The 72,089-nt window shown below is 41.8% G+C and overlaps 1 protein-coding gene and 1 long non-coding RNA gene across 3 annotated transcripts; one reads left to right on the top strand and one right to left on the bottom strand.

Moving 5' to 3' along the window:
• The first annotated feature begins 27,488 nt into the window (after positions 1–27,488).
• LOC128870082 (uncharacterized) lies at positions 27,489–32,651 on the top strand. The gene is made up of 3 exons (XM_054112680.1): positions 27,489–28,010; positions 28,143–29,800; positions 31,907–32,651. Exons 1-3 carry the CDS (start codon positions 27,489–27,491, stop codon positions 32,649–32,651), a joined length of 2,925 nt encoding a protein of 974 aa, XP_053968655.1.
• A 6,914-nt stretch (positions 32,652–39,565) lies between these two features.
• Positions 39,566–50,980, bottom strand: LOC128869528 (uncharacterized). 2 transcript variants are annotated; one of them, XR_008455328.1, is made up of 3 exons: positions 50,583–50,978; positions 50,172–50,253; positions 39,566–39,908 (listed from the first exon to the last, which is right to left on the bottom strand). It is a non-coding gene; the product is annotated as an uncharacterized LOC128869528 (long non-coding RNA). The 2 variants fall into 2 exon arrangements; XR_008455329.1 differs by lacking the exon at positions 39,566–39,908 and adding an exon at positions 47,880–48,674 and having other exon boundaries at positions 50,583–50,980.
• Positions 50,981–72,089: the final 21,109 nt, after the last annotated feature.

The raw sequence follows: 72,089 nt of genomic DNA, 5'->3' as shown, positions 1-72,089 counted from the left end.
TCGCATACGACACCCATTTACCTATTTTACTTCACGGCCATTAGCCCATCCTCATTTCTATTAAAGGCGTTAGAGCGATTAATATACACCTTTATAAGGGAAGGCTGTTGTTGTGTTTATAGCAGCATAAACATTCCCCGTACATGGGGAATACTGCTGAAGTGATAGTCCTTCGCCGGATATAAATCCGGGTTGTTCCGGTATCGTAGAACCGACTGCCGTGGGAACGGTTGGCTTGACACCGTCGCTATTCGCGGGATCCCAATATGCATACTCTACAGGTAAGTCCACAGAAACCGCACTAAATTCACTAGTTACCGAGATAGAAAAATCAATAGAGAAGAAACAGTATTCATTAGTAGCCTTCTTAAGCATAGAGAGCGCTTTTAACAACATTTTATCGGGGGCCAGAGCGAGCCCGATGACTGATTTAGGTGTCGCCGAGGGACTTGTAAAATTTATAGATCAGCTGCTACTAGTAATTTCCACGGTGGGTCTCTAGACGATACGCAGATCCGTCAGGAGTGGTACCCCTCAGGGCAGTGTACTCTCTCCACTGCTGTGGATCCTGACAAAGAATCGATTTTAATGGATCAAGAGGAGAGGAGCATACATGCGGTGCCCTAAGCAGATGATGTTTCAATACTAATAAGTGGAAAATTCCCAGATACCCTCTGCAATATAAGGCAAAACATTTTGAACGATGTACGCCGCTGGGCTGAGTGGTCTCGAATTAAGTCCCAACAAAACAGAACTAATCATATTCACCAGAAAACGCAGGACACCTGTTCTAAAAAACAGACCCCAAGTTTTGCCAACGGCTCTACGGCATTGTTGAAAGATCCTCAATGCGCGATCCACCTTCAGCGAAACATGTGTTTCCCACGTCAGCTTCTTATCAAAGATTACTCCTAGATATTTAACTTTCTCAGAGAGACTGAGTGCCCACCTCTCAGTGCTAAAATACTAAGTCCAACTACCGTGAGACCGCGAGGATGTATTTTGATGCCGAGGTTGATCGGTTTAGACTAAATTAAATAATGAAAATAAATAAAAACTCCGAGACTAGAGACCCAAAAAAATGCTAAATCAAGTTACGCAAATAGTAATCTGGTTGTTGTTGTTGTAGCAGCAATACAAGCCCTGTCAGTGTAGCGTATATCACCGGTCGTCTTCGTCTAACTCATCTACAGGTAAGCCCAGGAAACATGCGGTTTCGACAGGTTGGGTCCAGAGGAAGAGGGGTGTTAGATGAATGAGTTTAGAGGGGCATGTGAAAAGGTGGTTAGTGTCTTGCGGGGTGCCTTAATATGGGCGACAAATGTTTGGTATATCGGGGTCAATTCTGGATAAGTTGGAGTTTAACCTGCTACAGTATCCAGAACGTAATTGTGCCAGGATTACGCGGGACTCTCGGGGAAGCTGGAGCTCTTCGTCTGCGATAGGTGGTGGTTGGACTCCGATAACGGCATTCGGGGGTCGGGAGCTTAAGAAGGTGGTAAGGGTCTCCCGATGAATGTCGTTAATAGCCTGTCTGTACACTGTCTGATCCTGGAGTGGTCTGTCCGTTTTGTCCTGGATGTCGTCCACGTAGTTGAGGAAGTGTCTCCTGATGTGCCTGGGAGGTGGCTCAGGCTGGAGCAGGTGTCTGCATGGGTGAGGCCTACGGTGACACCCAAGCAGAAACTGCTTGCCGAGCATTTTGTTGTGCTCCTTAACGGGGAGCATGTACGCCTCGTCATGCAGGTGTAGGATAGGGGACATCAGGAGACATCCTGTCGCGGTCCTGATGGCAGTATTCTGGCAGGTCTGGAGCTTCGTCCACTGCGTATCACTGGTTCCAGGCGACCAGACAGGCGCGGCATAGTTCAGAACCGGTCGGCCTATTGCTTTGAAAGTCGACAGCAACATTTCTTTGTCTTTGCCCCAAGTGCTGCCGGCGAGCGACTTGAGGACCTTGTTGCGATTCTGTACTCTCGTTGCAATAGCGGTTGTGTGCGCTGAGAAGGAGAGCAAGCTGTCAAAGGTGACTCCCAAAATTCTGGGGTTATTTACCGTCGGTATTGGAGCATCATCGACGTGCACCTGAAGTGGCAGCTTGACCTCCTTTGTCCAGGTTGTAAAAAGGTCGCCGTAGATTTAGTGGGAGAAAGTTTCAAGTTTCTCGCAGTGAAGAAGCCAGAAAGGCGGGCGAGGTAGTCGTTTACCTTAGAGCATAGGCCATCAATGTCATTGCTTGACGCCATTATCGTGCAGTCGTCGGCGTATGAGACCAGTGAGACTCCCTCTGGTGGCTGGGGGAGTTTCGAAATATAGAAATTAAAAAGCAAGGGTGAAAGGACACCACCCTGCGGTACTCCTTGCTTTATTTTTCTCTGTTTGGAGGTGTGGTCGCGAAATATCACTGACGAGTGACGACCACTCAGGTAGTTCGCGGTCCACCTCTTCCGCCCCGGCGGGAGTGTCGACTGTAAAATGTCATCTAGTAGCGTGGCGTGGCTGACTGTATCGAAAGCCTTTTGTAAGTCCAACGCTACTAGGACAGTCCTCTCGCAGGGGCGGTTTTGGTTTAGTCCGCGGTTTACCTGGGTGTTTATGACGGTGAGTGCCGTGGTGGTACTGTGCACTCTACGGAAACCATGCTGGTGTGGGGCTGGAGTCAGGTGTTCTGTGAGGAGTGGGAGTAGAAGGGCTTCAAGTGTCTTCACTACTGGAGAAAGGAGAGTTATCGGACGATAAGACTCCCCTTGGTTGGCGGGTTTCCCGGGCTTCAGTAGTGGACCACTCTCCCTAATTTCCACTTATCAGGAATGATGAGAGTGGCCATGGACAGATTGAAGACCTTAGTGAGATATTCTACTCCCAATGGACCCAGTTTTTTCAGCATCAGCATGTTTAGTTCGTCGGAGCCGATGGCTTTTGATGGTTTCATTCGTTTGATAGCCCCCTGAACCTCGTCGCTGGTGAAAGTAAGCGGTGCACTGTTGTATGGCAGTTTGTGCAACCGTCTGGTGGCACAACGTTTGGATCTGTCGACCGGAGGATGCAGTATAAATTGCCGGCTAAAATAGCTCGCGCATCTCTTCGGGTCCGACGAAGTACGACCGTTGAAGGTGATATCCACCTTGTCGTTGTGCTTCGTCGGGTTCGACAGGGATCTTACGGTGGACCAGAGCTTGCTCACACCAGAGGTGAAGTTACAGGACTTCAGATGCTCTACCCATTTGGTCCGCTTATGTTGGGTGACCAGTTGCCGGATCTCCGAATTGAGATCCTTTATTCGAGGATCCCCGGGATCGGCCTGGCGTAGACGGTCACGCTCGTTTGCCATAACGGCTGCTTCGGCTGGGAAATTGGGACGTAACGCCCGGATCCGTCCAGCGGGTATGAAGCGAGCCGCGGCGGCTGTGATCGCCTTGCGGAGTGCGCGTTCGCCTGCGCGCACATCGGTGGGAGTGGGTAGGGCTGCGAAGATGTCCTCGGTAAATTCCGCGAATCTGGTCCAATCAGCTTTGTTAAAGTTGATGTATGACCGGTGATCCGCGGAAACAAAGTCGGCAGGTCTCTCGATCGAGATGATAATGGGCAAGTGGTCTGATGCAAGCGATAGCATAGGTCGCCAGGTTATGCTATTTATCAGACCTGCGCTAGCAATTGTTATGTCAGGCGAGCTGCTGCAATTGCCCACTACCCTAGTGGGGGCGTCGTCGTTTACAGTGCTGAACGTCGAATCGTCTATCTGCTCTGCCAATAGTTGTCCCCTACGATCATTTGGCAGGCTTGAATGCCAAAGATCGTGATGCGCGTTAAAGTCACCTACTACCAATCGGTTTTCTCCCCTGATGAGCGCACCAATATCGGGGAGATATCCTGCCGGGCAGCAGGTGACAGGGGGTATGTAAATGTTATATATTTCGAGCTCGGAATCGCCTGACCGGACAGCTATACCCTGACGTTCTAAGGTGCTGTCCCTGCGGTCGATGCCTTCATCAATAAGACGATACTGCACTGAATGGTGTACTATGAACGCTAAGCCACCACCGTTGTCTCGCTCGCGGTCCTTTCGGTGCACATTGTAGCCGTCCCTGGTAATCAGGGGGGAGCTAGCGTGCAGTTTTGTCTCCTGGACCGCAGCTATCTTAATTCCGAAGCGACTCATGAAGTCGACTATCTCGTCAATCTTGCTCGTGAGTCCGTTGCAGTTTAGTTGCAAAAGCTTGAAGCTTCGCGGGAGTGTCGTCGTAATTCGGGGGGTGAGGGATGCGTGATGTTGTCTGCGTTGGTCCTGCTGTGGGTTCCGCAAAATGGGTATTGGCCTGATGTTGTCTGATGGCCGCGCCACTGGGGGCGGTTGCGGGTGCAGAGCTCTGCAGCAGGGGGCAACGTAGTCGCGTGTCCACTCACGGGTGGTGTGCAGGCCGGAGCACCTCCGAAAATGGCACCAGCCACTGCAGGAATTGCATTGAACTGTTGTCAAGTTCCGAGGAACTACGGTCTGACACACGGAGCAGACTGTGCGGGGGACCAAGAGCTGCTGGTTTGTCCCCGCACTGGGGTAGGAGCAGGAGGGTTGTGGGTTTGAGAGGGAGTTGTGTTGCTCTTGGGGGCTCCTTACCGTAGAGGTGTTATTAGTGGCGGCAGTGTGAAGTGCCGGCACTGAGGGCAGTGTAGCCGTAGAGGCGGGGGCCGCCTGTGAGCGGGAGCAACACGTGGCCACATACCTTGTGGACCACTCCCTATGTGACTTAAGACCTGAGCAGGTCTTGAGATGGCACCACCCGTTGCACTGGTTACACCTAACCGAGGTGGAGTTCGGGTGGAGCCGTTTGTGGCAGATGCAGCAGTAGAATACTTCAGGTCCGGGGTTGGGTTCGACGCCAGCCCGGAAGAGAAGTATTTGGAGCAAACTGGCTGCAATGAGTTGCTCCTGTGACGAAAGGTGTGGGGTAAAATACGCTACACTAGACAGGGCTAGTATACTGGGGCGGCAGCCCTTGGTCGGGAAAGAAAACCCGAGTCATTCCGGTAACGTAGAACCGGCTGCCATGGGAATGATTTTTTTTGGGTCTCTAGTCTCGGAGTTTTTATTTATTTTCTTCATTTAACTTAGTCAAAAAACATAAATATTCTTTCTGACTATTGACTTATTGCTTATATAAGCAATATATAAATAGAATAGCAAATAAAATGAGCTAAACCTAAAATACAAGTTGAAAATTGATTTAGAGTCGGAGCAATAAGTGCATTGGACTCGAAACTCGTTTTGAATATCTTGAGATAAAAAGGATAAGAATAAGCGTCGTAAAGCTTTCGCAGAAATTAGAAAGTTAATGCGCTGCAAAAGAAGATTTTGTATCCGTTTTATTCTCGTGATAGCGAATTGGTGATAAGGTCTCGATATAAATTAATCATATTTTAGTTTTTTCTTCCTGACATAATTTTTTTTAAATTAGTTCAATAATTCACTTTCTATTTAGTTTAACTTTTTATCATCTGGATACACTATCGCCAATTGCTATTATTGTTGGTGTTGGTGACTATTTTTGCGTGTGTTAAGCAGGCCACAGACGGGAAACGAGGTATGGTATTTATTTGTGTGTGAAAAGAAGTCAGGAGAGAAAGAGGAAAAAAGTGGTTTAAAAGGCGAGATGGATGTTTTTTTTTACATTTTTTCATATTTTTTTCATACTTTCTATATTAGCGTTTTTGCCTACTTCTTTATATTTTCTAATAAAATTTGCCCCGATTTTAATTTCACATTTCTGTCCTTACAACGGATGATTTTTTAGATATTATCTTTTTAAACAGTTGGTTTTAACAGCTGACGCACGTTTCGTGTTTTGTTTCACTGTCAAACATCTTCAGTTTAATCTATCTTGCCGAAAATTGCTGAATGTACTCAAATGGAGCCACATTATTTAAATCTCTTCCTATTAGTCCCTACTCCTTCTACTACTATTTTTACCTTACTTTCCTTTTAATACTTTCTCCAACTTATACTTCTTTACTACTATCTGTAATTTTAATTTTAATTTTGATTTTACTGTTAATCCTTTTATGTAAACTATTCTTAAGGTCAATCATTGTAAAAATAACCTATGGTTGTATGTTTTGACTTTAGTAATAATCATTGAATTTTATTATAAAAATGCGTGTTCTGTTAAGAAAATTTAAGATCCACTTTTTTATCGAAAAATTGTGTTCAGCGACGAAGCTCATTTTTGGATCAATGGGTACGTAAATAAACAGAATTGCCGATTTTGGAGTGAAGATCAGCTAGAAGAATAAAAAGAATTGCAAGAGCTACGAATGTATCCAGGAAAGGTCACAGTTTGATGCGGTTTATGGGCTGGAGGTATCATTGGACCGTACTTCTTCAAAGATGCTGCGAATCGTAACGTAACTGTGAATGGTGAGCGCTACCGTGATATGATATCCAACTTTTTTTTGCCCAAAATGCAAGAGCTTGACTTGCATGACAGGTGGTTTCATCAAGACGGTGCCCCATGCCACACAGCACGCGTAACAATGGACTTGTTGAGAGGCGAATTCGGTGAACATTTTATTTCCCGTTCGGGACCTGTCAATTGGCCACCCAGATCGTGCGATATAACGCCTTTAGATTATTTTTTGTGGGGCTATGTTAAAGCTCATGTCTATTCAGACAAGCCTGCTCCAATTAACGCATTGGAAGACAACATCAAAGCATTTAAATGTGAGATACCGGCCGAAACATTGGAAAGAGTATGTCCAATTTTGGCGAATGGACCATTTGAAGCGCAGTCGCGGTCAACATTTGCATGAAATAATCTTGAAACATTAAATTATATGGACTGTATTATCGATTTAAATAAAAATTTCATGCATTTTTCTGAATTTTACGTGTGGTTTTTTGAAAAACTTCCGTTTAGCTCTTAAAAAAGCACCCTTTAGTATACAATGAAATGGACGACTGCATGAAAAATCCAGTGGAAGCTAGGTGGACTAATCTGCTAGCAATGATAAATGCAGGAAGTGACGAGAGATATATAGGAAACTTCAGAGCATCTTCTGTGTCTTTGTCCGGCAATATCAAAAACGCGCTCAAAATGCCTGGGAGCCCCACAGTTTGAGCATCTGGAGGATATCTCTAAAATAGGTTTGCTAAAAGCGTTGACATCCTACGTGATGTTTACTTTAAATCTTAATAAAGGTCAGTCTAAATTTGGTATCGATAAAGACCAAAAGGTCTATGTGTGGCTTAATGCCAGCTGGGTTATCCTAATCTCACTTAATTCCTCTGAGTTCGATCACTTAATTGTCGAATGAGAGTGACAATTTAATGGCAACACTACTTTACTTTATTTTTAACACTCAACTGCTTTACTTTACATGTACACGTTCGCCTTACGACTGAATTACTCTATCACTTTTCGTTTATTCGCTCACAAGTTTAATTTACAACTGAATACCGTTTGCGCATGCACCTCTGCTTACATGCAAGTGATTATCAATTATCGTAATTTCTAGATTCTGTTGTTCCGAACGGTGAAACTTCGCATAGGGTATTCAGTCGTAAGTTAAGCGTGTAAACGAAAGGTTATACAGTAATTCAGTCATAAGCTGAAGTTGAGTGTTAAAAATAAAGTAAAAAAAGAACATTTAGCGAGGTTGAAGTATTGGCCGTCATCGGCAAGGGAGACGAGGGAGGGACTATTCCTAAGGAAAAATGGAGGTGTATTGAGGAGGCTATTGCCGAAGTTTACCTGCAGATCCCATAGGAACAACTTGGACCTCCTCTCCTAAGTTCATTGGCTGCGAAGATATTTGGTCAGCCACGCTCTACATACAGTTTGGCCGTAGGTACGGTAGTAAAGGTTTGGCCGGGAGCCAAACTCGAAGCGGTCAGTAAGGAAGATATTCCCAACAGACCTCGAGCTCGAGTTTGGCTTTCGGTCAAGCCGACAGAGCCGAACAAAATTGAGCAGATTTTTAAGTCCTGCAATAGCAGCCTGCCAACCCATAACTGGAAGGTAGTAAGAGTAGAAGAGCCAGTAGAGCTTTTGGCTAGCCTCAGCTTATATGGCCTACGAAAAGGACGGCTCGCGGGAAGAGGTTCGTGCATTTCTCAGAGAGGCAGCTCTGAGGAATAACCATATGGTCATTCCCATGGCCACCGGTTCTACGTGACCGGGATGACTCGGGTTTTCCCCGACAAAAGGCTGTCGCCCCAGCAAATTAGCCCTGTCTAGTGAACAGTACCTCACCGCAAATCCATCGTCACAGGAGCAATCCCACGCATGTTTGCTCCAGGTTCTCCTGTTCAGGGCTGGTATCGATCCAACCCTGGACCAGAGGTATTCTACTGCTGCATCCGCCACAAACGGCTCCACCCGAACTCCCCTCCGTTAGGTGCAATAAGTGCAACGGATGGTACCATCCTAACACTTTATGTACGGGAAAATTCGATAGCAGATTGCACCTAAACCGGGCCGGTACTGTAATGTTCGTCCACTTTCTTGCCTTTGATGATATTTTCAATATGATATTGAGAATGATACTATGCATGTTTGATTGGGGGATTGGAAGATACTCAAGTAAATCTTCTCCAATAAACAACTCTATCACATGTGCTACGCATATTTGCGATTTTGGCATAACTTTTATCCCGGAGTTTCCCCCAAAAGATTCCAAAGTAATTGGCTTAGCAGTCACAGGTCTCTGTAACATCATGTTGTTGTTGTTGTTATAGCAGCATAATTATTCCGCGTGCATATACGAGGAATGCTGCTGAAGTGACAGTCCTTGACCGGATATAAATTCGGGTCGTTCCGGTTACGTAGAACCGACTGTCGTGGGAACTGTAACATCATCTTTTGAGAAGCTGTATTGTTAACGCCCGTATAACACAATCAATACTACATATTATAAAATAAGACACCGATAACGAGCCTTTTCAATAATTACTTTTCTTTTCACAATTTTCACTAGGACACTATTGCACTAACGACAAGCAATTCACAAATGGCGCCCAGGGATTTTGCTCCACTGTTTACATCCTACCGTTTGCTATATATTACTCAACAGGTAATTAGTATGCATCTCGTTATCTACATTTCATAATCTAACGAAAATATTCCGTTCGGCCACTCATCATCGCGGCACCTTTATCCTCTCATATCAATGGTACGGTTTAATTATTTTATTGCGGTAGTCAGGTGGTAGGATCTAAAAGGCGGCTGATAGTTTAGCTTCCTGTTTATAATAGGCTTACCGTACATAAAGTGTTCAGACCTGCCCAGGCTTTAGGACACATAGGGAGTGGTCCACACGGTATGTGGCCTCGCGTTGCTCCCATCACCAGACCTGTCCCTGCCTCAACGGTTTCATCGTCAAATGTGCCGGCACTTCACATTGCCGCCACAAATCAAACCTTAGCGGTTATGAGCCAACTGGTGCATCACAACTCCCTCTCAGACCCATAACGCTCCTGCTCCACTCCCTATGCGGAGACCAACCAGCAGCACTTGTGAGTGGACACGCGACCACGTTGCCCACCATGGTGTGGGCGGCCGACACCATCAGGCCGCAACATCCGCGGAACGCACAGCAGGATCAACGCAGACAACCTCACGCATCCCTCACACCACAAGTTAATACTATACTCATTCCCAAGGCAGCCGGTTCTACGTACCGGAATGACTCGGGTTTTTCCCGACCAAGGGCTACCGCCCCAGTATACTAGCCCTGTCTAGTGAAACCCATATCATCCCTCCCCTTACGTCACAGGAGCAAACTCTCGCAGCAATCCTGCTCCAAATACTTCTTCTCAGAGCTGGTATCGAATCCAACCCTGGTCCAGAAGTATTCTACTGCTGCGTCTGCCACAAACGGCTTCACCCGAACTCCACCTCGGTTAGGTGCAACAAGTGCAACGGGTGGAGCCACCTTAAGACCTGCTCGGGTCTTAAGTCACATAGGGAGTGGTCCACACGGTATGTGGCCACGTGTTGCTCCCGCCAACAGGCGTCTGATGCCTCCACGGCTAACACACCCCCTGATAGGCCGGCACTACCAACCGCCACCACTACCAACACCTCCACGGTGAGGAGCCTATCGGAGCAACACAACTCCCCTTCAACCCCTCCCCTTCCTTCCAGCTCCAACCCCAGTGCGGGGACAAACCAGCAGCTCCTGGTCCCCCGCACAGTCTGTTCCGTGTGTCAGGCCGTAATACCTCGGAATCTGGTATCAGTCCAGTGCAATTCTTGCAATGGCTGGTGCCATTTTCGGAGATGTTCCGGCCTGCGCACCACCCGTGAGTGGACAACTGCCTACGTTGCCCCCTGCTGCAGAGCTCTGCACCCACTACCGCCCCCGGAGGCGCGGCCGCCCACCATCATCAGGCCGCAACAGCCACAGTGGATTGCGCAGCAGGTCCAACGCAGACAACACCACGCGTCCCTCACCCCCCGAATTACACTGACCTCACCGAGAAGCTTCAAGCTTCTCCAATTCAACTGCAACGGACTTACGAGTAAGGTCGACGAGATAGTCGACTTTGTGAGCCGGCACAGTATTAAGATAGCTGCGGTCCAAGAAACAAAGCTGCACGCTAGGTCATCTCTGATCACCAGGGATGGCTATAACGTGCACAGACACGATCGCGAGCGAGACAACGGTGGTGGCCTAGCGTTTATAGTCCACCACACTGTGCAGTATCGTCTTATCGATGAAGGAATCGACCGCAGGGACACCACCTTAGAATGTCAAGGCATAGCTGTCCGGTCAGGCGATTCCGAGCTCGAAATATTTAACATATATATACCCCCTGTCACCTGCTGCCCGGCAGGATATCACCCTGATATAGGTGTGCTCATCAGATGTGAAAACCGATTGGTTGTAGGTGACTTTAATGCGCATCACGATCTTTGGAATTCAAACCTGCCAAATGATCGTAGGGGACAGCAACTGGCGGAGCAGATAGACGATTCGACATTCAGCACAGTGAACGACGACGCCCCCACCAGGGTAGTGGGCAATTGCAGCAGCTCGCCTGACCTAACAATTGCTAGCGCTGGTCTGATAAATAGCATAACGTGGCGACCTAAGCTATCGCTTGCATCAGACCACTTGCCCATTATCGTCTCGATCGAGAGACCTGCCGACTTCGTTTCCGCGAATCACCGGTCCTACTTTAACTTTAAAAAAGCTAATTGGGCCGGCTTCACGGAATTCACCGAAGACACCTTCGCCGCTCTTCCCATCCCCACTGATGTGGGCGTAGGCGAACGCGCATTCCGCAAGGTGCTCACAGCTGCTGCGGCTCGCTTCATTCCTGCTGGAAGTTATAACGACATTCGTCCTCATTTCCCAGCCGAAGCAGCCAGTTTAGCAAACGAGCGTGACCACCTACGCCAGGCCGATCCCGGGGATCCCCGCATAAGGGATCTCAATTTGGAGATCCGGCAACTGGTAAATCAGCATAAGCGGACTAAATGGGTTGAGCACCTGAAGACCTGCAACCTCACCTCTGGGGTGAGTAAGCTCTGGTCTACCGTTAGGTCCCTGTCAAACCCGACGAAGCACAACGACAAGGTGGCTATCACCTTCAACGGTTGCACTTCGTCGGACCCGAAGAGATGCGCGAGCTATTTTAGCCGGCTTTCCATATTGCATCCTCCGGGCGACATAACCAAGCGTCGTGCTACCAGAAGGCTGCACAAACTGACGAACGACAGTGCGCCACTTACTTTCTCCGGTGATGAGGTTCAGGGGGCCATCAACAAGTCGAAATCATCGAAAGCCATTGGCCCTGACGGCTTAAACGCGCTGATGCTGAAGCATCTGGGACCCCTGGGAGTAGGATTTCTCACAAGGGTTTTCAATCTGTCCATGGCCACTCTCATCATCCCTGACAAGTGGAAAGCAGGGAGAGTGGTCCCACTACTGAAACTTGGCAAACCCGCCAACCAAGGGGAGTCTTATCGTCCGATAACTCTCCTTTCCCCAGTAGTGAAGACACTTGAAGCCCTCCTACTCCCACTCTACACGAAACACCTGGCCCCAGCCACACATCAGCACGGTTTCCGACGAGTGCACAGATAAATCGCGGGCTTAACCAAAACCGCCCCTGCGAGAGGACTGTCCTAGTAGCGTTGGACTTGAAAAAGCCTTTCGATACAGTCAGCCATTCCACGCTACTAGATGACATTTATCAGTCGACACTCCCGCCAGGGCTGAAGAGGTAGTCCGCGAACTATCTGAGCGGTCGGCACTCGTCAGTGATATTTCGAGATTAAACTTCAAAGCAGAGAAAGATTAAGCAAGGCGTGCCGCAGGGTGGTGTCCTTTCTCCCTTGCTGTTCAATTTCTACATCTCGAAGCTCCCCCAACCACCAGCGGGAGTTTCCCTGATCTCATACGCTGACGACTGCACGATCATGGCGTCGGGCAATGACATCGATGGCCTGTGTTCCAAAGTGAACAACTACCTCACCGACCTTTATCGCTTTTTCACTGCGAGGAATCTCCAACTTTCCCCCACCAAGTCCACGGCGACCCTCTTTACCACCTGGACAAAGGAGGTCAAGCTGTCCCTTAAGGTAAAAGTCGATGATACACCAATTCCGACGGTAAATAACTCCAAAATTTTGGGTGTAACCTTTGACAGCCTGCTCTCCTTCTCTGCGCATACAACCGCAATTGCCACAAAAGTCCAAAATCGCAACAAGGTCCTCAAATCGCTGGCCGGCAGCACTTGGGGCAAAGACAAAGAACTGTTGCTTTCGACATTTAAGACAATTGGCCGGCCGGTTCTTAACTATGCTGCGCCTGTCTGGTCGCCTGGAACTAGTGATTCGCAGTGGACAAAGCTACAGACCTGTCAAAATACCGCCATTCGGACAGCGACCGGGCGCCTCCTGATGTCACCCATCCAACACCTTCATAACGAGGCACTAATGCTCCCAGTTGCGGAGCACAACAAACTGCTCAGCAAGCAGTTCCTGCTCGGATGTTACCGTAGGTCTCATCCCTGCAGACACCTGCTTGAGCCCGAGCCGCCTCCCAGGCACGTCAGGAGACACCTCCTTGACTACGCTGGCGAAATCCAGGACAAGACTGACCGTAACCTACTGGACCGGACAGTATTTAGACAGTCTATAAACGACATTCACCGGGAGACCGTCACCACCTGTGAACTCCCGTCCTGTGAATGCCGTAATCGGAGTCCAACCACCACCTATCGCAGATGAAGAGCTCCAGCTTCCCCGTGAGACCCGTGTAACACTGGCACAACTACGTTCTGGATACTGTAGCAGGTTAAACTCCTACATATCCAGAATCGACCCCGACATACCAAACACATGTCCGGCATGCGAAGGTACCCCGCACGACACTAACCACCTCTTCACATGCCCCCTCAAACCGACTCATCTAACCCCCCTCTCCCTTTGGACCCAACCTGTCGAAACAGCATGTTTCCTGGGCCTACCCTTAGATGAGCTAGACGAAGACGAACGATGATATGCCTACACTGACAGGGCTACCTATGCTGTTAACAACAACAACAACAACAACTATACTCCCGAGGTGCTTCAAACTCCTTTAACTTAACTGCAACGACATTGAATCAAGATAGTTGCGAGAGGAGACAAAACTGCAGGGATGGATATAACGTGCACAGAAAGGATCGCGAGCGAGACAATGGTGTAGGCCTAGCGTTTATGCTCCACCACACAGTCCAGTATCATCTTATCGATGAAGGCTACGACCGCAGGTACAGCAGCTTAGAATATATTTATGATATAATATAATATTTACATACCCCCTGTCAACTGTTTCCCGGTAGGCTATCACCCTGAAATTGGTGCGCTCATCAAAGGTGAAAACCGATTGGTAATAGGTGGTCATCACGATTTTTGACTATCAAGACTACCAGATACATATACGACTCGACATTCAGTACAGTAAACGACGCCGCCCCCACCAGGGTAGTGGGCAATTGGGGCAGCTCGCTTGACATAGCAATTGCTAACGCTGACCTGATAAATAGCATAAGCTGGCGACCTATGCTATCGCTTGCATCAGACCACTTGCCCAATATCATCTCAATTTCCCAGCTGAAGCAGCCGTTCTAGCAAATGAACGTGACCACGTACGCCAGGCCGACCCTGGGGATGATCGCATAAAGGACCTCAATTCGGAGAACTCGCAACTCGTCACCCAACATAAGCGGAGAAAATGGGAAGAGCATTTGAAGACCTGCCACTTTATCACTGGTGTGAGGAAGTTCTGGTCCACTGAAAGGTCCCTGTCGAAACCGACGAAGCATAACGAGAAGATGGATATCACCTTCAACGATTGCACTTCGTCGGACCCGAAGTAGTGCCACCAGACGGCTGCACATATTCACGAACAACAGTGCACCAATTGCTTTCTCTAGCGATGAGGTTCAGGGGGCCATCAACAAAATGAACTTATCAAAACCCATTGGCCCCGACGGACTAAACATGCTGATGCTGAAAAACCTGACCATTGGAAACAGGATTTCTCACAAGGGTCTTCAATCTGTTCCTGGCCACGCCCATTATCCCTGACAAGTGGAAAGCAGGCAGAATGGTCCCACTACTTAAACCTGGGAAACTTGCCCACCAAGAGGAATCTTATCGTCCGATAACTCTCCTTCCGCCAATAGTGAAGACTCTTGAAGCCCTCCTACTCTCACTCTACACGAAACATCTGACCCCAAGCAGGGTAGTGTCCGTTCACTCTTACTTTTCAAATTTTATATCCCGAAGCCCCCAGCCACTAAAGGGAGTCTCCCTGGTCTATTACGCCAAGCTTCAGACTTGCCAAAACATTGCCATTCGGACAGCGACAGGATGTCTCCTGATGTCCCACTACAATACCTACACGACCAAGCTCAGAATGGATGGTAGATGAAAATGTGTACACTCACAGCGATCATTTGGGTGTAGTAATTGAGATAAACAACGCTATACAACTGGCAGAAGACCGAAGGACGCGACAAAAATGGAAGAAACTTTCCTTCAACGCCGAGAGCTTCCAATTGATTTGGAGAAATGTCATTGTCTCCCGCATTGCGGCGGAACAGATTTCCGAACACATGAAAGAGGCGTGTGATGCAGCCGTGCCAAGATGCAGATTCAACAACAAATGAGACCCCGTCTATTGGTGGACAAAGGAGATAGCCAGTATACGTAAGGCCTGTAATAAAGCGCAAAGAAAAGCGCAAAGAGCAAGACATCGTCCAACATGGGCAGTGCTGCACGCCGAATACCGTGATTTCAAGTTTGAGCTGAAAACAGCTATTAAACAGAGCAAAACTCGATGCTTTGAGGAACATGCGAAATTGCGCTGACAATGATCCCTGGGGCCTTGCCTACAGAACGGTAATGCAGGAAGTGAAATGACCGCGAGCACCGCCACTTGCCACATCCAGCTCAGCGAAAGGGTAATGGAGCTTTTTCCCCAACAGGAGGAACCTAGTGACCGTCACCAAATGGTGACTGACATCGACTACATTCCGCCAGCACAACAGAAGAAGTCTTAAGTATGTTCAGGCGTATAAAAGAAAACAAAGCACCAGGCCCAGACGGCGTTCTTAACATCGCCTTTGAGGCAGCAGTGCGGGCGACGCCAGAAATCTTCGCGACTATGTATGAAGCATGCTTTAAGGGGCTCAACCAGTGTGAAACTTTGAAAAATTCAAAAAAAAAATTTTCATATTTTTCAGCAAGCAAGCAGCAACTTTTTGAAGAAGAAGAAGGTGAATTATATGGGCCTGGAATAGCAGATTAGGATTAGGTATGATATTTATCGTTTTATAAATGTGAGATCAGTATTTTTTTCTTTAAAAACGTTTTTCTCAAAATAGCGTTTTCTTAATTTGCTGCCACTGTAACTTAAAAACTAATTTTACGATCGACTTGAATCTTGTTTCCTCATTTTAAGTATTCATTTTTACATTGAATGACCCTCCGATATTTCAATCTAATAAAAATTGTAAATTTGCGATGTGAAATACTATCACATTTTCAAGCTAAATTTTTATACTTTTTTCAAAACTGCGGGATTTTTTTGGATTTCGTTTTTTCACCACAATCCTGCGTTAATCAACGCGTGATACCATCATCTTTAATGACTTTTTTGTTTTTTTTTATTTCAGGCACTCTGAAGACCGTAACAAAGGCAGCAGTGGGGAAACTTTTTTTTTTGGACCTTCGAGAGATGCCCTATTATTAGAAGAAAAGTCCAGATTTTCCTTTGAAAAAATTTTTACTTGAAGTTTAATTATATATTAATATACTTACAAAGTTTTAAAACAATCAATGTAAAACTTTTTTAAAAATAAATTTTCAAAAACCACCTGTTTTTTTGTCAGTCACACTGGTTGAGCCCCTTAATGAAGGGACCTTCCTACGCAGATGGAAATTGCAAGGACTAGTGCTGTTACTCAAAGCAGGCAAGCAACCAAATCAGTCCTCGGCATAAGGACTCCTGTGTATGCTCGACACGGTGGGTAAAGTGCTTGAGCGCATCATTTGTGACCGGCTTCAAAGCTATCTGGAATGCCCAACCGGCCTATCTGACAAACAATTTGGCCTCCGGCCGGCCAGATCGGCTGTGGACGCTACTAGAACGGTGAGAAATATAGCGCGCGACGCCATTAGCAGAGGACACACACGGATAAAGTTCTGTGCAATTATCACGCTAGACGTCAAAAATGGGTTCAATTCGGCGAGCTGGTTGTTGTTGTTTTGCTGTCTCTAAAAAATTTCCAAGACCCTGGATATCTAATACGCATAATAGGAAGCTACTTTAGGTATAGAATCTTGCAGTATGATTCGGAAGCCGGTCTAAAGACATATAAAGTCACTGGTGGCGTCCCTCAGGGATCAGTCCTTAAACCCTCCATCGTTTTCACATGGAGGACACTTCGTTCAGTCCAAGCTGCAGCAATGCAATAGAAAGCGCGGAGCACGTGTTCTTCTACTGCGATCGTTTCAACGAAGAATGCTAAACGCTTGAATTAGTCTTGGGCGAACAGCTGAGCCCAGACAGCTTAATCAATAACATGTATGCATCACATGACTGTTCGAACGCAGTTAAAAGTTTTGCAAAGAGGATAAAGCTGCACCTGCAACGCGCGGAATGGCAGCGCAAAACGCAGGGAAAAACAAATCAGCCATCGATAGGAGGTGGACTGTCTACGAACTGACGACAAATAACAGACGGTCGAGTCATGTGCTCACGACGGCATAGGACGGTATATTACCGCAACATCTTCTTTGCTGCGGATGCAAAAGAAGCCTCGATTGCGTATAACATAACATGACAGCATGCCACACATACCACTGGTATGACGGCACTGAGACATTAGAAGACGAGCCTATAGCATGAAGCTGGATACAAATACGGTGGCCAGACGTGGGTGAATAGTATTGGTCCATTTAATGGACACCGTTCTGGGCCTTCCCGAAGTAATGCAAGGTAGTTCCGGGAAGGGAGTTTCCCCAGAAGAGGAGGAGAGATTGTTTTAGTGGCTACACCATTCGACGCAGTTGCGACGGTAGCTGTAAGTGCGAAGGCATTTTAAACCCTCCTCGCCCACCACAAAAAAGAAACCGTTTCACATGTTCCATCAAACCAACTCATCTAATACACCTCTTCCCTTGGACCCATCCTGTCGTAACAGCAAGCTCCGTGGGCCTACCGTTAAATGAGCTAGATGAAGACGACCCATGATCTACATAACACTGACAGGGTTAAGTACACCGCTACAACAACAACAACAATAACCATATGCTTTTCTCCTGCGACGCAAATCCTCACAACACCTTGTGGGGGAGTAACGACACAAACGGTAGACGTGAGTCTTTACTTGACTTTATTCTAGAAAAAGCCAAATTAGTGTTTTGAATTTAGGCTCCGAGCCGACATGTGGTATGCCGATAGCAGGTATGGTTATACGTCAAGACGAATTGAGTACTGAAAGTAGCATCTTCCCAAAACAGTTATAGCCTAGACAGACGACGGCGTTAATCGGGACTACCAGTCGCAGTTAATTCTGATTAAAATATTAATAATAAATTACGTGGATCAGTGAACAGCTAAGTTTCTTATGGGATACCTTTGTAAGTAAAAGATTGATCGCAGACAAGAAAAACGGGTATTAGCTGACCTAATACGAAGAAATTATTTATTTAGAAAATATCTTGAATTGCTATTTTTCAAACTGCTCCGAAATATCAAAACAATTAATGTAATTTCGAAGGTGTTAGTTCAAACTACCTTTGCTTTTCGTGTTCTTCTCTGGAAATTTTTCATTATTTTTCATCCACAATTGATATTAACTGTAATTTTTCGGCAATGGAAAATTCACCTAACCAACTAACGTATTATGAGAAATAAGTCCAATTGTCAATCCACGTTTATTGCACTAAAGTTGAAATAACTCGGACTTGAGTCGTTAATCCCGATTAACGCTACCATACCTCTAGGCTACTTTATTTTTCGTGATTTAGAAAATCTTTTCGAATACAAAACAAACATAAGAAGAATATATTACAAGTTTGTGAATATTCAGTGAATGGCTTGGTAATATTGTGATTTGTGAGATTTAAACTAAAATAACTAACGAAATCGAAGTGCCGCGTGTTAAATTGTGTGAGAACACATTTTATACGGATGACGCCGTGGCAAGAATGTGTGTGTATGTGTGTATTATTTCTCGTGTTTGGTTGTTGTTGTAGCAGCTTACTAAACCCTGTCAGTGGAATGTTGTTACCGATCGTCTTCGTCTAGCTCATCTAACGGTAGGCCCAGGAAACGAGCTGTTTCGACGGGTTGGGTTCAGAGGGAGAGGGCTGTTAGATGATTGGGTTTGATGGGGCATGTGAAAAGGTGGTTACTGTCGTGACGAGTGCCTTCACATGCTGGACATATGTTGGGTATGTTGGGGTCAATTCTGGATAGGATAGCTAGTGTCTACAGGGGTGAAAACCATGGTAGCACCCGAGTAGAAACTGTCTTTTGAGCATTTTGTTGTGCTCCTTCACTGGGAGCATTTGTGCCTCATTAGGTAGGTGTTGTAGGGGGAACATCAGGAGGCTCGTGGCTGTCGCGATTGCAGTGCTCTGGCATGCCTGCAGTTTTGTCTCCTGCCTATCACTAGTTCCAGGGGACCAGACAGGCGCAGCGTAATTCGGAATCGGCCGGCTAATTGTTTAAATGTCGTCAACAACATTTCTTTTTTTTGCCTTCAGAAACTGCCGGCAATCGTTTTGCGGACCTTCGCTGGGGGAGCTTCGTTATGTTGAAGTTGTTAAACGAGGGTGATGGGACACTACCTTGCGGATCACCTTGCTTTATCCTCCTCTGTTTTGAGTTTTGGTCTCGAAAGATCACTAACAAGTGCCGACCACTCAATTAGTATCTGAACCACCTCTTTAGCCCCGGTGGGTGGGTCGAATGTATAATGGCATCTAGTAGTGTGAACAGGATGACTGTATCGAAGGCCCGCTTCAGGACCAGCACTACTAGGACAGTCCTCTAGCAGGGACTGTTAATTTGGGTGTTTATGGCGGTGAGGTGATAGTGATGTACACTATTTGTAATTCATGCTGATGTCTGGCTGGGGTCAGATGCTTCGTATACAGTGGGAGTAGAAGGGCTTCAAGAGTTTTCACAACTGGGCAAAGGAGAGTTGTCGGATTAAGATTGGATTTGAATTGGAGGGTTCCCAGGTTTCAGTAGTGGGACCACTCTCCTGATTTCCACTTGTCAGGAATTATGAGAGTGGCTATGTGGGAGTCCTACTCCCAACGAACCCAGATTTTTCAGTATCAGTATAATAAGTCCGTCAGGTCTAATGGCTTTTGACGCTTTACCATTGTTGATGGCCACCTGAACCTCTTCACTGGAAAAAGTTAGTGACGCACTGTTGTTCTATAGTTTGTGCAGCCGTCTGGTGGCACGACGCTTGGATCTGTCGATCGGTGGATGCAATATAAATTTGGGTCCGACGAACTGCGATCGCTGAAGGTGATATCCACCTTATCGTTGTACTTTATCGGGTTTGATAGGGTCCTTACGGTGGACCAGAGCTTACTCACACCAGTGATGATGTTGCAGGTCTTAAAATGCTCTTCCCATTTAGTCCGCTTATGTTGGGTGATCAGGTACCGAATCTCCAAATTAATACCCCTTATGGAGGATCCCCGCATAGGACGTATGTCCCTGATCCTTCAAGCGGGGATGAAGCGAGCCGCAGCAGCTGTGACCACCTTGCGCGATGCGCGTTGGCGTTGGAGGAGAGCGGCGAAGGTGTCCTCGGCAATTTCCGCGAATGTGGCCCAATTAGCTTTGTTAAAGTTAATATATGACCGGTGATCCGCGGAAACAAAGTTGGCAGGTCTCTCAATCGAGACGGTATTGAGCAAGTGGTCTACGGTAGGCCTCCCCCACTGCCTCGCTCGCGATCCTTTCGGTGCACGTTGTAGCCACCTGGGTGATCAGGGAGGAGCCAACGTGCAGTTTTGTCTTTTGGACCGCAGCTATCTTGATTCTGTGACGTCTCATGAAGTCGACTATCTCGTCTATCTTACTCATGAGTCCGTTGCAGTTTAATTGTACTAGCTTTAAACTCCTCGGAGTATTGTCGTAACACGGGGGGTGAGGGACGCGTGATTTTGTCTGCGTTGGTCCTGCTATGCGTTCCGCAATAGTTGTTGTGGCCTGATGTTGACGGGCGGCCGCGCCACAGGGGGCGGTTGCGGGTGCAGAGCTCTGCAGCAAGGAGCAACGTAGTCACGTGTCCACTCACGTGTGGTGCGCAAGCCAGAGCACCTTCGAAAGTGGCACCAGCCAATGCAAGAATTACACTTGACCGATGTCAGGTTCCGAGAAACACTATTTTGACACACTGAGCAGATTGTAGGGGGACAAAGAGCTGCTGGATCGTCGCTGCCTTAGGGTTGGAGCAAGAGGGTTATGCTCCTACTACGGCAGGCACCTTGACGCTGTGCAGGGGCTTATTCGAATCTAAAACGGATCTAAACACCAGAAGGAATTATTGTGCAAGCGATAACTAACCCTGATGTCTGGTACCGCGTGAGAACGATGACCAAGAGCTACCACTTCCCAATCCACGGTGTTATGCGTCATCGTGCCCATTGGATGATTTGCAGCCAGGCGGAAAATTCGACTTCTCAACACCGGGCTGAATTGAGGAGTATCTGTGGCCTCACCGCTACAAGCTGGCGCGCGGGCTTTTGAGATTGCCAAATAATTTAAAGACTGCTGAGCTTGCCTTGTCAAGCAGGTGGTCGTACAGCCCAGATAAACATAAGTAAAAACAAAAATCAAAACCAAAACAGATAAAAACAACAACAACAACAACAACAAAAAGGGCAGCCTCAACGGCTACACCTTCCAATGTGCCGGCACGTCAAACTGCCGCCACAAACCAAACCTTACCGGTAAGGAGCCCACAGGTGCAACACAACTCCCTCATTGGCCTTCAACCCTTCAGCTCCTATCCAAGTGCGGAGACAAACCAGCAGCTCTTGGTCCCCCGCACAGTCTGTTCCGTGTGTCAGACCAGAGTTCCTCGGAACCTGACAACAGTCAAATGCAATTCTCGCAATGGCTGGCGCCACTTTCGAAGGTGCTCTGGCCTGCGCACCACACGTGAGTGGACACGTGACTACGTTGCTCCTTGCTGCAGAGCTCTGCACCCGCAACCGCCCCCTATGGCGCGGCCGCCCGTCAACATTAGGACACAACAACTATTGCGGAACGCATAGCAGGACCAACGCAGACAACATCACGCGTCCGTCACCCCCTGTGTTACGACGATACCCCGAGGAGTTTCAAGCTAGTACAATTTAACTGCAACGGACTCATGAGCAAGATAGACGAGATAGTCGACTTCATGAGACGTCACGGAATCAAGATAGCTGCGGTCCAAAAGACAAAACTGCACGCTGGCTCCTCCCTGATCACCCAGGTGGCTCCAAAGTGCACCGAAAGGATCGCGAGCATGATAACGGTGGGGGCCCAGCGTTTATAGTCCACCAAGCAGTGCAGTATCGCCTTATTGATGAAAGCATCGACCGCAGGGACAGCCAGGTCGATCCCGGGGATCCCCGCATAAGGGATCTCAATTTGGAGATCCGGCAACTGGTAGATCAACACAAGTAGACCAAAGGTGTAGAGCATCTGAATACCTGCAACTTCACCCCTGGTGTGAGTAAGCTCTGGTCCACCGTAAGGTCCTTGTCGAACCCGGCGAAGCACAGTGACAAGGTGGATACCACTTTCAACGGTTGCACTTCGTCCGATCAAAAGAGATGCGCGAGCTATTTTAGCCGGCAATTCATTCTGCTTCCTACGGTCGACAGATGTAAACGTAGTGCCATCAGACGGTTGCACAAACTGACATACAACCGTGCGCCTTTTAGGATTTTTCACAAGGGCTTTAAATCTGTCCCTGGCCACTCTCATTATCACTGAGAAGTGGAAAGCAGGGATAATGGTCCCACTACTGAAACCTGGGAAACCCTCCAACAAAGGGGAATCTTATCGTCCGATAACTATCCTTTGCCCAGTAGTGAAGACACTTGAAGCCCTCCAACTCCCACTCTTCACGAAACACCTGGCCCAAGCCACACATCAGCACGGTTTCCGACGAGTGTATAGCACCTCTGCACTCACTGTCATAAACACTCGGATCCACCGTTGGTTCAACCAAAACCACACCTGCGAGAGGACTGTCCTAGTAGCGTTGAACCTGAAGAAGGCTTTCGATACAGTCAGCCATTCCTCGCTTCTAGATGATATTTATCAGTCGACCCTCCCGCCAGGGCTTAAGAGGTGGTCCGCAAACTACCTGAGCGGTCGTCACTCGTCAGTGATTTTTCGAGATCAAACATCAAAGCAGAGGAAGACTAAGCAAGGTGTACCGCAGGGTGGTGTCATTTCTCCCTTGCTGTTCAACTTCTACATCTCCAAACTCCCCCAATCACCAGAGGTAGTCTCCCTGGTCTCATACGCTGACGGCTGTACAATAATGGCGTCGGGCAATGACATCGATGGCCTGTGTTCCAAAGTGAACAACTACCTCACCGACCTTTATCGCTTTTTCACTGCGAGGAGTCTACCACTTTCCCCCACTAAGTCCACGGCGACCCTCTTTACCACCTGGACAAAGGAGGTCAGGCTGCCCCTTAAGGTAAAAGTCGACGACACACCAATTCCGACGGTAAACAATCCCAAAACTTTGGGTGTAACCTTCGACAGTTTGCTCTCCTTCTCAGCGCACACAGCCGCAGTTGCCACTTAAGTCCAAAATCGCAACAAGGTCCTCAAATCGCTTGACGGCAGCACTTGGGACTAATACAAAGAACTGTTGCCATCGACATTTAAGGCTATTGGTTGGCCGGTTCTGAACTATGCTGCGCCTGTCTGATCGCCTGGAACTAGTAACACGCAGTGGATAAAGCTACAGACATGCCAAAATACTGCCATTCGGACAGCGACCGGTTGCCTCCTGATGTCACCCGATCAACACCTTTACAACGTGGCACAAATGCTCCCAGTAATGGAGCATAACAAACTGCTCAGCAAGCAAGTCCTGCTAGGATGTTACCGCAGGTTTCACCCCTGCAGAGAACTGCTTGAACCTGAGCCGCCTCCCATTCACGTCAGGAGACACCTCTTAAACTACGCCGACGAAATCCAGGACAAAACTGACCGAAATTTACACTGTAACACTGGCACAATTATGTTCTGGAAACTTTAGCAAGTTAAACTCCTACTTATCCAGAATCGACCCCGACATACCAAACATATGTCCGGCATGTGAGGATACCCCGCACGACACTAACCACCGTTTCATATGACCTCTAAAACCGACTCATCTAATACCCCTCTTCCTCTGGACCCATCCCGTCGAAACAGCATGTTTCTTGGGCCTACCTTTAGATGAGCTAGACGAAGACGACCGGTGATATGCCCTACACTAGCGGGGCTTTTATTACTGTTAACAAACAAACAAAAAAACACCTGGACAAAGGAGGTCAAGCCTCAACTTAAGGTGAAAGCCGATGATACAGCAATTCCGACTGTAAACAACCCCAGAATTTTGGGAGTTACCTTTGACAACTCGCTCTCCTTCTCATGGTCCTCAAGTCGTTTGCCAGCAGCACTTAGGGCAAAGACAAAGAAATGTTGCTGTCGACTTTCAAGGCAATAGGCTGACCAGTGCTAAATTATGCTGAGCCTGTCTGGTCGCCTGGCGCCAGTGATTCGCAGTGGGCGAAGCTACAGACCTCCCAAAACACTGCCATAAGGAACGAGACAGGATGTATAATGATGTATCCCATACAACATCTTCACGACGAGGCCCATATCCTTCCTGTAGAGGAGCATAAAAAACTGCTCAGCAAGCTTTTCCTGCTAGAGTGTTACCGTAGGCCTCACCCATGCCCCATGAACATTGATGGCCAAGCGAGACCAATACCGTACCCGCTGCAAAGCGGCAGATCATCTCACAGGCACCCAGTGCTAAGAGGCAGCGAGCACATCCACTCCCTCCTTCAGTACGGCCCAGGAAGCGGCGGAGTAATCCTCGCCCGACAACCCCGCTGGATAACAATGAACACCATACAAGCTACTGATAAGGCATCCGGTTGACAGTGCTGCCCAGAAATTACCCTGCGGAGACGCTAGGGCAGATATACTTAACTGTGCTTCACGAGGCTATAATGGATGAGGTCATCAAAGGATGGACTCACCCGCTGGCCTTCTGTGGGAGTACTTCAGGCCGGACGTACTACTTGAAGACTGCAAGGATAAGAAGACCGCGGAGTGGTCAGCAGGCGTGGCCCCTAAGCTCACGGTGTGGAAAGACCTGCAGCTTGACACGAAAAGAGGAGACAAAAAGTCACAGTGTACCGGCCGAGAGGCGCAGACAAGTCTTCGGAATATGCAGGAGGGTTGCTGAAAGCTCAGAACAGCGACTTGAAAACTGAAGCGTGGCGTATTCTGAGCAGCGACGTCGAGGATGGAGCGCTCAGGCTTAACCTGAGCATTGACGAGGACTAGTACGTAACCGTAAAAAGGACGGGCTACCGACGGAATTACCGGTTCAGCTCTTTCACTATGAAACCATGGAGGCAGAAGGCTGCCGGGGTAGGGAAGCCCAGCTGGAACAAATGGTTACGGACGAGGGTAGTGATGCTTCTGCAAAAATGGTCGCAACGTCTACCTACCTCCTCCTGATGGGGAACCCAAGCAAGCCACTGGGCCAACACAGTCCATGCAAGTTACTGGACCAGCCCAACCCAGGCAAGTTACTGGGACGGCCGATATCCCCACGACACCAAAGCTGAACGGGCTGGACTTAGATAAGCTCGAGCTAGACAAAAGGGGCGAGAGCGAGTTGAGGCCCTCAGATGCGGACGCACCAGGGGAAACCCGAAAAGAATGACCCCGGGGCTAAAAGGGCCAGGTTAGGGGCCTCCACAACAGCAAAAATTAGGTAATTCGGGATCTCTCGGAGGAGAGACCTAGAGCATGCGTAGTGTTAAGTAGAAAAATTAACTATTTTTGCATTACAGAGTTCTTCAACCGGGACTTGTTTGCGATCCAGCAACAGCCGCAGAGAAATCATAATGGCGTCAGCGTACTTTGCGGGGGATAATAGCACCGTTCCCCCAGATGAGATACGGAGTTGGTATGCTATTGCAACAAAAGAAACTTACCACTTGTTACGCCAAATGGCTTAGAATTTTAATTTTTAATTTAATTTTATATATTTAATTTAATTTTAATCATTATTATAATAATTTGTTAAATTCCATAATTTCTCATAACGTTTCAATATTAAGCTTACTGTTTTCTAAAATACTGTTCAATTTTCGTATATGAATTTAAAAATATCACTATATATGTATAAACACCTATATTACATAAACGTAACAGAGCAATACATATTTACTGTAATTACATAAATTTGAACTCAATCCGTTAGGCTAAGACACTATAAAAACTCGAATTTAGAAATAAATAAATCACTTGTGAAGTTACCACCGAACGCGCTCGCATTTTATTTAACAGGCAATTGTTGTGTTCGCGCATCCTTCCCACGTAAAATAATTCATCTCAAAAACGCTTGAGATTTTTCATGGCGCCCGAGCAGGGACCTGATGCGTGAGGCAGAATATACTTTGAACATAAGCAAACTATTAAGGGAAGTAATTCCAAATACAAAAAAAAATAATAATAAATTGGTGAACATAATCGGAAATTATTTCGAAATACACAAAACAATAAACATATAAAAACGATAAGTGCTTTAATTAGTAACAACAATTGCCTGCGCGGTCCGTTCACAAGCAAAACAAAAAGTCGTCTCGCAAACAAAAAATTAAAAAAAAATTTAAAAAAAAATAACAAAAAAGACAGCAAAACTAATATATGTACATACATATGTATATGCATATACAAAAAGTGCACAGTGACAACCAAAAAAGTTAAAAAAAAAAAATATATAATAAATAAAAAAGAATAAACTACAATACACAGTGCAAAGCTGAAACAGTGCGGTGCTTATATAAACGGTCACAGTGATATTTCGTCGCCCTCGTGTATATATCACTGTCCGCTGTCACAGTTCTCGCAGTTATTGCCATACTCGCCGCTGCTCTCATCACTGTAACCGTCGCTGCTACTCTGGTCACTGCTGCTGCCGTCATCGCCCGCTGTCGCTGCAATCCCTACCGCTGGTTCTGTCGCCGCCAGGAATGACCTGCACCTGCATCCTTTGCAAAAGGAAAGTCAAGGCTTGCAATAAGCCTATACAGGTAACAAGTGCAATAAATTGAAAGTTGTGGTTGTTGTTGATAAACACTCTCAATTTTTTGCATCCCCTTTTCACTTTCTTGCATATATATACATACATATATGTACACACTCCCATATGTGTACATGTACCATATATACAATTATCTATACAAATATACGTATATAAAACTCCGCGAAAGTGAAACAAGGGTACGTTGGGATTTGATAATAAAGGGTGTGACCTTAAATGCGAAATCGTCAATAAATTTAAAAAACAAAATTAAAGAAATTGAAGACCTTTTTTTCGAACAATAAGTTCAATTAAATTATTATAAAGTTAAATAAATTTTTCGTAAATACGGATTATTTACAAGGAAATAATTTAAACAAAAATCGATTTTTCGCAAATCTGTTGAACAATTTTCGTAGTGTTGTGCTACTGTGCTTGCTCATCCTTTCGTGGCCTGACCACAGCCTTGTCCAACAGCTATTTTTCGTTTTTCTGATTGAGATTTGTGCAGGCTATTCAGCCATCTTTTCGTTTTCGTTTTTTCAGCCACAAACTCTCACAGAAATTTTTTCGTTTCTGTGGACATTGAGCAAATTTTTCGGGAGTTTAAATAATTTAACTCAAAATGAGCAAGCCAAAGACAGCAGTTCCAAGTCTCTCTCCAAGTAAGGAGATTATGGAATTGAAATCACTAAAGCGCCAGCGAACTGTTGCGAAAAATAGTATAGTGCGCATAAAAACGGGTCTCCTCGATAAAACAATGTCGTTAGATCCAATTGAATTGGAGTGTCGACTGGACATTTTGAACTCTCATAGCGATAAGCTTATGAAGTGTCAGTCGAAAATTGAAGAAATCGACGAGGAAGACATAGCCCGTGGGGAGTTAGAGGACCTAATAGTGGAAACTAAGTCCGTTATAAAATCTATTCTGGCGAGAAATAAATCGTCAATAGCCGAATCATCCTTTGTTGCACCTCACAGCTCGCGACTACCGAAAATGTCGCTACCGAAATTTAAAGGGGAATATTCAGAATTTAAAAATTTTATGAGTCTGTTCGAGAGTTTGGTGCACAACGATCCTACAATCCCAGACATTGAGAAATTTAATCACTTGGTTAACTGTCTGTCTGGTGAAGCTTTGGGAACGGTAAAGGCCTTCCAAATGTCGGACGAAAATTATTCGAAGGCGTTGGCTAGTCTCAAAAAAGTTTATGACAATAAATGCTTAATATTTTTCGACACAATTTCCAAACTTTTTGAACTGCCAACTATCCCAAAGCCATCTGCGCTTTCATTGCGCACAATGATTGATACAGTGTCGGCTGTTTACGACTCGTTGCTGTCGTTAGGTGACGAGAAAAACATCACAAACGCTATCATAATTCATCTGGTAATGTCAAAAGTTGACACCGTTACTCGGTCAAAGTGGGAGGAACAGTTGGATTATGATAAGCTGCCATTATGGCGTGAGTGTGAGGCAGCATTAAATAAACGCTACCAACATTTATCTGCCGATGAAGCCTCAACGTCGAGGCTCAAGCCGTCAAGCAGTCACAGCATTCAGAAACCCCACCTTCATGCGGGAAGGACGAAAGCTGCCTTAGTGACTTCAAATATAAAACAGCCGGTGTGTCCGCACTGTAAATCAAATGATCATAGTATACCCGCGTGTCCTACTTTTAAAACTCTCTCTGCTCAGCAGCGATTTGAGTTTGCTAAATCAGTCCCCTTATGCATAAATTGTTTGCGAAAGGGGCACTCAGTTTCAAAGTGCAAAGCGGATCGGTGTCGTGTTTGCAACCGTTCGCATCACACGTTGCTGCACCAGTACCCTGTATCCTTTGCAACTGCACCACAACTTTCGACCTCGCATGCCATGCACACGACGAGTACGCCAGATCGGGTTATGTTGGCTACAGCCGTAGTCAACGTAAAAGGTAGCTCCGGAGAGTACCTTGCTGCACGAGCCTTGCTGGATTCTGGATCTCAGGTGAATTTCATGACAGAGGATTTGGCGCAGAAATTACGAATTCGTCGCGAAAGTACGACCTTAAATATTATCGGCATCGGAAATGCAACCAAAAAAGTAAGGACGAAATTAAATACATTTGTAAAATCGCGGGTCAATAATGATGAGTTTTCGGCACAGTTTTGGATAATGCGATCCATTTCAGCCAGCCATCCAGATCGTAACGTAAATATTAATGGCTGGAAAATTCCTAAAAACATTAGCTTAGCGGACCCAGAATTTTATAAGGCTCAAAAGGTAGATCTTTTGTTAGGTGCTGAAACATTTTTCGAGCTTTTAGCTGTAGGCCAGATCAAGGCCAGCTCCAATCACCCAACATTGCAAAAGACACTTTTAGGCTGGGTTGTGTCTGGCAAATACGCCTCCAACCAACGTCCTCCTCCCACAGTCAGTAGCACATTATGCCATACTGAACAAGATCTAGCAAATATAGATTCCATTGTCCAAAGGTTCTGGGCGATGGAAGAAATACCTTCAGGGGCTAGTTCGACAAAATTCACACCTGAACAAATAGAGTGTGAAAAATTTTTCGTAAAAACCACTAAAGTTTTGCCTTCAGGAAGGCTTCAAGTAAGACTGCCTTTCAAAGATGACCGTAAGTTACTCGGTAATTCCTATGAAACCGCGTCTCGGCGGTTTCAGGCCCTGGAGAGAAAGACCTTGAAAGATCCAGAACTTCGTCAAATGTATCTGGACTTCATGAATGAATACATCGAATTGGGTCACATGAGCCCAACAAATAATAAGATCCCGAGTGAGCCACACTACTTCATTCCGCATCAATGCGTTCTTCGGCCTGAAAGTACGACGACTAAATTACGTGTTGTTTTCGACGCATCAAGTCGTACCTCTTCTCAAATTGCGTTGAATGAAATCTTGATGGTTGGGCCGACCATTCAAGAAGAGCTGTATTCAACACTTCTTCGTTTTCGTTTGCATAAATATGCATTTACGGCGGACATTACTAAAATGTACCGCCAAATTCTCATGCACGAAGAAGACAAAAACTTTCAGCTTGTAGTGTGGAGACGGCATCCATCTGAGCCACTTCAAATCTTTCGACTTAACACCGTAACATACGGCACTGCGCCTGCTCCATTTCTCGCTACACGGTGTTTACAAATGCTCAGCGATGCCAATACACATATGTATCCACTCGGCTCAAAGGCAATAAAAAGAGATTTTTATGTAGACGACCTGCTTACAGGATCCGATAATTTCGAATCTCTAGATCTTATTAGAAGTGAGGTAGTTAAAATATTAAACTCGGCAGGATTCAATTTATCTAAGTGGTTTTCAAATCACCCATCATTTTTCGATTGTGAGAGTTCTGAGAAGGCCTTAAACTTCAATCACACAGACTCCACAAAAACACTTGGAATCCATTGGTTGCCGAAGGAAGATTTGTTTCGGTTTGTCTTAAATGACAACTTTACCAGTTTACGAGCCACTAAGCGAAACATATTATCAGTTTCGGCTCGTCTTTTCGATCCTCTTGGTTTACTTGCCCCACTAGTTACCAAAGCAAAAATCTTATTGCAAGAGCTTTGGCTGCAAAAACTAGATTGGGATGAGTCGATTCCATTGCACCTCGACACCAGCTGGGAAAATTTCAAAGCCAATCTACTGCAGCTACCATCAATAAGCATTCCTCGGTTTGTACACACCGAGTCGAGTGCAAGCTGCCAAATTCATGGCTTTGCCGACGCCTCAATACGAGCGTATGGCTGCTGTATATACATACGTAGCCATTCGGCTGGTGGAACGAAATGTACGCTGCTTACTGCAAAGTCTAGAGTGGCTCCGCTGAAGACTAAATCTCTTCCGCGTCTAGAGCTCTCGGCAGCCCACTTGCTGGCCAAATTATGGTCACGAATAGCGCCAATGTTGAGTCGGCCAATTGAAAATATAAACTTCTGGACAGACTCCGAAATTGTTTTGCATTGGATCAAAACGCATCCATCTGTACTACAGACCTTTGTTGCAAACAGAGTGTCCGAAATCCAAGAGTTGACGGATAAAGCTACTTGGCGACATGTGCCAACTAAGCAAAATCCCGCGGATCAAGTGTCTCGGGGTTGTAACGTGGACGAATTGAATAATTCTATCTGGTTTAGCGGTCCACAGTTCCTCCTAGAAGACCCTGCGTTATGGCCAACAAACACCCACTTCCAGCTCTCTCCAGGAGACGAAGCATTAGAGAAGAAACGGAATGCAACAGTTTTAGTTGTTCAAGCAAATGAATCGCATCCAATTATGGAACTCACCAAAAGAGTATCTTCTCATCAAAAACTGCTTCGTATTGTCGCTTACATATTAAGATGGATAAAACGCATTAGAAACCCATCTGCGACATTCACACAAATGCTGACGGCTGAGGATATTAAATTAAGTTTCCTCAAAGTCATTCAGGTGGTTCAACATGTTGAATATGGTGAAGAAATTATGAAACTCACCAAAGGTACCACCCTACCCTCAAGTTTGCAAAAACTTAATCCATTTTTGCACAACTACTCGGAATTGTCGCTGTCGTTTAATTTACTCCGAGTAGGAGGCCGCCTATTAAATGCGCCTCTCCCATATGATGCCAAGTTCCCACTGCTCTTAAGCAAGAACTCGCACTTCGTTACCACATACTTACGGTACCTACATTTTCGAAATCACCATGCTGGAGCAAAGGCATTGGTAGCGCTTCTCCGAGACCGCATTTGGCTGGTCAATGCTCGAGAAGCTTGTAGTCGTACCGTTCGAAACTGCACACACTGCTTTCATTATAAGCCGAAGCTGCAATCCCAAATAATGGGAAATTTGCCTGCCGATAGGCTTCGTGCACTACGACCCTTTCTAATATGTGGAGTAGATTTTTGTGGTCCCATATATACTACATTGAAAATACGTGGTAGACCCCCAGTAAAAACATATATCGCAGTGTTCGTTTGTTTCACTTCAAAGGCAGTACATTTAGAACTAGTAACAGACTTGTCTTCTAATTGTTTTATTTTCGCCCTAAAAAGGTTCATTGGACGCCGAGGAATGCCGCGGAAAATATATAGCGACAACGCCACCAACTTCGTCGGCGCCGATCGCAAGCTTCGCGAGCTGAGGGATGCTTTCGAGGCCCAACAACCGGAAGTACAGAAATACGCAACGGACGAAGGATTCACCTTCGCCTTTATACCACCCAGGGCACCGCACTTCGGCGGGTTATGGGAGGCGGCAGTGAAGTCCGCCAAACACCTTCTCGTGCGCGCAATCGGCAACGCGCTGCTCACCGCCGAAGAACTACAGACGCTGCTCGTCGAGGTCGAGGCCGTACTCAACTCGCGACCCCTGGTACCACTGAGTCAGGACCCGAACGATGGAGAGGCCCTAACACCAGCGCACCTATTAGTTGGGTGCCCCCTTCGAGCGCTGCCACCAGCCCAAGTATCGATGGACCCAATGCGTTGCTGCGACAGATGGCAACTTGTCTGTTGTCTCAAGCAACAGTTTTGGCGACTGTGGTCCAGGAACTACCTGTTGGGTCTTCAACAGAGGAACAAGTGGTTGCATCCGAAACGCAACCTCGAGCTGAACGACCTCGTCCTGGTTCAGGAAGACAACACACCACCGCAGCAATGGGTGCTCGGCCGCGTCGCCGCAATCGTAACAGGGCAAGACGGCAAAGTCCGCGTAGCAGACGTGGCAACCAAAGCGGGCGTAATTAAACGCCCCGTTCACAAGCTCGCCGTACTGCCATCAGACGTTGAAGGACCATGAGCCTTTCAAGGTGGCCGGTGTTACGCCAAATGGCTTAGAATTTTAATTTTTAATTTAATTTTATATATTTAATTTAATTTTAATCATTATTATAATAATTTGTTAAATTCCATAATTTCTCATAACGTTTCAATATTAAGCTTACTGTTTTCTAAAATACTGTTCAATTTTCGTATATGAATTTAAAAATATCACTATATATGTATAAACACCTATATTACATAAACGTAACAGAGCAATACATATTTACTGTAATTACATAAATTTGAACTCAATCCGTTAGGCTAAGACACTATAAAAACTCGAATTTAGAAATAAATAAATCACTTGTGAAGTTACCACCGAACGCGCTCGCATTTTATTTAACAGGCAATTGTTGTGTTCGCGCATCCTTCCCACGTAAAATAATTCATCTCAAAAACGCTTGAGATTTTTCACCACTCCTGTCGGGATGTGACGACAATGCACACAACCAGGCGTGGGGGAGTACCGACTGCCACAGAAGTCGTAAGGCCCTACTCTAATTCATAATAAGCAATGATTTGGAGGATGGTTCCACATGTAGAAGTCCACACAAGTGGGGAAAATTACTGATCGCCATTCACTTGGGAGTGGCCAAGACGATTCTTCTACATATGGTTCAAGCAGCTCACAACTTCCGGAATTAGCCCAAGTATCCTCTGGGTAGCTTCCGAACACCCGTAAAAGAGCTCAAATTCGGTGTCGGATTTGTTGTGGGAGAGAGACTTCGTCGGCAAGTACTGTCGTTCACTCCGGTGGACGAACGCCTCACAATAATCCGCATCAAAACGAAATTTTTTAACATCTCGCTTATTTGTGCCCACGCTACGACGGAAGAGAAAGACGATGCCAAAGATTCCTACTATGAGCGCTGCCCCCGCCACGACATAAAAATCGTGCTTGGCGACTTCAACGCCAGGGTGGGCAAGGAGGGAATTTTTGACTCCACAGTCAGAAAATTCAGTCTGTACAACGGAAAGAGGCTGATCGATTTCGTCTTGGCTCGAAACATGATAGCACCAGATTCCAGCATAAAAAGATATACCAACCTACCTGGCTGTGTCCTGATCGAAAATCGCGAAACCAGAGCGATCACGTTGTGATAGAGGGAAGACGCGCTTCTAGTGTATTGGATGTACGAACGATCTGAGGTCCCAACATCAACTCTGATCATTACCTCGTTGCAGCCAAACTGCCCACACGCCTCTGTGCAGCAAAAAAACGTACATCTACCTACGCAAAGAATGTTCAACATTGAAAAGCTGCAATCACAACAGCCAGCCAGAAGGTTTGCCACTCGACTCTCCCTCCCGCTCTCAGAGAGTAATGCCCAACAAACCGGCGTGCTCGAGCAATGGAGCAACATTTCTCGTTCTCTACGTACCGCCGCCGAAGAAGAAATCGGTTTCCGGCGAGCCCGAAATAACAGTTGGTACGACGAGGAATGTCATGCTGCCGCAGAAAGAAAAGATGCTGACTACAGGGCGCAACGCGAGTCGAGGCGGATCTCAACCGAGAGATAAGAAAGGAAGAGAGATGTATCATCAGACAAAAAAAAAAACGAGAGGCCGAAATAGATGAGTGCGAGGATCTTGAGAGGTTGGCCAATAGGAACAATGCTCGAAAATTCTACCAGAAATTGACGTCATCGATCTTAACAACCGCGCTGTTAGTTCTGCCTTCTCCAAACTGGACGTATAAACGTATGGCGTCCTAACGTATGGCGCAGAAGCTTATACGATGGCAATATCCGATGAAGCGACGCTTGGAGTTTTTGAGAGAGAGATTCCGCGCACGATTTTTGGACCTTTGCATATTGGCAACGGCGAATATCGCAGGCGATGGAACGATGAGCTGTATGAGCTTTACGAAGGCATAGACATAGCGCAGCGAATAATGATCGAGCGGCTACGCTGGCTGGGTCATGTCGTCCGAATGGATACAAACGCTCCGGCTCTGAGAGTATTTGATGCGGTACCAGCTGGTGCTAGCAGACGAAGAGGGAGGCCTCCTCTGCGTTGGAGAAGGACTTGGCTTCACTTAGGTGTCCAACTGTCGCCGGTTAGCCCGAGAAACGGCTAGCGCGTTTTGTTAAACTCGGCAAAAATCGCTTAAGCGATTATCGCGCCAATTATGAAGAAGAATGATTTGTATTTACAAAATGTTCGGTGTACACCAACTTTTGTAACAAGAAACAAGCAAGAGGTCATTGATGTGACCCTATGTAACAAATTGGCTGAAAACCTGGTATAGGGTTGGAAAGTTTCCTCCGAGCCTTCCTTACTTGACCCCAAGATCATTCAGTTTGAACTACGAATAGAGTCACTCAAAGAAGTCCGAGAAGAGTCCCCAAGAACACAGACTGCGACAAGTTTAGAAATGTGATAGGTATAAACTTAACTAACATGAATAAGCGGTTATGTACTAACTATATGGTGCTAGAAGCAAAGATAGAGATTCTGAACGACTCCATTACCACTGCCTTTGATTGTAGCTGTCCGGAGACCAAACCAACACATCATGGTGGTCGAAGGAACTCTCAGCCCTTCCGAAGGCATTGCGAAGACAATTTAATAAAGCCAAACAAACCGGGTGCTGAAACGATTACATCACCCTTCTAACCGCTTATATAGGGTTATTCAATAGGTGCGCTTCAACTTTTTTCCGATAGGGAGGGCGAACGACGCAATATTTTTTTATTTTTCGCTTGTCATTTGTAAACTTCATTAGTATACATTTCATCATGGAACGCTACACACTTGAGCAATGATTGCAAATCGTGCAAATTTTTTATGAAAATAATCGTTCTGTTGCTGCTACTTTAAGAGCATTACGGCCATTTTACGGTCCATTTAACAAGCCGTCCCGTTTTGGGGTTGTGTGAAGTCATTGGTCTACAGTAACAAGCCGGCGACGATTTGTGAGCTTAGAGCCAATATTGAACGCGAAATTGCTGGAATTTCGCCCGATTTATGCAAAAGAGTGGTCGAAAATTGGGTTCAACGATTGGACTTCGAAAAACGTGCACGCGGTGGTCATGCAAAAGAAATCGAATTTCATACTTAAATGTATATGTTCAAACTCGATAATAAAAAAGCTAGAGGGTGTATCCCCATCTTAGCACTGAAAACCGCTCCCTCCGGAGGCTTATAGTTTTTAAGTAATTTAATGTTAAAGTTCTGTAATTTAGCGAAACGTTGGTGTTGCCATACACCTGAAATAAAAACGAAGTTCGTATACAGGGATGTTCAGGGGAAGGTTCATTGTAAACCTGCAGTATTTTTTGCTGTAATTTAAAATTGACAAATATTTTTGAAAAGAAAAACATACAACTCATCGAAACTGAAGAACAATGACATTAAGCGTTTCACAAAATATAATGAAGTAATTAACAGCCAAAAACTACGGTTTATAGGTGTATTGTATTGCTTCGTTCAGTTTTACAAACGGGTCCTCATGCATAGAACATTTTAACGCATGGGCGGCCTTCGGCCGCGCTTCACAAAAATAACCCTCTCCAGTCCCACTCCGGCTACGCAATCCACAGTATTTTTGCGTAGAACTCCTTTCCGTGTTAAAACCATTGAACCCAAAACTAATACGTCATATGCGTGCATGTATATAGTAAGGAGGCACAATAACCCCCATCCCCATCATTAACACTGAACTCAAATACCTAATTTTTGTTTTCATTTGCAGGAAACCGGCAACACCATACTGTTGTCATTCCAATCTTCTTCTTATTCGCGTTTAAAATTGGAAAATGATTGTATGGACAAATGCATTTGCATTTAATTTTAATAAAAATAATTCGAATATAAAGATAAAAAGAAGTAAAAACGTGCCTGTGAGTGTATATTTGGTGAATTTTAGTGAAGTGTTAAAAAATATATAGTGTAATGTGGCATATTATAGAGAAGTTTCCGAGGGCATTTTGAAGACAAATAATTACGAAATTATTATTTTCCGAATAATTTGGAGTTAAAAAGAGTGTTCCTTAACACCTCACTAACATCTCCACCAGGTTTCATTAATAAAGACATTATAGTTTGCCAAAAATTGCCGAATAGACATTATTGTAAATTCCAGCCTTTCGATGAGTTGCGTGTTTTTGTTTCCAAAAATATTTGTCAATTTTAAATTACAGGAAAAAATATTGCAGTTTTACAATCAACCCTCCACTGAACATCTTGGCATACGAACTTCGTTTTTATTTCAGGTGTATGGCAACACCAACTTTCCACTAAATTATAGAACTTTAACATTAAATTAATTAAAAACTAAAAGCCTCCGGAGGGCGCGGTTTTCAGTTTTAAGATGAGGATGCACCCCCCTATCCCGCCTTTTAACCTTTTTTTCAAAGCAATATACATTACCCTGAATATTTGCCTCCTTACTACACACACACGCATATGACGTTTTAATTTTGGTTCAATGGTTTTAAAACGGAAACGAGTTCTACGCAAAAATACTGTGGATTGTGTAGCCGGATTTGGACTGATGAGGGTTATTTTTTGAAGCGCGGTCGAAGGCCGCCTACGCGAGAAAAAGTTCGACGCAAATATACTGTGGATTGCGTAGCCGGAAATGGACTGATGAGGGTTATTTTTTTGAAGCGCGGCCGAAGGCCGTCCACGCGGAAAGAAGTTCTACGCAAAAATACTGTGGATTGCGTAGCCGGAAATGGGCTGAGGAGGGTTATTTTTTTGAGGAGCGGTCGAAGGCCGTCCACGCTTAAAGAAGTTCTACGCAAAAATATTGTGGATTGCGTAGCCCGGAGTTTGACTGATGAGGGTAATTTCTGTGAAACGCGGCCAAAGGCCGCCCACGCGGAAACGGGTTCTATGCAAAAATACTCTGGATTATGTAGCCGGAGTTGGGCTGATGATGGTTATTTTGTTGAAAGAAAACGAGTTTGTTAATAAAGACAACTACAACCACCCTATTTGTTTTGCAGACATGATAATTGAACTTTTGTGGAGAAAATCTTTTATAAAAAGCATAAGGACCCGTTGATCGAAACAATACAATGTACTTTTAAACCGTAGTTTTTGGATTTTAATTACTTCATTATTCGGCCGCCGTAGCAGAATGGGTTGGGGCGTGATTACCATTCGGAATTCACAGAGAGAACGTTGGTTCGAATGTCGGTGAAACACCAAAATTAAGAAAAACATTTTTCTAATAGCGGTCGCCCCTCGGCAGGCAGTGGCAAACCTCCGAGTGTATTTCTGCCATGAAAGAGTGCCTCCTGTAGGTTCCTCCATTTGTGGAACAACATCAAGACGCACACCACAAATAGGAGGAGGAGCTCGGCCAAACACCCATAAAGAGTATACGCGCCAATTATATATATATCTATAAAATATTTTCTGCGATACCTTTAATATTATTGTTTTGAAGCTTCGATGAGTTAAAGACGTGCATAACATAATCCAGACAATCGCACGGTTGTTATTTGAAATTTCCTCCTGCAACGCGTTTTTTGTATGTTTATATTTTCAAAATTGTTGGGAAATATTTAGTATAATGTATAATATATCGCTTTAAAAAAAAAGGTTAAAAGGAGGGCTAGAGGGGTGTATCCCCCATCTTAAAACTAAAAACCGAACCTGCCAGAGGCTTATAGTTTTTAATAATTTAATGTTAAAGTTCTCTAATTTAGCGAAAATTTAGTGTTGCCATACACCTGAAATAAAACCGAAGTTCGTATGCATAGATGTTCAGTGGATGGTTCATTGTAAAACTGCAGTATTTTTTGCTGTAATTTAAAATTGAGAAATATTTTTGAAAATAAAAACATACAACTCATCGAAACTTATGAACAATGATATTAAGCGTATCACAAAACATAATAAAGTAATTAACAGCCAAAAATTACGGGTCCTCATGCATAGAACTTTTTTACGAATGGGCGGGCCTCGGCCGCACTTCAAAAAAAATAACCCTCATCAGTCCCACCCCGGCAACGCAACCACAGTATTTTGGCGTAGAACTTCTTTTCGCGTGGGCGGCCTTCGGCCGCTCTTCAAAACAATAACCCTCATCAGGCCAACTCCGGCTACGCAATCCACAGTATTTTTGCGTAGAATTTCTTTTTGCGTGGGCGGCCTTCAGCAGCGCTTCACAAAAATAACCCTCACCAGTCCCACTCCGACTACGCAGTTCGCAGTATTTTTGCGTAGAACTCCTTTTCGCATGGGCGGCCTTTGGCCGCGCTTCGAAAAAATAACCTTCATCAGTATTTTCCACAGTATTCCACAGTATTTTTGCGTAGAACTCCTTTCCGTGTTAAAACCGTTGAACCCAAAACTAAAACGTCATAAATAAAAATAATTTGAATATAAAAATAAAAATAGGTAAAAACACGCGTGAGAGTGTATATTTGGGGAATTTTAGTGAAGTGTTAAAAGATAAGAGAAGAGAAATATTACGAATTTTCCAATGAAATTCACAGGAGATGTTGATTTCGTGCTTATTTTGCTAAAACTAGCACGAACACTATTCAGTTAATAATAGTTTTTAAGTTATTTGTTAATGAAATTTGTCTTTTACCTTGACTAAATTTTGATACAATAAGTGCACTTCTCACATTTATTTTAATAATTATTCAAACTACATTAACATACACACACGTTTCTAACACTTTTTATTTATATATTCCATAAATTAACAATTTAAATTGCATTTATAATTTGCAAACTCTTGACGCGCCAGCTAAATTAACAATAATTGAAAAGCATGGCTGAATGGAGCCAGAAGAAAAAAAAACTAGAATGCGATTTAAAACGAACCAACATAGGAACTTAATTTCCACACACTCTGTTTTGTTAAAATAATGGGTAATGGGGTTTACAACCTCTAAGGTGTATATATTGAGTTAATATAGGGTTTTTCAGTAAGAGCGCTTCAACTTTTGAACTTTTTTGAATAAAACACAAACGGTTTGACTTTTTTAACTAATTTTTTTCTTATTATCGAGTTTGAACATATACATTTAAGTATGAAATTCGATTTCTTTTGCATGACCACGGCTCTGAGCTCACAAATCGTCGCCGGCTTGTTACTGTAGACCAATGGCTTCACATAACCCCAAAACGGGATGGCTTGTTAAATGGACCGTAAAATGGCCGTAATCCTCTTAAAGTAGCAGCAACAGAACGATTATTTTCATTAAAAATTTGCATGATTTGCAATCGTTGCTCAAGTGTGTAGCGTTTCATGATGAAATGTATACTAATGAAGATATTTCATATATAAAAAAGAATATATATCATATTGTATATTAAATAATATAGTGAAAATTTGGAATTAAAAATCGCGCGATTATTCCTGCGGCGCTATTTTTTTTTTTAAATAAAATCTATATATGTTTATGCATATATATATCATATAATCATAATATAGTGAAAAATTGGAATTAAAAATTGCGCGATTTTTTATTCCAAATTTTCGCCTGCGGCGCTATTTTTTTTTTAATAAAATATATATATGTATATATAATATATATATCATATATTCATAACGAAATGTTACCAACTTCACACTGCTTGTATCTGTAAAACAGCTCATGACATTAACGTCAAAATTGTTCTAATGACAGTTCAATATATTGTTTATAAGCCATCATTTTTCTGTGATGGAATTCAAACCTAATAGTGTGATTTCGTTATATTTGGCTGGGAAATCACAACCAGCCATTGTTCGTGAGCTCATTCACCTCAAAGTGAATAAAATGTTTGTGTATCGCACTATAAAACGTTACAATGATACTGGTAGCATTGCAAAACGCTATTGAGGTGGGCAAAAAAAAAAACCGCAACAACGCCAGAAATGGTTCGGAAATTGAAGGCTCGACTTGAACGAAATCCACGTCGAAGTGGAAGAAAAATGGCCAAAGAACTGAAAATATCGCAAGACAGCAATCGACGCATATTGAAAAATGAGCTCAAGGTCAAGGCTTACAAGTTCCAAAAAGCACACGATCTTTCACCCCAGCAAAAAAAAAAAATCGGTGCGAAAGAGCAAAGGAGTTGTTGCGCTTGCTTGAACGTGGCGAATTTCCATACATTGTGTTTTCTGATGAAAAAAATTTCCCAATTGAGCAGTTCATAAACACTCACAACGATCGTGTTTACTTGACCGAACGCTCATACGAGGATTTGAGCCTACGTATGGCCACTCAAAGCAATTTCCCATGTTGTTGTTGTTGTTGTAGCAGCATAAACATTCCCCATGCTACATACGGGGAATGCTGCTGGAGTGGCAATCCTTGGTCGGATCCGGGTCGTTTCGGTAACGTAGAACCGACTGCCGTGGAAACGGGTCGTTTCGGTAACGTAGAATTTCGGTAACGCAATTTCCCATCGCAAGCAATGGTTTGGGCCGCAGTGACCGCTGCTAGATGCTTTCCAATCGTTTTTATCGAGCTTGGCGTCAAAGAGAATGCGACTTATTATCGGGAAAATGTTTTGGAAGCTGCTTTAGAGCCGTGGACACGCAAACATTTCGGTCGTAGACCATGGACGTTCCAACAGGACTCGGCAACGTCTCATAAAGCTCGTGTGAACCAAGAACGGTTAAAAAATCATGTTCCACACTTCATTTCGTCCACACAATGGCTTTCGAATTCGCCAAACGCAAATCCGATGGACTATTCCATCTGGTCCATTTTGAAGAGCAAGGTGAGGACTAAAAAATATGACAGTATGGATGCACTGAAAAAAGCGATTATACGAGAATGGGCCAAAATACCTCAGGATCAAATTTGTGCAGCATGCTAACTAATTTCACACAAAAAAGTTATGGTGTTTTGAATAGGTAACACTTCATATCGGTCACCCTGTATATTAAATATTAATGACATATTTTTGTTTAAAATAAAATATATGTATAAATATATATATATATATTATATATATCAAATATTAATATTGGATATTTTTTCAAATACAACATATAAATGTATGAAATATTACTACACAACTTTTTTTTGTTTGAATACAAATCTAAATACAGCCACCAAATACAAATCTGTAAACTCAAAATGCATCAATCAAACATACTTCACTGAAAATCAAGCATTAATATACATATGTAGGCGGCCGCCGTAGCCGAATGGGTTGGTGCGTGATTACCATTCGGAATTCACAGATAGAACGTTGGTTCGAATCTCGGTGAAACCAAAATTAATAAAAACATTTTTCTAATAGCGGTCGCCCCTCGGCAAGCAGGTCCCTCCATTTATGGAACAACATCAAGACGCACACCACAAATAGGAGGAGGAGCGCGGCCAAACACCCAAAAAGTGTGTATGCGCCAATTATATATATATATATATATATGTATATGAATATATATATGTGAATGTAAGTTTGTTTGTTACGCTTTCACGCAAAAACTACTTAACCGATTATTATGAAACTTTGTACACATGTTTTTGGAGGTGTTAGAAGTAATATAGGATACTCTATATACATAAAAATTCAGCCGTTTTTCGCATTGTGATGAACTTTACGGAGAATGGCTCAACCGATTTTAACCAAACTTTGCCACATTGAAGAGACACATGTGGAGAAGGTTTTTGTTTTAAAATTTGAAGAATCGGATACCAGGGTCTTGAGAGGTAGGCCAAAACGTGGACCCGGGTAACCCTAGAATGTGTTTGTACAATATGGGTATCAAATGGAAGCTGTTGATGATTTCTATAGTATAGAGTAGTTTTCATACCGTTTCGTGACTAGGGTCTCGAGATATAGGCCAAAACGTGGACCCGGGTAACCCTAGGATGTGTTTGTACAATATGGATATCAAATGGAAGCTGTTGATGATTTCTATAGTATAGAGTAGTTTTCATACCGTTTCGTGACTAGGGTCTCGAGATATAGGCCAAAACGTGGACCCGGGTAACCCTAGGATGTGTTTGTACAATATGGATATCAAATGGAAGCTTTTGGTGAATACTTTAGTACAGAGTATTTTTCATGCCGCTCCGTGGCTGGCGTCTCGAGATATAGGTCAAAACGTGGACCCGGGTAACCTTTGGTTGTTTATATACAATATGGGTATCAAATGAAAGCTGTTGATAAGTGCTTTAATACGGGGTAATTTTCATACCTATTGATGACTAGGGTCTCGAAATATATGCCAAAACGTGGACCCGCCGTGTCTTTGCACCGAATTAAACCAAACTTACACACATTGTTAAGTAAGTATTGAAAATGGGTTTCGTAAAGTTTGGTTGTAATTCGGAGCACCGGCAACGCGTACAGCGTTCTTTTGAACCAGCCATAATGTCGTTTACTTTTTTAACGCTTGGGGCGGAACTGAACTGTCAAATTAACAGTGTGAGTTACAATGTGTCAATATTTCTTTCTGATTTGGACGCCATAAGGAGAAGACCTAAGTGCAAAGTGTAAACATTTTTTGTGAATTTTTTTGGAGTGGTGAATAATTTCTTACGAAATTTGAGAATTTAATGTGAAATCCGAATGTTCAAATGAAATTATGTTTTGTGGATTTAGTTTTTCGGTTCATATGCGATAAGCTACGATACACCATGAGTGAAAAAAATGGTAAAAAAAAATTTTTAAAGGATGAAAAAGAAGAGCACGAAAAATGCGTAACTTTCATGAAAAAATTAATGGTCTTATCATGCAAATTGTCAACAATTTTCAGAAGAAAAGAGATGATTTAAGAAAATCACAACAAAATAAAATAATCCTGACCATGTGGACTTGGGCTTTTAAACACATATGCATCGAAAATATAATCCACAAAATTGAAAAAAAAACATGTTTTAAAATCTCAGAATACCATAATTACAAGCATGTTTATTACGGTACAAATGCCAAGACAATCACGTAATCATATTGGTCGTTCGACAAATAATAATAGGCGCATGACAAATGCCCGATATAACGCGACATCAGAAGAACGTCAAGAACAAAATGAAGTAGTCAAACGATTGATGAATCATGTTATCCAAGCAACTATTTTAATTGGCAAATTCAAAAATGAAGACGTTCTAATACCAAGAATTCCAATTATTCCACCTGAATTGCCATTTGAATTCAAGCGTTTGCAACTGCCCATTCGTTTAACATTTACAATAACTATCAATAAATCACAAGGGCTAACTTTAGAAATATGCGGGATGAATTTAGAAGAACCAGTATTCACTCATGGTCAACTATACGTTGGCTGTTCACGTGTTGGGAAGCCAACAACATTATATATTTACTAAAAAACAAATAGAAAAACAAAAAATATTGTTTATGCCAAAGCGCTTGAATAAAGAATAAAGAAATAAATAATATGAAAACCATATCTTTTCTGTTCTAAACCATATCTATTCTATTTTAGTGTGCCCAGCGAAGCGGGCCGGGTTTGCTAGTATATATATATATGAATAGGCGTATATATAAATATATATATGTATATATTAATAGACGTATATAGTATAGAAATAAACTGTAACATTTTGTATTTTTATTCATTTATTACCTTCTAAAATTGTTTATTTATAAGATGTCTGGCAGCACTTCGGCTTGTTGAAATAACCGAAATAGGAGCATTCTTGATCAATTTTACAAATTTTGAAATCAAATAACTTAAAACCGGGGATTCTGCTGTTTCCGTGGCGCCGTAATCTTATGGCGGATTCTTATAGAACTCGACAAAAGAAAACGAATTGAACGAGTAAAATTTTTTGATATCTAGCTTAGTTTTCGAGATATTGAATACAAAAAAAAAGGTTTTAATGGTTCAATGGTTTTAACACGGAAAGAAGTTCTACGCAAAAATACTGTGGATTGCGTAGCCGGAGTTTGACTGATGAGGGTAATTTCTGTGAAGCGCGGCCGAAGGCGGCCTACGCGAAAAGAAGTACTACGCAAAAATAGGGTGGATTGCGTAGCCGGAGTCGGACTGATGAGGGTTATTGATTTGAAGCGCGGCCAAAGGCCGCCCACGCGAAAAGAAGTTCTACGCAAAAATACTGTGGATTGCGTATCGAAAAATTTTACTCCTATATTTTGTCTTACCTCGCCGAATTCTATCGAAACTGAAGAAAAAATTATTATTATTTTTTTTTTTAATATCTCGAAAACTAAGCGAGATATCAAAAAATGTTACTCTTTCATTTCGTTCTTTTGTCGAGTTCTATAAGAATCCGCAATTAAATTGCGGCGCCACGGAAACAGCAGTATTGCCTTAAAACCTATAACCCTCCCTGAAGTGAGGCTTTCACTTTTAGAAAGTAGAATACCTCCTCTGCCCCCTCCTTAGAACCCTTTTTTTTAAACTCATGGGGTATTACCTACATGGAAATTGTCCCTTTTAAATCAAATAACTTAGAAACTATAACTCTCTTAATGGTGAGGTTTTCACTTTTAGAATGTAGGGCAAAACTTTCCTTTACTATCACGATATATTTGAATGGGGGGCGGAGAGGGAGGGGGCGTGGCACCAGCCACCACGCCCATTATAACTGTGAAAGTCCCAACCTCCTACTGTCCCTATAGAACACCCAGGAGAAGTTTAAAAATTAGGTTTTTTCTGACCGCATTTGCAGTTTGTACTGAAATACAGTTGAAGAGAAGAGTATACAGCAGTCGTCAACCCAGCAAGCATTTAACTTAGGTTTTATATTTCATAGCACTTATGAAAACGTTGTTTTATCGTAAAAGTTATGAGTGCCGATGGCGAAAATTTAGGTCTAAAATTGTCCGATTTTGCATTATTTCACTATTTATAAACTTTTTTTTTTGTAAAAATATTTGTTTTTGTAATATACAAGTATATTTGAAATCAAAAAAGCGCCGCAGGCGAAAATTTGGACTAAAAATCGCGCAATTTTATTTTTAGTCCAAATTTTAGCCTGCGGCGCTTTTTTGATTTCAAATATACATATATACTACAAAAACAAATATTTTTAGAAATACTGAAAATTTGGAATAAAAATCGCGCAATTTTTAATTCCAAATTTTCACTATATTATGATTATATGATATATATATGCATAAACATATATAGATTTTATTTAAAAAAAAAAATAGCGCCGCAGGAATAATCGCGCGATTTTTAATTCCAAATTTTCACTATATTATTTAATATACAATATGATATATATTCTTTTTTATATATGAAATATCTATATATAAAAAAGAATCATTAAAAAATTTTGCGTAAAACTTTTTTCTGCGTAGGCGGCCTTCGGCCGCACTTCAAAAAAATAACCCTTTATAGTCCAACACCGTCCCGCTGCATAGTGAAGTTTTACGTGAAGCTGGACTGTATTTCGAAAATCATATCGATATTGTATTAATACTGTGGGCAAAAAGTAAGGTGAATTTGGTTATAAGAAGAAAAATCTTTATTTATTCTTGTAAATCAATTTCATCCCCTTCAAAATAATCCCCTCTCGATGAAATACACTTATGCCAACGATTTTTCCAATCCCCGAAACATGCCAAATATTCCATTTCTGGTATAGTCATCAGCACCTTCTTCGATTCAGCTTTTATCTCCTCAATCGACTCGAAACGCGTTCCCCGGAGTGGTCTCTTGAGTTTTAGGAATAGCCAGAAGTCACACGGAGCCAAAACAGGCGAATACGGTGGTTTCGGAACGATATGCGTGGAATTTTTGGCGAAATGGTCACGAAGAACGAGTGCAGTGTGAGACGGTGCATTATCGTGATGCAAAAACCAAGAGTTGTTGGCCCATAATTCTGGTCTTTTTAGACGAATTGCTTCACGTAAACGACGCATTACGCTCAAATAATATTCCTTATTAACAATTTGGCCAGGTGGAAGAAATTCATAGTGCACCACACCACGAAAATCGAAAAAAACTGTCATCATGACCTTTATTTTTGAACGACTTTGACGTGCTCTTTTCGGTCTGGCCTCACCTTTAGCACGATATTCAACTGCTGTATACTCTTCTCTTCAACTGTATTTCAGTACAAACTGCAAATGCGGTCAGAAAAAACCTAATTTTTAAACTTCTCCTGGGTGTTCTATAGGGACAGTAGGAGGTTGGGACTTTTACAGTTATAATGGGCGTGGTGGCTGGTGCCACGCCCCCTCCCTCTCCGCCCCCCATTCAAATATATCGTGATAGTAAAGGAAAGTTTTGCCCTACATTCTAAAAGTGAAAACCTCACCATTAAGAGAGTTATAGTTTCTAAGTTATTTGATTTAAAAGGGAAAATTTCCATGTAGGTAATACCCCATGAGTTAAAAAAAAAGGGTTCTAAGGAGGGGGCAGAGGAGGTAATTCTACTTTCTAAAAGTGAAAAACCTCACTTCAGGGAGGGTTATAGGTTTTAAGGCAATACTGCTGTTTCCGTGGCGCCGCAATTTAATTGCGGATTCTTATAGAACTCGACAAAAGAACGAAATGAAAGAGTAACATTTTTTGATATCTCGCTTAGTTTTCGAGATATTAAAAAAAAAAATAATAATAATTTTTTCTTCAGTTTCGATAGAATTCGGCGAGGTAAGACAAAATATAGGAGTAAAATTTTTCGATACGCAATCCACAGTATTTTTGCGTAGAACTTCTTTTCGCGTGGGCGGCCTTTGGCCGCGCTTCAAATCAATGACCCTCATCAGTCCGACTCCGGCTACGCAATCCACCCTATTTTTGCGTAGTACTTCTTTTCGCGTAGGCCGCCTTCGGCCGCGCTTCACAGAAATTACCCTCATCAGTCAAACTCCGGCTACGCAATCCACAGTATTTTTGCGTAGAACTTCTTTCCGTGTTAAAACCATTGAACCATTAAAACCTTTTTTTTTATTCAATATCTCGAAAACTAAGCTAGATATCAAAAAATTTTACTCGTTCAATTCGTTTTCTTTTGTCGAGTTCTATAAGAATCCGCCATAAGATTACGGCGCCACGGAAACAGCAGAATCCCCGGTTTTAAGTTATTTGATTTCAAAATTTGTAAAATTGATCAAGAATGCTCCTATTTCGGTTATTTCAACAAGCCGAAGTGCTGCCAGACATCTTATAAATAAACAATTTTAGAAGGTAATAAATGAATAAAAATACAAAATGTTACAGTTTATTTCTATACTATATACGTCTATTAATATATACAGTGACTCACAAAAGTATTTTGCAGGCGAAAATTTGGACTAAAAATCGCGCGATTTTTGTTCCAAATTTTCAGTATTTGTAAAAATATTTGTTTTTATAATATACTAGCTTATACCCGTGGGTTTCACCCCACATTTCTATCAAAAAGTATGCAATGTAAATAAAACAACTTTAACTTTTTTAAGTCAGTTTAGGTATTATTTAAAACGACCGGATATACGACATTTTTTGTTATATTATTTTGAGTATAAATAAAAAGGTTTTTCGGTGCGCCAACTCTGGAGCAGGCTAAATATAATTGGCTATGGGTAAAACATGAGTTGGTTAGATTGACTCCTGCTACAGCTAATGATTGTCCCTGAGCTTTATTTATGGACATTGCGAAAGCCAGTCTAATAGGAAATTGGAGGCGTTTAAAATTGAAAGGCATATCCGTCGGTATCATTGGAATTCTTGGTATGAAAACTTTGTGGTTTTCAAAATTTCCTGATAAAACCATAGCTTCTATAACATTCGGTAAAAGTTTCGTGATGATTAGCCTTGTGCCATTGCATAAACGTGGAGGATCCAAATTACGCAGCATAATTATCATGGCCCCCTTTTTGAGCATCAGTCGATGAGGAGGAATTCCTGATGGGTCCAAGGAGTTAAGAAACTCAACGGGATAATGAACAGCCTGGGATTCTTCGACGACTGTGTCAATGGAATGATAAGTTGTGACAGTTCCTGGTAGTATTTCTTGAATTTTGGAATTAATGACATTTACATCGTCATTCTTAGGTGCCAAAATTGCCCTTTCTCGAAGCCATCTATAGTTTGTGTGATTGGCTGAAATATTTGGAAATACCCTTTCTATCAAAGCATCGACTGATAACATAAGTTGACAAAAACCTGGAGGAAAAGAAATTAAATTTGGTGGTAAAGAAACTGGTATTTTTCCATTGCCTATTGTAAGTAGTTGTTCAGAAAAATTTCTGCTGAAGCATCTCCTCCCAAATGTGCTCTCATATTTGTAGAAAGAGTCAATTTTTGGACGTAGTCCCATAGGTATGACGATTTTAAGCAGGCATTCACTTCATCTGTGGCGGTAAGCTTTCCCAATAAGAGAATGCATTCAATTCATCAATACCTCTATCGTTGATAATATAAATTCGTTTCTATATCAAATGGTCTAACCCCCATTTTTCTCTAAGCTCATATTTTTTCTAGGAGTACTAAATACTAACTTCATTAAACTTTTTACCAATTTTTGGTATTCTACCATAAATGCGTCCAGTAATATGCAGTATGAAAAATCCCATTTGTACAGGAGGTGTCACGCCCCATTTCTAACTATCACCAGTTTTCATGCATGTGTTTGGTACTAACCTTATATAATCTCTTACCGAATTTCAGTTGTCTAGCCCAAATACTTCCGGAGATATGGACAATGAAAAATTGCATTTATATGGGACGTGCCAAGCCCCTTTTTTCGTTTTTCTCAGTTTTCTTGGAGGTGTTAGGAATTAACCTCATATAACCCCTTCCCAAATTTCATTGGTCTAGCCTAAATACTTCCAGAGATATGGACTATAAAAAATTCCCTTTATATGGGACGTGCCATGCCCCCTTTTTCGTTATACGCAGTTTTTCTGGATGTGGTAAGGATTAATGTCATATAACCCTTTACCAAATTTCAGTAGTCTAACGTAAATACTTCCAGAAATACGGACTGGTAAAAATTCCATTTGTATGGGAGGTGCCACTCCCCCTTTTTAGTTATACGCAGTTTTTGTGGATGTGGTAAGGATTAATGTCATATAACCCCTTACCAAATTACAGTAGTCTAACGTAAATACTTCCAGAAATACGGACTGTTAAAAATTCCAGTTGTATGGGAGGTGCCACGCCCCCTTTTTCGTTATACGCAGTTTTTCTGGATGTAGTAAGGATTAATGTCATATAACCCCTTACCAAATTTCAGTAGCCTAACGTAAATACTTCCAGAAATACGGACTGTTAAAAAATCCATTTGCATGGGACGTGCCACGCCCCCTCTTTAGTTATACGCAGTTTTTCTGGATGTGGTAAGGATTAATGTCATATAACCCCTTACCAAATTTCAGTGGTCTAACGTAAATACTTTCAGAAATACGGACTGTTAAAATCTCCATTTGTATGGGAGGTGCCACGCCCCATATATATATCAAAATATTTTTTAGCCTATGACCATCCCAGTAAGGTATCCAGTTCGTGTTTCAAATTTGGTTACGATCGGTTTATGCGTTTAGGACGCAAGTCGATCTATAGATACATACATAATTTGAATTTTATTTATATAGATATGTATATTTGAAATCAAAAAAGCGCCCCTATAAATAATAAAAATAATAATAAAACAATTGTTACCTTTTGGTTGACTGGGTTTTTCTTATTTCGCTTTGTTCTTCTCTCTCATCGTTCGTTTGACAGTTCGCTCCTCAAATTTATTCTGCACGGCATTACAAACGGTTAGAAGAACATTTGTAATAATAGAATTTTAATAGAACTATTATTTAGTAAAAATAGCTTTAAATCGAATCTTAATGTAATAAAGAATGTTTATAAGTGATTTTGTTACTTTTCTGTGTTTGTTTTTAAGTGAAATAAGCGTCTGTTATAGGGCATTTTTTCAAGCTTATGCAAAAAAAGATGCATTTTTAACGTTAAATATTGCTATTAATTCTTAATTTTAATTTATAAAAATTAATACAAATCAAAAGGCTGATATAGTGACTACATTTGCGTGTATTAATTTTTAAATTCGGTCCACGCACTTACACATTATAAGCAAATATATCGTGGTAGAAAAGGAAAGCACAGCCGAATGTAGGATACCAATCATTCTAGTTTGTCGAAAATTACTCAAGTGGCATTTCAGTAAATCCGACCCGAACAGAATATCTGGTAACAATGTTAGAACACATAGTTTTTATTTTTATCGCGATATCTCGAATCTACATAGGTCTGTAACAACTACTTATATTTATATTTCATATAATTTATATAGACGAATAAATATTTGACGCCTTTCTCGCTTAAAATTTATCGCGCCTCCGTACCGATTTTAACAAAAGCAAACGTAATCAACTAAAAATTGTAGACAGCGTAAATAACTAAAACCAACACTTCTTCAAGTATCATCGATTTAAATAATTTATCGATATCTTTCTATATCGTTAAAGAATATTTCTAAGCCATTTCAATGATATACTGTACCTATAGAAGTTTGTTCAATACTAAAATGATGTTCACATATCCGAAACCCCAGTGAAACCAAGTTGGTTTAATAGGAATACTAATAGAGTACACGCAAGGTGGATTTATTAAGGTGACAGCACTCACCCAGCTGAATTTTTCGCCGTAGGTATGGCTTACGTCAAAATGATATGCTTTGTTTGTATGGATTGGTATGTTTACATTCGTATGTTTACATTTGATTATTGATTTTGACGTGATGCTTGGACCAAACGCAACAACAAATACATGTAGGGTTTTACTTATATGTGTTTGCTGTCACCTGTAATAAATTCGCCTTGAGTACACGATTGTGTCTTGCGAATTCGCCGTGCTGTAAGAGCTGATGACTAAACAAGCAAAATGTAGGGAATTTACTTGCTTGTGAAGAGGAAGAGTAGGCGAAAGCAATGGAAAGAAGCAAACAAAAGAAATTGTACACACAAACACATACTTTCTTGCCACGGCATCTTTCGGATAAAAACGCAAACAAACTGCATTTTGAGGTTCTATATTATTTTGTGGTTTCACAATTTAATACACAGAACTTCGTTTTTATTAGTTTGATTAGTCCAAATTGTGTCAGTGTTACGCGGGTCTCAAGGGGCTAGCTGGAACTCTACATGTACTGCAGTTGGTGGTTGGACTCCGATTAGGTCGGGAGCATAAAAAGGTTGGTACGGTCTCCCGGTGAATGTCGTTTAATATCTGTCTAAACACTGTCTGGTCCAGTACATGTCAATTTGTTCTGTCCTGCATCTCGTCAGCGTAATTGAAGAGGTGTATCCTGACGTGCCCGGGAGGCGGGTCTGGCTCAAGCAGGTGTCCGCAAGGGTGAAACCTACGGTAGCACCCTAACAGGAACTGCTTGCTGAGCAGTTTGTTGTGCTCAATTACAGGTAGCATCTGTGCCTCGTTGTTAAAGTGTTGAATGGGGGACATCAGGAGGCAACCCGTGGCTGTCGGAAAGGCAGTGTTTTGGCATGTCTGGAGCTTTATCCACTGCGTGTCACCAGTTCCAGGCGACCAGACAGGCGCAGCATAGTTTAGAACCGGCAGGCCAATTGCTTTAATGTTGAAAGCAACAATTCTTCGTCTTTGCTCCAAGTGCTGCCGGAAAGCGATTTGAAGACTTTGTGCGATTTTGGACTTTAGTGGCAATTGCCGTTGTGTGCGCAGAAAAGAAGTGCAAACTATCGAAGGTGACGCCCAAAATTTTGGGGTTATTTACTATCAGTAGGTATTGGTTTGCCCTCGACTTTGACCTTTAGCCCTAGTTTGGCCTTGTTCGTCCAGGTAGTAAGTTGGGTCGCCATGGATTTAGTGGGGAAAGTTGGAGAATTCCTCGCAGTGAGCTCCTCGTCGATCATTTCAGAACACAGGCCATATCAGGGGTGATATACTGTTCACTAGACAGGGCTGGTTTACCGGCCACCATGACAATGGAGCATATAATTTCTTGTGTTTTGTTGTCTTCAATGTTTTCACCTACTCTTCCTCTTCATAAACAAGAATTTCCCCCTTCTTTTGCTTGTTTATTTTTGGGCTATTGCGACACGGCGAACTCGTAAAGCGCAATCTTGTATTCTATCCATCTTGAGACAAAACTAACTTACATTTGGTAAAATGTGTTAAAAACAAAAAACGTGCAGGCCTTCGTTCGGCAGGTTCACGAAAAAGGGCCATTCTGTTCTGGGATTTCTTTTGGCAATTAACTAATATACACATGGTAGAAAAAGTCTGCGTTCACCCACTGTTATAAAGTACTAAAATAATTTAACGTGTTTATCTTAAAACTCTCAGTTATTTCTTTTCACTTATTTCAAAGAAAACTATTCGTAGAGGGTATGAACAAAATTTTTTGGAGTTTGAGCTGCGTCGTGTTCAGATAACGGGATTGTAGTACAGTAACTTAAATAGGCTGAGCAGAAAAAGTGTGCGTTCATTTCGAATAGTGACGATTATTTGCATGGCAATTACGTTAAATTTAATTTTAAATCATTCACGTAGTTGACGCGGTTAAGAACAAATCTAAAGAGGGAAAAATTAATATTAGAAATACATTTTTTGTTACTATGGACCAAAGGCGAAAAGAAATAGATATTGATGAAAGGAAATCATTGTAAGTTTGTGGCAAAATAGTAAGAGCTATCGGGAAGTCGCGAAAATTGTTGGGAGGCAATACTCCTCGGTCCAAAGAATGATAAACAACTTCAAGCAAACGAATTGTTTGGAGTCTAAGCCTCGTTCTGGGCGTCCAAAAAAACTGACGGAAAGAGAAGAACGCAACATAACTATTCTTGTGAAGTCTAATCCACGACTAACAGCAAGCGAAATTTCAAAAAGACATAGAAGTAAAATACCATAAGAAGGTACATCCAGATACAGTAAGAAAAATTCTAAAAAGAATCGGATTTCACGGCAGAGTGGCCCGAAAAAAACCCTTCGTATCGCGAGGAAATCGACTTAAGCGGATGGTTTCGTCAAGGAATACATAAACAAGCCACCTGAGTTTTGGAATAGTGTGATTTTTTCAGATGAGAGCAAGTTTTGCATTTTCGGGATAAAAGGTCGTAAAATTATTTGGAGGAAAAACGGAACGGCACTTGGAAAGCAAAATCTGGTACCTACGGTAAAGCATGGGGGAGGAGGTGCCATGATATGGGGGTGTATGGCTAGTTCGGGCGTTGGAAATATACAGTTTATTGAGTCGATAATGAACAGACATGATTATCTCGATATTTTAAAAACGAATTTGAGAGAAAGTGCAATCAAACTGGGACTCGGTGAAATATTTGTTTTCCAACAGGACAACAACCCGAAACACACAGCAGAGATTGTTAGGTTGTGTTTGTTGTATAATGTTCCAAAACAACTTCGCACACCCTCACAATCACCTGACCTTAACCCCATTGAACACTTATGGGACGTTCTAGAAAAAAAAATACGAAAGCGTACAATAACTCGCAAGGAAATGCTTAAGAACGCGCTTAAAGAGGAATGGGAAGCCATAAGTCCAGAAATAACAGCCAAACTAGTTGGATCAATGAAAAGACGCCTTCTAGAAGTCATAAAAAGGCGTGGATATCCAACTAGCTATTAATTTTAAAACATTTTTATGATCTTAAGCCTTTTATTTTATTATTATTGAAGTGAACGCAAACTTTTTCCGTTTAGTTTGAATGGCCTTTTTAATTTTATGTGATCTCATTTTAAATTTGTTTTTGTTATTGGTAGCGAAATATGTGTGATAGTTACGTTTAAGTGAACTAAATAAAACTCATTAAAAAAAAATTCTGAAATATTTATTGTTTTGAACTTTTTCTAATGCAAAGAATATTTGCATAGGTGAACGCAGACTTTTTCAACTATGTGTACATATGCACAACTCAAGCGCCGAATGGTTTCGTGCTGTGTATAGTGTTTTCATACAAGGTTAAAGGGCATTTTTTTTTGTACAATAATCATGTATATATGTATGCAGTGTATATATGTATGTGGTGTATAAATTTATATACATACATACGCATCTTTGCACCAATGTCGTTAACTCTCCCCCCTTTTAAAACGAAGCGTCCCCGCCATGGTACTGCTACGAGTTGCTGTTGAAGGTGGTTCATTTCGATTTCGTATAATTCGTCAATTTGTCTTTGTCTGTAAAGCATTCTTCTATTTTCATAGTATCGGCAGAGATGTACCATATCATAAGTGATGACTGCTATAGTAGGTAAAGATTCTTTGTTATAAAGAACGTAAAATGTACTATGTTTTCTTCAATAGGTATCAAAAATGTTGAGACTATTAAATATTGCTGAATTTGCAGATTGAGTTTGGGGAAAGGATGCGGAGTTGTCGTTAATGATTGTAATATGCGATATTATCGATGGCTGTAGATTCATTAAAGTGTATTAATTTAGGGCCTGATATATGTATGTTGTTCCAAGTGTGCGAATATTCTGTAAAAATATATCCATTCTCTAGGATACGGAGTGGAGCAATATTTTCATGGGTTTTTTCGCCTTGGGCTGATTTGTCTTCTAATATTTTTATAGTACAATTGCCAGAGGACTTACAAATAAAGTTACTCATATGTATATTTTCTACATACATTTGGATATTCTTTGATATTTGTTACATTTTGCGAACTTAGGGTCTAAATTCATTTTACAAAGCTTATGTGGTAAAGGATATACATTAAATAGGCTACATTTAGTTTCGAGGATAGGATATTTGTATATTGTTATAATTGCTTCTTGTAGGTAGCAGGTATGAATGTCGGCATATCTATATACATATATAAATGTGAAAATCTGTCCCTATGTTCGCTTATAACTCGAGAATGGCTGAACGGATTTATCTTATCTTGGTCTTGAATTATTCGTGGAGGTCTAGGGACGGTTTAAAAGGTGAGAAAAATTCGAATAATTGCCGGGAAAATGGTCAAAACGTGGACCCGGGTAACCTTCGGATGTGTATATACAATATGGGTATCAAATGAGTACAGAGTATTTTTCATGCCGCTCCGAGACTGGGGTCTCGAGATATAGGTCAAAACGTGGGCCCGGGTAACCTTCGGATGTGTATATACAATATGGGTATCAAATGGAAGCTGTTGGTGAATGCTTTAGTTCAGAGTATTTTTCATGCGGCTCCGTGACTAGGGTCCCGAGATAGAGACCAACACGTGGACCCTAGAATGTGTTTGTACAATATGGATATCAATTGGAAGCTGTTGGTGAATGCTTTAGTACAGAGTATTTCTCATGCCGCTCCGTGACTGGGGTCTCGAGATATAGGTCAAAACGTGGGCCCGGCTAACCTTTGGTTGTGGATGTGCAATATGGGCATCAAATGAAAGCTGTCGATAAGTGCTTTAATGTGGGGTAATTTTCATACCTATTGATGACTAGGGTCTCGAAATATATGCCAAAACGTGGACCCGCCGTGTCTTTAAACCGAATTAAACCAAACTTACACACATTGTTAAGTAGGTATTGAAGATGGTTTCCGTATAGTTTGAATACCTATTGGTAGATAGGGTCTCGAGATATAGGTCAAAACGTGGACCCGGGTAACCTTCGGACGTATATGTACAATATGGGAAGCAAATGGAAGCTGTTGATGATTTCTATAGTATAGAGTATTTTTCATACCGTTCCGTGACTAGGGCCTCGAGATAGAGACCAAAACGTGGAGCCTAGAATGTGTTTGTACAATATGGATATCAAATGGAAGCTGTTAGTGAATGCTTTAGTTCACAGTATTTTCCATGCCGCTCCGTGACTAGGGCCTCGAGATAGAGACCAAAACGTGGAGCCTAGAATGTGTTTGTACAATATGGATATCAAATTGCAGCTGTTGGTGAATGCTTTAGTTCAGAGTATTTTCCATGCCGCTCCGTGACTAGGGCCTCGAGATAGAGACCAACACGTGGACCCTAGAATGTGTTTGTACAATATGGATATCAATTGGAAGCTGTTGGTGAATGCTTTAGTTCAGAGTATTTTTCATGCCGCTCCGTGACTAGGGCCTCGAGATAGAGACCAACACTTGGACCCTAGAATGTGTTTGTACAATATGGATATCAATTGGAAGCTGTTGGTGAATGCTTTAGTTCAGAGTATTTTTCATGCCGCTCCGTGACTAGGGCCTCGAGATAGAGACCAACACGTGGACCCTAGAATGTGTTTGTACAATATGGATATCAGTTCGAAGCTGTTGGTGAATGCTTTAGTACAGAGTATTTTTCACGCCGCTCCGTGACTAGGGTCTCGAGAGATAGGTCAAAACGTGGACCCGGGTAACCTTCGGATGTGTATGTACAATATGGGTATCAAATGGAAGCTGTTGGTGAAAGCTTTAGTACAGAGTAGTTTTCATGCCGCTCCGTGTCTAGGGCCTCGAGATAGAGACCAACACGTGGACCCGGGTAACCTTCGGATGTGTATGTACAATATGGGTATCAAATGGAAGCTGTTGGTGAAAGCTTTAGTACAGAGTAGTTTTCATGCCGCTCCGTGACTAGGGCCTCGAGATAGAGACCAACACGTGGACCTTAGAATGTGTTTGTACAATATGGATATCAATTGGAAGCTGTTGGTGAATGCTTTAGTGCAGTGTATTTTTCATGCCGCTCCGTGACTAGGGTCTCGAGATATAGGTCAAAACGTGGACCCGGGTAACCTTCGGATGTGTATGTACAATATGGGTATCAAATGGAAGCTGTTAGTGAATGCTTTAGTTCAGAGTATTTTTCGTGCCACTCCGTGACTAGGATCTCGAGATAGAGACCAAAACATGGAGCCTAGAATGTGTTTGTACAATATGGATATCAAATTGAAGCTGTTGGTGAATGCTTTAGTTCAGAGTATTTTTCATTCCGCTCCGTGACAGGGGTCTCGAGATATAGGTCAAAACGTGGACTCAGGTAACCTTCGGGTGTGTATGTTCAATATGGGTATCAAATGGAAGCTGTTGGTGAATGCTTTAGTTCAGAGTATTTTTCATGCCGCTCCGTGACTAGGGTCTCGAGATAGAGACCAAAACGTGGTATTGAATAAATAAATAAATAGTATGAGAATAAAGAAATAAATAATATGAAAACCATATCTTTTCCGTTCTAAACCATATCTATTCTATTTTAGTGTGCCCAGCGAAGCGGGCCGGGTTTGCTAGTTCTATTATAAATAAATCGTACACATCTTTCAAATTTAATGTGCCAGATTAAAAATTATTATTTTTCGCAAAATTTATAGTGTTTGTTATTGATAAGATTACATGTAAACTTCTGTTATAACAATGTTTTCGGTTATTGTTTTGGGATCAGAGTTTCGCAAAAGAGGTATTTTGTAGCACTAAGTATTTATTCATTAACGTATTAGATTGCCGTATTACACCACGTGAATACTAATTGGACTGTATCCTTTACATTGTTGCGAAACTTTGCGAACCGACTGGCAATAATAGGGAACGAGTCAGGTGTTAAATCAAAACACAAACTCACGTTGAAGTCAACAGCAGACAGAATACGCTCTCTGTGTCCATAATCTTGTGCAGCCGTTATATGAGTTAGACGAAGACGACAGCTGACTACAACGCACATACAGGGCTTTGTTAGCTGCTACAACAAAAAAACTCGTCAGAAGATACGAGCTGCCAGATCTAGAAATTATGATACTTATTAAGCATATGTAAAGCAAGTGGTGCTGCCATTAATTTGTGACTTTTATTTGACAGTCCAGTCATCGAGCTTAAAGGGATTATTGTAAGAGATTTATTTAGATTTTAACATAACGAAATTCGTAAAAATATTTTCGGTAAACTACTGAGCTAATTCAATAACTACAATGTTATTGCAAAACGGGTGACGATAATGAACTTTAGGGAGGAATCTCTGGTATTGCCACTTAATTGAAATAAATAAAAATTAATGAAAAAAAAATTTTTCATATAGCGAGACAGTGCGCGCTTCCTGGGTCCACCGCTAGATGAGTTACAAGAAGACGGCAAGTGATTAGTAAGTTCCTGTTACAGCAGAACTCGCCAGAAGATGCGAGCTGCCAGATCTAAAAATTACGAGAGTTAATATGCACATATATATGCCGAGGTGCATGCGCATGGGCTATTCAGTTGGAAATTGAACTTGTAAGCGAATAAACGAAAAGTAATAGTGTTATTCCGTCTTAAGCTGAACTCTTAAGCCCCCTCAGCTACCATAAGAAGTAAGGTAAGTTTGCCTGCACTTTCGTGTTTGATGGCTTATACGTTTTCTTGCCGTTTACGTATTAACCTTGGAGACTCTTCATTCCCAAAGCAATGAACGCGTTTTCAACAGCTGACAAGACGGCCACTTTGATTCCACCTGGCCATCGCTTGCCAGCAATCGCCCTTTCGAAATTTTGTTTTACAACCTCTATCGCATCTGAGGTAGATCACTTTTTCGTAAAACCGAACGGGTTGCTAGACAGTAGTCCATCGATAATAGTTTTTAGCTGATTTTTTATGACAAGCACGCAGGTGGAGTCCAACATACATAGTGGCCGATGAGTCGTGAGAGACCCAGCACCTGAATTTTTCGATATGAGTACCAATTTTTGCAGCTTCCAGCTAGTTGGAAAAATTCCTTCATGCAGGTACATATTTAAAATGTTGGCATAAATGTGTGGATGTAGTGACACCGGTTTCCTCAGCGCGATGTTTGGAATGCCGTATTGTCCTGTCGCTTTTCGAGGCGATCATTTGTAATTTGCTTCGCGTAATATACTTCTTCCACATTTACAGCTGGTTTATTTTCGAGGTCCCTATCGAAGTCAGCCTGCGCAGAGAAGAGTTCTTGCACAATTTGGGCCAAGAGAGTTGGACATGTTGGTTGCACCGTTGGCTTTAGCTTATTTCGCACTATTTTATAAGCAGAGCTTCCTGGGATATTACTGAGATTATCGCACAACTCTCTGAACATTCTGCGCCTGCTGTCGCGGCTGGCTACTTAAAATGACTTTCGGTTTTCTTTAAAACTCATCCTAAGCCCTACAGCGTTGGCTGCATTTCATGAGCGCTGGCATAATCTTCTCGCACGATTGCATAGCACGCGCAGCTCCGCGATGTCGGTGTTCCACAAGTGTGCTGGCTTGCGTGCTTTGCTCTCTCTTACCCATTTCATGGCAGTGTCGCATGCCTTAGATATAGCCGACTTTAACCGTAAGGGCTATCTCGGTGTCGTCGAAGGCTATTTAAAAGAGCTTCTGGTCAAAACTTTTTATTTTCCATTCATTTTGATTAGAAAATCCCGTTCCCATTCGTAATTTTTCAATGGCAATGATTATTGCCCGATGGCCGCTATGGTCATTAATGGGCTAACTTGTAGTTCAACTAAGCCCCCTACTTATGAAAGAGCAGGCGGAACCAGCACAATTTTCGCTGAAACTGTTTTCGCTGCCGCTATTAATCAAGCGCTGCAAGCGCGCTGAGAAGTTCTTTGCCCTTTGGACTCATTTTGCTGCATCCCTACTCTACTGACCGCGCATTCAAATCTTCTGCTATATATGCCGGATTCCTTTGCTTAGCGTCATTAACCAGTTCTTCAACAATGCTGATAAAAGAAACCAGATCACTACTGGGCGCTATATAGCAACTGTATACCAACATATTGTATATTTTTGAACACCCAAACCCAATTTTGAAGACGGGTCACCCTAGATGGATTGGGTTGCTTCCACAGCTCCACTTAGCACACTTGATTGTTGCGTCGCTTTGCCACGTCGTTTATTTGCATACTTCTCACTTAGTAGCTTTGTGCTAATTCGCAGTGCTCAAGATTTAGTTGCAAGAATTTCATACTCTGTGCTGGATTGTTGCCACATGCTTAGGATTTGCCCCCTGCCATGTTCGGTCGCCTGAAACATGGTTGGAGTCGCTTATACCTTGCTTAATCCGGACCTTGGCGTGTTTGTACAGCATTTGTCCTGATGGCCTTGCCCGCAACATCTAAGGCAGCTGGTTGTACGATCTTCTTCGCTTTGACAATTTCTTACCACATGACCACCTCTTTCCTCTACTTTTTCTCTTAACCGGCAGTAAGTCCAGCCAATTCATATTGTGGACATGCTTAGTAACTTTTGTGCTGACGCTAAAGGGAGACTAATCGTGCATGTCTGCGTGCCTCCATATGCTGTGCGCATTGAGCGGATTGCGGATAGCGTCACTTTTGCGTTAGGTAGATTATGTGCTAACGCTTCTATGACTTCTTGTTTGGAAGTAATCTCATCAATGTCCTTTATTTCGATGCCAGTTTCTTGAGTTAAGGTGCGGACAAAGGCGCTTTCGCCGAGGACAGCTTCCACTGCTGCCTTAAGTTTGTCGGTGGCTGGATTGCCATTTTTATTCAAATAAGAGTTCGTCCTTTGCTGTCTTTCGGATGCACTTTTCGCATTGACTAAGCTCCTTCAGCTTAGGTTGCGATTTGATCTTTTTCAAGATTTCTGCGCACGAGAGTTCACCGACTTTCCTTACTACTAGTGCACCTAGTGCAAACCCCCCCTTTTAGGGAGATTTCAGCAAACATTTATATTTCAAATGGCCAAATTCCATTCCATCTGATACTCTTTACAGCCTTAGATGCGGATCGAATTTTTTGGTGGGTGTATGTATTCGAATTGTCATTTACGTTCGTGCACTCACTTGTAAGTGCAAAGCGGTTTAAATTTGTCCTATTACTTATAACTGAACCGCAATGCGGCATTTTCTCTCGCTTTCGCACACATAAAAAACCGAATTGAAAGCTTGTAATGACTACATAGTAGATATACTTACTTAATGCATATGTAAATACTCCTTTCTGTTTGTTGTTGTTCCCGCAATGCGTATTTAACCGATTCGTCGTGATACTGTGTCTACATAGACGACAGCGAGCGACAGTCAGCATTTGTCAAATTTTATTTACACGCGTTCTTATGGAGCCGATTTTTTTGACGACAGCACAACTTCAAGCGGCAAAACTGCAAATTGACATTGTCGCCGAATTAAATCTATTTCTAATTTTGCCGACGACAACTCACAAAGCAAGTGTTGCTACTTAAGTAGGAACTGTGACATTTTATAAATTTCTTTATAAATCTCATAGTACTTATTCACAGAAGCATTAAATAATAATTTATGCTATATTTATCGTTTCTGGTACAATTGCAATCTCGATTCTTAAATCACCGCAATATTTTATCAAATTTCGCTTGCCTTTTTCCCAACAAAATGCAAATTTTCGAGGAAGAGTCCTGCGCTCAACTATTCCAACCACACTCAATGAAAACGCGGTGTCAAAATCGATCCGCAAATAATTTTGAAAGAGTTTTTTTCAGTACCTCGAAGAGTTGATTTATTACATACCTAAATGTAGCTAATTATTACTTTTGACAATAAAATTTCTGTACTCTAAAAATTTTTTTTTCTTTTTTCATTGATTACGTAACTTGAGTTAAAACCACCCCCTCGGAAATTTTCTGCGCACGGGCCTGATTGGTACATTTGGCAATTCCATATGAACGCGTCTTAACCTTTGGTACGCCTCCCGCCCACTATCAGGAACCTATAAGTTAAAAAAAACTTTATTATTAAACAAAATATTGTTAAAAAAGGTCACTCTGAGAAGATTTTAGTGCTAATGAAAATTTGTTGGTTCTTATAAAATTTGATACCTTGCAGGTGTAAATTTAATTTTTTTACTCCTTTTAAGGTTATGCAAGAATATTAAATATCCCTCTCTCAACTATTCTCAACATTGAAAACCTTTTTACAAATTTTAAAAAGCGTTTCAATTTACTGAACAAAAACCATAGAGATGCTACGCAGAGAACATTGATGAATAGAGAAGTCTCACGAGCTACGAATAGTGTGAGTTGTCAAAAATGAAGTGAAACCGCGAACACTATTTCACCTCGCTTAACTCGAAAGCGGGGAAGTTCTTAACAGAGCTGCTTACAGTGAATTATGTACAAGCACATTGGCTCTGCTCAGTTGTTGGTTTCTGTATGAAATCAAATTGACGAGTGCCGACGGCATTTTGCAAGGCATTTGCTTGTGCATTTCTATGTTCCCTTGATAAACGAAAATTTATTCAATTTATATTTTCAAACAAATATAACCAAATAAAAAGACAACATTTAAAATCAAAGTAACTTTAATGTTTGTTGTTTTAATTTTAAAAGAACAATTTAAACAAAATACATTATAAAACGACCTCACATTTTGTTGTGTGCGTTTTAGTGTAAATTTGATGAAAATTTTTACTAATTTTTCGAGTCGAAATTAATTTTAGACAAGAATTCAAAGAGCATATTGGTATATTGATGAATATATATTATATGTATATCAATATATGTTTATATACATATACTAGCATCACCCCGTGGGCTTCGCACCACCATACATAAAATGTTTTTTTTATATCGCAAGAAATTTTTCATATTAAGTTTTCTTTATAGAACTCCTAAAATGTTGAAACAGTTGAATTAGTTGATTTTTTTCATTCAACATACTTTCTAAAGATGTCTCAATAGCCTTTTCTGTACTTTTTTAAAATTTGATTGTGGTGGTCACCTATATACAGGTAAGGTGAAAGAGCCGATAAAAACTTGTAATTAAACTTTGATTCTTTAATTTCCATTTCAATTTTTTACGCTAAATAAATTATGCTAAAATAAATAAAGTTAAAAATGTTTTTCCAGTTCCTTGAATGCTCCAGTTTTTATTATATTTTCGCCCAAAATTAATATTAACATAATACACTTACAACCACAACAGTACAACAGAAACGCTCATAAGCGGCTGTGTATTTGTTATTGTTTTTCCCATACAGGCATTTCGTATGAGAGGAAACCATTACTCACATAAAATATCATAACTCAGGAACGGCTGCGATTTCAATCAAACTTCACACAAACCTCAAAGATAGAAAAGAACTCTAAAATGTGTGTGTCAATCGGTTCGGCGGTTCTTGAGTTATAAGATTACCAAGGAAATGTAATATATAACGACAACTTGAAATAACCCAGGATCAGCAGTGTGGTTAGGAATTTCAGCTGATATAAGGCTATCGATTTGATCCGGAGTTATTTTATGTACCAGCCAAATTAGTATATGTGCGTGCGGCAATCCCCTTTTCTGCCATTCGATGGAGTACATATGGCACCGCACCTCCCCAAATACATATAATTTCACAATTAAATCCATAAGTGCTTTACATTTTTGCCGAAATGGATACTCATGTGGTTCAAACACATCCTAGGGTTATCCAGGTCTACGTTTTGGTCTATATCTCGAGACCCTAGTCACGGAGCGGCATCAAAAATACTCTATACTATAGAATCATCAGCAGCTTCCATTTGCTACCCATATTGTACAAACACATCCTAGGGTTACCCGGGTCCACGTTTTGGATTATATCTCGAGACCCTAGTCACGGAACGGTATGAAAAATACTCTATACTATAGAAATCATCAACAGCTTCCATTTGCTACCCATATTGTACGAACACATCCTTAAGTTATCGGGGTCCACATTTTGGGCGATATCTCGAGACCCTAGTTACGGAGGGGCATTAAAAATACTCTATACTATAGAATCATCAGCAGCTTCCATTTGCTATCCATATTGTACAAACACATCCTAGGGTTACCCGGGTCCACGTTTTGGATTATATCTCGAGACCCTAGTCACGGAGCGGCATCAAAAATACTCTATACTATAGAATCATCAGCAGCTTCCATTTGCTACCCATATTGTACAAACACATCCTAGGGTTACCCGGGTCCACGTTTTGGTCTATATCTCGAGACCCTAGTCACGGAACGGTATGAAAAATACTCTATACTATAGAAATCATCAACAGCTTCCATTTGCTACCCATATTGTACGAACACATCCTTAAGTTATCGGGGGCCACATTTTGTGCGATATCTCGAGACCCTAATCACGGAGCGGCATCAAAAATACTCTATACTATAGAATCATCAGCAGCTTCCATTTGCTACCCATATTGTACAAACACATCCTAGGGTTACCCGGGTCCACGTTTTGGATTATATCTCGAGACCCTAGTCCCGGAACGGTATGAAAAATACTCTATACTATAGAAATCGTCAACAGCTCCCATTTGCTACCCATATTGTACGAACACATCCTTAAGTTATCGGGGTCCACATTTTGGGCGATATCTCGAGACCCTAGTCACGGAGGGGCATTAAAAATACTCTATACTATAGAATCATCAGCAGCTTCCATTTGCTACCCATATTGTACAAACACATCCTAGGGTTACCCGGGTCCACGTTTTGGATTATATCTCGAGACCCTAGTCAGGGAACGGTATGAAAAATACTCTATACTATAGAAATCATCAACAGCTCCCATTTGCTACCCATATTGTACGAACACATCCTTAAGTTATCGGGGTCCACATTTTGGGCGATATCTCGAGACCCTAGTCACGGAGCGGCATCAAAAATACTCTATACTATAGAATCATCAGCAGCTTCCATTTGCTACCCATATTGTACGAAGACATCCTTAAGTTATCGGGGTCCACATTTTGGGCGATATCTCGAGACCCTAGTCACGGAGCGGCATCAAAAATACTCTATACTATAGAATCATCAACAGCTTCCATTTGCTACCCATATTGTACAAACACATCCTAAGGTTACCCGGGTTCACGTTTTGGCCTATTTCTCGAGACCCTGGTATCCGATTCTTAAAATTTTAAAACACAAACCATCTACTAAATAGTCCAAACACAGCCTAAAAATTTGGTTTGGATAGGTGAGCCCGTTCTTGAGTTATAAGATTACCAAGGAAATGTAACTTCTTTTTATATATATAGATTCGTTAGTTATATTTGTGCAAAAGTTCAATTGCATCTTCAATTCTTTTAGTGTTACAAATGTATGTATGTGCACACGCACTGCAGCACAATGACCTATCTCACGACTCATTGCCTTATCATATTATATTTATGTACATTTGAATATGCATTTTTGTTCCTTTGCCAAACGAAATTTTTTTAAATTTACATATGTATATTACAGGGAATAATTCATATATGTATGCATTTTATAGATAGTACAAAACTTTGAAATTTAAAATAAATAAAATAAAACTTCAAAGGAACGTATTTGCATACATATATGGGACAACTAAGTTCTATTGCATCTTTAATAAATATAGTGTTGTACGCATATGTATGCACTGAAGCAACATGACCTACCTCACGAGCATCGCCTTATCATATTTCATGCAATAATTAGGGTGTAAATATTCGAATGATCGAATTCCTGCAAATGCTAAAACAACTTCTTCTGCATATGCATCGACGTATGGGCATGTGCGTATATGCACACTTGATGCCCTAACTATATATATATATGTACGTTCAATTGATCAAATAAAAAAATTCTGTATACAAAACGCTTCATTACCAGGCACACAGGAAAATGGCATATGCAAATATAAATATGTGAATTGAATTCAAGCAAATCAATGCTTATTAATATACACATATGCATGTACATACAACCACACACACAGGGCACTCACTTTATTCCTCAAAATGCGTATGTCGTTCAAAGCTAAAATTCTATGCCTAGCGACTACAAGAACAAAATGCAGTCTTAGGCGCAGGCGTAGCGGCCATCATTCTAGTTGACATAGCGCTGAACCGTCGCGGCGGCGCCGAACAGTTTCAACTATTGTACTGTGCAACAAAAACTCATCATCAAAAAATTCATTAATAAATTCGAGCTCATAGTTCTAAGAGCAAGTACTTTCATTCATAAAACGAGCCGCCCATATGCCAATTTTCTCGAAAATTCGAAAATAGTCAATATTGGAATATTTCGCATAAAATTATTTGGCAATATTTGATAAATCTTGAATTTTTGTCAAGTCGAGTGCCCGCGGCTTCGTACATATGTATGCATAAATATATGTACGTAAATATGTGTATATGTACAAAGCTGTGCCTATGAATATGCGCTGCGCCATGAGTGCGCGCTGGATTTCTTGAGAAGTTTACCGTTTTATTTTGAGCTGTCGCTAGTGAGCATACATACACACAGCATATACATATGCGCATATGTATATAAATTCACAAATTTACATTTGCATATGCCATCTTCCTGTGCGCCTGGTAATGAAGCGTTTTCTATAGAGGATTTTGATTCAGTTGAAGGGATTCAACATAGTTTTACAGACACCAGACAGACAGACATAACATATGTATATAATTTTGGATGATTTGGAAAAATTCAAATATATAGGTCATATTAAAAAGCTACCTAACATTCTTTGCTTCTAATCACCAACAAATTCTTATCGACTGCTGCTAAATTTACATAATTCAGCCCCTCACTGTTAATTTTTGTTGAAAAATGTCTCTATGGTGAAATTGTCTTCGCGAGACGAGTACCCCTCGAAATTCCATACGTTCCTGTCATTGAGACTTCTCTATACATTAACGTTCTCTGTGCTACGTTTCTTCCGGTCCTAAATCCTTAGTGGCACATAGAGCATCAATAGGTGTATTCATAGTTGAAATAAGCAATAAAATACCAGAAAATACTGAAGAAACAATAACGACATTTTTACAAAAAGAGTGCCTTTTCTTGTTACATAACCTCAAATATAGCAAAAAAGTCGTTCTCTTAACAAAAAACTCATAAATTAAATTGTACATAACTATAACACAGTTATTTAAAAAAACACACATTTTCAAGACAATTTGTCACGCATACAAAGTTCTTTAAGAAATTCAATAAGAATTTGGTATTTTATTTTCTTTAAATGGGCATTTTAGTGCGTTTGGATATAAAGCTAGGCAACACTGCAGTAGCGAGAGAGAGATTTGACTACTGAAGAGCACGAACAACAACTGCAATCGCGGGCAATGCGACCAGGTGTTAAAGAAAAGTAAAACTAAATAAAACTGAGTGAATTATTGAAATAATTGAAAAAAATGTATAATGTATAAAATGTATATGTAATAAACATTACTTTTAATTAGAACAGACTAGAAAAATGTCATGAAGAAAGAACTAAGACTCCGAGACTAAATAACAAAAAAAAAATCGTAAATCAAGTTACGAAAATGACAAATGGCAACCCTGCGACAAGGAGCAGAAGTGACATGAGTGAACAAGCGAGTTATTTTGAGTTGTCAAGCAGCCGTAAAGCGAAGAAGTCTATTATTACTTACTATAAACTACAAATTTTACAATTATTTAAATTAAATGAAATAAAAGGATTACAATTGCTTATTCTTCATTTTTACATGGGGGCTCAACCTCTGAACAAAATACTAGGAAAAAGTCGAAGCATGAGAATGTTCGAGAATGCCTCTATGTAGAAGAGAAAAAAGTAGAACCGAAACCGGTAGGAGGAGTTCAGTTGGAAGTTGAAAAAAGTGGGAAGCCGCAAGCAACAAAAAAGAGTCAAGAAGAAGGGGAAGAAGACGATTCGAAGCTGAAGTCAGCAGCAAAAATTTCAGTGGAAGTTGAGCAAATTAGTTTAAAGTTGATAGAGTCTGAAGATTTTAACGTGAACAATATGCAGTCAACATTAAGTGTATGCAGTAATTCGGCAAATTCAGTTGAGTTTCTCGAAATGTTAAGAATTATAAAGGCCAATAGGAGCGTAACAGTCGAACAATTTGCAAAAATTATACCAGATTATGACGGTATAACAGTTCCAATCAGAACGTGGCTGGAGAATTTCAACGAAAATGCTTCTGCGTACGATTTAACAGAAAAACAAAAGTATGTGAATGCGAGAAATAAAATGAGAGGAACAGCCAAATTGTTCCTCGAAACGGTCAGCGTCTCAAACTATGAAGCTTTATGTAAAGCACTAGTCGAAGAGTTTGACGTGATACTTAGCGGTGTCGACGTTCATCAGAAGTTGATACAACGGAAAAAGAGAAATGAAGAGAATTTTCACGAGTACCTACTTCAAATGAGGAAGCTAGCAGCGCTAGGAACGGTGGAAGATGAATCGGTCATTCGATATATCGTGGATGGTCTAAAGGTACGTGACGACTTGAAATACCCTTTATATAGCGCCAAAACTTTTAAAGAGCTGCGAGATCGTTTCGAAGTTATACAGCAGATGAGCGGCAATCAAATCAACAACCTGGTAGAGCAAAAGCAAAACTACGCGAAGCCAGCGCAGAAGGGTAGAGACGGCGGCAGCGAACTGCGTGGAGTTTCGAAACAACATTGTTTCAACTGCGGGTCAACTTCACACGTACGGTCACAATGCGAAGCAGAGACAAAATGTTTCAAGTGCAATGGTAGTGGACATATTGCAAAAAATTGTGACAAATCGAACGGGAAGAGGACAGTAAGCATAATAACGAATGACAAGAGAAACAAGAGAATGCAGATCAACAACAAATATTTTTCATGTCTGATTGATACTGGCGCAGATGTATCGCTGATGCAGCAAACTGTGTATGAGAAACATTTTAGCAATTTGGAATTGAGAAAAATTTTTCCGAATTTGTATGGTTTGGGAAATGTAACAACTACGGTTAAAGGTGCACTCAAAGCAGAAGTTTTGGTGGATAAGATAAAATCCGATCATGCATTCCTTGTTATAGCTGACAGCAAAATAAGTTGCGAAGTGATTGTGGGCTACGATTTCATTCAGCAATTCCAATTGGAATTTAATTCCGATGGATATTTTTTTTCTGAAAAAATTGGTCAGAAGCACGATGGGACATTTCAGTGTGATTGTAGAATCGGGGCACGAAATTGACGTTACACCAAAGTACAGAGAAGTTGTAATGAAATTATTCAATAATTATAAACCGGTTGCTAACCCTGCTGTACACCCTATTCAATTAAAAATAGTAACAAAGGGAAATCTACTAAACTTTAATGAGAGTCCAACTCGAATGTCTGGAGCAGAGCGTGCCGTTGTTAAAAAGCAAATTGAGGAATGGTTAGAAAAGGGTATAGTGCGTGAATCCACTGCAAATATAGCTAGCAAAGTCGTCCTAGCAAAAAAGAAAGATGGCGGTTATCGTGTTTGCATAAAATATAGGAAACTGAATGCCACTGTGTTAAGAGACCGATTCTCTGTACCGATTATTGACGAGGTTTTAGAGAAAATGCAGTCAGCTAGATTTTTTTCAGTGATGGACCTGAAAAAGGGGTTTTTCCACGTCCCTATCGAAGAAAGTAGCCAAAAGTACACGGCATTCGTTACGAAAGAGGGTTTATATGAATTTACTAGGGCACCATTTGGTTTCTGCAACTCACCTGCGGTGTTCGTTCGGTACGATATGTATATTTTTCAGCAGCTTATAAACGAGGGAATAATGGAAATGTATGTAGACGACAATGTAGTTTTTGGTCAAACAAGCGATGAATGCCTTACAAATGTGCGAAATGTGTTGCAAACAGCAGAACCTTACGGCTTGCAAATTAAATGGGCTAATGGGTTCTTAAGAGATAAAATTAGCTTCTTGGGGCACGAAATTCAGAATGGCAACATATGGCCAGGTAAAGATAAAATAAAAGCTGTTAAAAATTTTCCTATGCCGAAAAATATTAGAGGAGTTCAAGCGTTTTTAGAATTAACTGGATATTTTAGAAAGTTTATCTAAAATTATGCAACTAAAGCCAGATCACTAACGCAGTTATTGAAAAAAGATGCAGCATTGGTAATGGGTGTCACAAAACAGCAAGCAGTACAGAAGTTGAAGGCAGCACTTACTCAAGACCCCGTTTTAAAGATTTTGAAACAAAACGAAAAAACTCAACTTCATGTCGATGCATCAAAGCATGACTTTGGGGCAACATTGGTGCAGCAGCATGAGAGCAAGTGGCATCCGGTGTTTTCCTGGGGCCGAAAGACGTCACCACAAGAAGAAAAACTTCACAGCTACTTTCTGGAAGTGAAGGCAGCATATCTAGCGACGAAACGTCCTCGTCATTATTTTATGGGTATACGGTTTGACCTAATAACAGATTGCGCAGCGTTTAAGCAGACAGCTGCCAAAAAAGATGTGTCACGTGGAGTAGTTCAGTGGCTCATGTACTTACAAGATTTTGACTTTAATATTGAGCATCGTTCAGCAGATAGAATGAAAAACGTAGATAGCTTAAGCCGCTATCCGGTTATGGTAATCGAGTTACACTAAAAAGCAAAAATTCGTAAAGCGCAGCAAAATGATGAACATATGAAGGCAGTAACTGCAGTTCTCGAACAGAAACCTTACGCAGACTATGTTTTAAAAAACGGAGTTTTATTTAAACAATTAAAGGGCCTAGAACTGCTCGTTGGACCACGAAGTATGGAAAAGGAAATTATAAGAACTGTTCATAACTTCGGCCATTTCAGCACACAAAAAACGATTCACGCAAGAGGACTTTCTGCATTGTATTGACAAGGGTGACTCTCCACTGTCTACTATCCATATAGACCATTTGGGAATTTTAGATCCTACGGCGAAGAATTATAAGTATATTTTTGCGATTGTTGATAGATTTTCGAAATTTGTTTGGATATTTCCGACCAAGTCAACGGACGCAAAGGAAGCAGTAAAGCATTTAAAAACATGGACTACAACATTTGGGAATCCGCAACGAATTGTGAGCGACAGAGGATCAGCTTTTTTATCAAATTTATTTAAAGATTTCTGCAAGGAAAATAAAATCGAGCATATTGCAATAACAATGGGTGTCCCGAGGGGCAACGGACAAATTGAACGCGTCAATAGAGTTATACTTTCTATGTTGGCAAAATTGTCAGCTGGGTAAGACTCCGTCAGAAAATATGAGATTTGCAAGTGATCTTTCGATTTCTTTGAAACTTTGGGAAATATTAGTTCTAGGTAAGATACATTCGAGCCTAAAAGGATTTTGAAAAATTTTCAAAATTGAGTCATCTACGCCATGTTGAAAATCGGGACCGTGTTTTTTTCAAAAATCAATATTTCTTGAACCGCTGGATGGATTTCAATGCAATTTACAGACAATATAGAAACAAATAAGTAGTTTAAATTAGTATTATGTTAAAAAAAAAATTTCGAAATTTTGACCAAAAAAAAGTAAAAAAAAATTTTTGAATCAATTTTTAGTTGATTTGGCCAGTTTTTTAGATTTTCTGTTATACACGTAACGATTCCTTATGATTTAACCTTTATTTTGAAAAAAAAAATTTTATGGTGTCTATAATAGTTCTCGAGATATTGCGATTTTAGTGGAAGCGCGCACCGTGAAGTTCGCGGTTACGCAGCGCGGGAGTAGAAAAACGCGCACAGACCTGCAGCAGTCTGCTCCAGTCACTTCATACAGGAACACATAACGCAGCGCGCATTGCACACCTGTTACCTAAACCGTGCGTGCGCGCTTCCACTAAAATCGCAATATCTCGAGAACTATTATAGACACCATAAATTTTTTTTTTTCAAAATAAAGGTTAAATCATAAGGAATCGTTACGTGTATAACAGAAAATCTAAAAAACTGGCCAAATCAACTAAAAATTGATTCAAAAATTTTT

Source organism: Anastrepha ludens, chromosome X (assembly GCF_028408465.1).
Source record: "Anastrepha ludens isolate Willacy chromosome X, idAnaLude1.1, whole genome shotgun sequence".
Classification (NCBI taxonomy): domain Eukaryota; kingdom Metazoa; phylum Arthropoda; class Insecta; order Diptera; family Tephritidae; genus Anastrepha; species Anastrepha ludens.
Note: the sequence above shows the minus strand (reverse complement) of the source record. Positions and strands in the feature narration are given on the sequence as shown.

Coding starts and splice junctions, on each gene's coding strand:
- LOC128870082 (XM_054112680.1), top strand. CDS start 27,489: ATGAGCAAGCCAAAGACAGCAGTTCCAAGTCTCTCTCCAAGTAAGGAG. Junction 28,011..28,142: donor CTGGTGAAGCTTTGGGAACG/GTAAAGGCCTTC, acceptor ACTATCCCAAAG/CCATCTGCGCTTTCATTGCG. Junction 29,801..31,906: donor CCGACCATTCAAGAAGAGCT/GTATTCAACACT, acceptor CGCCCTAAAAAG/GTTCATTGGACGCCGAGGAA.